General features: G+C 43.7%; 2 protein-coding genes across 3 annotated transcripts; one reads left to right on the top strand and one right to left on the bottom strand.

Annotated features, from left to right (window-relative positions):
- Nucleotides 1-5,736: 5,736 nt before the first annotated feature.
- On the top strand, nt 5,737-17,333 carry SAC3D1 (SAC3 domain containing 1). The gene is made up of 3 exons (XM_068261593.1): nt 5,737-5,830; nt 7,900-8,528; nt 16,609-17,333. The coding sequence occupies exons 2-3, from the start codon at nt 7,925-7,927 to the stop codon at nt 17,103-17,105; spliced, it is 1,101 nt and encodes a 366-aa protein (XP_068117694.1). The 5' UTR covers nt 5,737-5,830; nt 7,900-7,924; the 3' UTR covers nt 17,106-17,333.
- Nucleotides 17,334-33,885: 16,552 nt separating this feature from the next.
- Nucleotides 33,886-64,142, bottom strand: LOC137538304 (uncharacterized). 2 transcript variants are annotated; one of them, XM_068260383.1, is made up of 6 exons: nt 62,977-64,142; nt 58,678-58,706; nt 55,475-55,541; nt 49,315-49,428; nt 39,754-40,131; nt 33,886-36,663 (listed from the first exon to the last, which is right to left on the bottom strand). In XM_068260383.1, the coding sequence occupies exons 1-6, from the start codon at nt 64,084-64,086 to the stop codon at nt 35,689-35,691; spliced, it is 2,673 nt and encodes an 890-aa protein (XP_068116484.1). In that variant the 5' UTR covers nt 64,087-64,142; the 3' UTR covers nt 33,886-35,688. The 2 variants fall into 2 exon arrangements, with proteins under 2 accessions (XP_068116484.1, XP_068116485.1); XM_068260384.1 differs by lacking the exon at nt 49,315-49,428.
- Between the last annotated feature and the right edge of the window lie 7,947 nt (nt 64,143-72,089).

The raw sequence follows: 72,089 nt of genomic DNA, 5'->3' as shown, positions 1-72,089 counted from the left end.
GAGGGCAAGTCTGCCATCCACTCAAGTGAAAGGTATGCACTGACTGCCAGGTATAATACAATGTGCAGTCAAAGATACAGTGAAAGGTATGCAGTGACTGCAAACAGCTGTTTGTGTAGTGACGGCCATGCTGGACTGGTGCGCACCATGACGAGAGTACAGGTGATGGCGGCTTTCCAGCCCATATGGTCGCCAGGCTGAGGTAGCTGAATGACAGAACAGTTGATCAAATTTGGTCTGTCCACAATGAAGCAACGACCTTATTATCTTTGGTGTTCCACCCCCGAGACACTCATATAGCCGGCGGTCATTGCTTCATTGTGATACGCAAGCCCCTTCACCTTGGCAAGGTAATGATCACGAAGGGGAATGGGCACATGTACATGCCTTTTGTTTTGTTGTTGCAGCTGCAGTACAGCCAGAAAAATTAGGCATGTACACGCACCAGAAAAATTAGTATAGCGTGGTCGCTGCTAGCAGTGGCCTAAAAAATTCAGGAATCCGCCTGGAGTTCTGGACCCTGTTGGTGGTGGCGGAGAAGGCAGTCAAGTGGCCTGCGGGCAGAGGTGCTGTGTGGGGAGTGACTTAGTCTTGGGGAAGACAGCCAGTCACACGGCGTGCAGGCAGAGATGCTGTGTGTGGGGACTGACTTAGTCTTCGGGCGGGCAGTAGCCCTCCGGGATCCATGCCTCATTCATTTTGATAAAGGTGAGGTACTGAACACTTTTGTGACTTAATAATAATAATAATCCGAACATTTGTATAGCGCTTTTCTCCTGTCGGACTCAAAGCGCTCAAGAGCTGCAGCCACAGGGACGCGCTCAAGAGGCCACCCTGCAGTGTTAGGGAGTCTTGCCTTGAACTCCTTACTGAATAGGTACTTGACCTAGCCAGGATTCAAACCCTGGTCTCCCATGTCAAAGGCAGAGCCCTTAACCAGTACACTTTCCAGCCACTACGGTGGCTGGATAGTGTAATGGTTAAGGGCTCTGCCTCTCACACAGGAGACCTGGGTTCGAATCTTGGCTCTGCCTGTTCAGTAAGCCAGCACCTATTCAGTAGGAGACCTTGGGCAAGTATCCCTAACACTGCTACTGCCTATAGAGCGCGTCCTAGTGGCTGCAGCTCTGGCGCTTTGAGTCCGCCAGGAGAAAAGCGTGATATAAATGTTCTGTGTGTGTTCTGTTCAGAAGGATTACTGGCAGTGGTACCTTTATGGCGTTGTGCTGTGGTGCTGTGACATCATCCTTAAAGGCATTGTAAAGCATAGTTGCCAGTTTGTTCTGCGTGTGCTGCATCCTTTCTGCCTTCAGGTGAGTTAGTAACATGTCTGCCACTTTGTGCCTATACTGAGGGTCTAGTAGCGTGGCCACCCAGTACAGCTCATTCCCCTTGAGTTTTTTTTATACGGTGGTCCCTCAACAGGCTGGACAGCATGAAAGACGCAATCTGCACAAAGTTGGATCCAAACGTACTATCCATCTCCTCTTGCTCTTCCTCAGTGACGTCAGGTAAGTCCTCCTTCTCCCCCCAGCCACGAACAATACCACGGGAACGTCGAGCAGCACAAGCCCCCAGCAACACCTGCTGCGGTTGTTCTTTTGCCGCCGCCTCCTCCTCCTCCAAAGAAACACCTTCCTCATCATCCGAGTCTGACTCCTCTTCCCCACATGACTCTTCCTCCTCCTCCCCCCTCTGTGCTGCCGCAGGTGTTGAGGAAGCATCTGTTTCTGATGAAAATTGCTCCCACAACTGTTCCTCCCATAACTGTTCCTCTTCACGCTCCTCCACAGCTTGATCCACCACTCTACGCACGGCATGCTCCAGGAAGTACGTGTACAGGATCAAGTCGCTGATGGTGCCTTCACTGCGACTCACAGGTTGGTCACCTCCTCAAACGGCCGCATGAGCCTGCATGCATTTCACATCAGTGTCCAGTTGTTGGGCCAGAACATCCCATCTCCCCAGATTGTGTCCTTTTACTGTAATTGTACAGGTACTGGGTGACGGCTTTCTCCTATTCTAGCAGGCGAGAGAACATGACCAGGGTCGAATTCCAGCGAGTCAGGCTATCACATATCAAGCGTCTCACCGGCAAATTGTTTCTCCGCTGAATGTCCGCAAAGCGTGCCATGGCTGTGTAAGACCGCCTGAAATGTCCACACAACTTCCTGGCCTGCTTCAGGACATCCTCTAAGCCTGGATACTTTGACACAAATCTTTGAATGACTAGATTCAGCACATGTGCCATGCAGGGTACATGTGTCAGCTTTCCCAAATTCAAAGCGGAAAGGAGATTGCTGCCGTTGTCACACACCATGTTGCCGATCTACAGTTGGTGCATGGTCAGCCACTGATCCACCTGTTTGTTAAGAGCAGCAAGAAGAGCTGGTCCAGTGTGACTCTCCGCTTTGAGGCAAGACATGTCTAAGATGGCGTGAGGCCGTCGTACCTGGCATGCAGCATAGGCCCAGGGGAGATGGGGCTGTGTAGCTGGAGAGAAGATCGCAGCACCAGTAGAGTTGAACTGCCATTCAGCCAAGGAGGAGGAGGAGGAGGAATATAGCAAAGAGGATGTAGCAGGAGGAGAAGGAGAGGAGGTGGCAGGAGGCCTGCCTGCAAGCCGTGGAGGTGTCACAAGTTGGTCCGCTGCACAGCCACGTACTCCCTGCTTGCCATCGGTCACCAGGTTGACCCAATGGGCTGTGTAAGTTATGTACCTGCCCTGACCATGCTTGGCAGACCAGGCATCCGTGGTCAGGTGGACCCTTGACCCAACGCTGTGTGCCAGAGAGGACACCACTTGCTTCTCAACTTCACAGTACAGTTTGGGTATCGCCTTTTTAGAGAAATAATTGCGGCCTGGTATCTTCCACTGCAGTGTCCCAATGGCTACAAATTTACGAAAGGTCTCAGAGTCTATCAGCTGGTATGGTGACAGCTGGCAAGCTAACAGTTCCGCCAAGCCAGCTTTCAGACGCTGGGCAAGGGGGTGAATGGCAGAAATTAGCTTCTTTCGCTCAAAGATTTCCTTCACGGACACCTGGCTGCTGTGGGCAGAGGAGCAGGAACCGCTCGAGGGCAGAGGCGGAGTGGAGGAGGGTGGCTGTGAAGGTGCAAGGGAGAAAGTGGCTGAAGATGCTGCACCTGTAGGAGGAAGAGGAGAAGGAGGGTGGCTTTGCTTTTGTGTGCTACTTTTGCTCAGGTGCTCTTCCCATTGCAGTTTGTGCCTTTTCTTCATGTGCCTACGTAAGGCATTTGTCCCTATGTGCGTGTTGGCCTTTCCACGGCTCAATTTTTGGAGGCAGAGAGAACAGATGGCATTGCTCTGATCTTTGGCAGACACACTAAAAATGTTCCAAACCGCTGAGCCCCCCTGGGGTATTGGCACTATGGTGGCATCAGCAGCTGATGTTGAAGGGTATGTTGGCTGGCGCCAGACACTGCCACCAGCTGTTTCTGACGATGAGCTCCCCCTGCTTCTTTCAGCAACTCGGCTCCTCCTACTCCTCTCTGGCTCCCCCTCTGAACTGTCCCCTTGGTCATCTTGTCTCTTAGGATCCCACGTGGTATCCGTATCATCGTCATCATCATAATCATCCTGCCCAGCTTCGCTTGCCTCAGACACCTCCAAAACTGCACCAACAGCAGGTACTTCATCCTCCTCTTCACACGTTACGTCCATAGGGTCGCCGCCTAACTCGGACATATAAGGTGGTGTAACTTGCTTAGCTCCTTCATCTGGTTGTAACAATAATGGCTGTGAATCAGTTAATTCCCCACCAATTAACTCCTGCGAAGTGTCAAATACAGCGGATGTGGTGCTTGTAGTAGCGCTGGTGGCTGCAGAAGATGAGGTGTTCAGTGTTAGATAGTCAACCACGTCCTAACAATCTTGGGAGTTGATGGGACGTGTCTTCTTCTGAGTACTGTACTGTGGGCCAGGGTCACACGAAATCACATCAACACGACCTCGCACAGACCTGCCGGGTGGCCTTCCTCTGGGCCTGCCTCTACCTCTTCCTCTACCTGTTTTGTCCGTTTTGTCCATATCGGGGGGAATGAAGTGAAAGGTATGCACTGACTTGACTAATACAATGTGCAGTCACACAGGTGCATTTAAAAGGTGCACATAGTGGTATATCACACTGCGTGCGCTCACGTAGGTGGGTGGGTGCACAGTGAATAACAGGTAGGTATATGCAGTAATGGTTATTACAATGTGCACCTGTCACACACAGACAGGTAGCGGACAGGCACAGTGACACTGTGTGCGCTCAGCTCACGTAGTTAGGTGGGTGCACTGTGAACAACAGGTAGGTAGGTATATGCAGTGATGGGAATTACAATGTGCACCTGTCACACACAGACAGGTAGCAGACAGACACAGTGACACTGCGTGCGCTCCACTCACGTAGGTAGGTGGGTGCACTGTGAACAACAGATAGGTATATGCAGTAATGGGTATTACAATGTGCACCTGTCACACACACAGGTGCTGGGCTTGACAGTGGCACACACAGTATGAATTATCAAGGCTGTCTACGCAACACAAGTGTCTGTGGGACACACAGAAAAAAAAATAGATCACAAGAACAAGATTAGCTCTCAAAAGAGCTGTTGTGGGGTGCTATTTTAGCAATAAGCCTACAAGAGCCTAACTAATCTTTCCCTATGAGAGTCTGCAGCAGCTTCCCTTCTCTAATTACTGCAGGCACACGAGTGAGTAAAATGGCCGGCGCTGCCTGCCTTTTATAAGGGGGGGGGGGGGGAGTGGCTCCAGGTGGGAGTGTAGCCTGATTGGCTACAATGTGCCTGCTGACTGTGATGTAGAGGGTCAAAGTTGACCCTAATGGTGCACTATGGGGGCGAATCGAACTTCCGGTAAAGTTTGCGGTTCTCCGCAATTGCGAACCACTGACGTTCGCCGGCGAACCGTTCAGGCCATCTCTAGTTGTGACCGCATCGGGGCCCTTGGGCCATCCCTGAACTTCAGGATTAGCTCTCTATTGGTCCTGTGCTTATAATAACCACTTCTATAGATACTTTCTGCTCCCCATTCCCTTCTTGCACCTCTGATACTTTAGTTGCCATTGGCAGGTTTTGGTGCGCCGTATCAATTGTTATGTACAATTGAGTGCTTGGGGGGCCCCAATGTAAAAGTTGAATCGGGGCCCACAGCTCCTTAGCTACACCACTGTACATGCTGCTGCTTCATCCAAAGTCAACTGTAGCAGGGAAAGAAATTGGTAGAAATGGGGTAGTGCTGTGAGCTGCAGGATGCCTGCAGATATTCTGGAGTCTCAACTTGTGCCTCTCCCCAGACACTGCACCAGTCCCGCGTTTGCCTATGGATCAGATTGTGCACTCCTCTAGGGCCATCACTATGTATTCTGTAAAGTGCTGTAGGTCAGGTGACCGTGACAGTGGTAAATACATGAATAAATAATAATAGTGCCCGTTTCTAGCTCTCCTGTAATGTCCCACAGTGATTCTCTTTTAGTATATACAGCTCTCCTCATATAGTGTCCGGTTCAGTGCTGCTGATCCCTCCCTTCTGTATACTGTACAATAAAAGCAGTAGACTGTACAATATACAATATACATACACTACAGTATATACAGTAGATAACCACATACGCTAATACAAAATGCCAGTAGATGGCAGCAGAGAGTTATGGTTAGACAATGCTGGAGACGTCATGCGCATAATAGGAACGTGCACCGGAAGTGTATTGAAAAAGAGGAAAACACTGCACATGTGTGGCTGCCGTGCCAATAAGCAAGCAGTGAAGCTGAGAAGGGAGAGAATCTCTGAACGACTGACAAAGTAAGACAGCAAACCTGCAGCGCCCAGGAGCAGACAGGCTATAAGAGGAGAAATTCGGCACACGGGAGGCTGAGCTTTCTAGATAGGGAATGCTTAGCAACCCAAACTCTAGAACATCATCAGGGAAAGGGTAAACCCTGATGGAAATAAGGAAGACAGGATGAAAATTAAACAAATTGCTGAAGTGGAAAATACATTTTAGAGTCTAAAAGGGAGGACAGAAGATAAAATAATGCCTTTTGGCTAACATTCTAACATACAAACTTAACACTTCCCAACTGTCCCTCTTTTGGAGGGACAGTCCTTCTTTGGGAACCAAATTCTCTGTCCCTCTTTCTTCCTCATGTACACACGGTAAAACTTCCTGTCTGATCACCTGTTGATCGGATGGGAAATTGCATCGTGTTCCCAGCATGAATCAAGCAGCATGCAGCTAATCCAGTCAGACTTCAGTCAGAGCACCTTATCTACATCCTTGTTCAGGGTCCATGGCTAAGGGCCAGTTTCCACTAGCCGCCATGCGTCCTGCGAAATGCTTGCTGTGCAAGTACGCAGCTGATTCCTGGAAGCCATGCCATGTGCGGCTATTGGATTCACAGCTGCCCGCATGGAAAAATGCTGCAATGTCAGATAAATTGCTTTGGCAAGCGATTCGAAGGGCGGCAGCATTATCCCCTATGGCAGAGTTTTCCAGCGTGATTTGCCTGCGGGTAAACTGTGGATTTGGCCCAATTTCTGCTGTAGTGGAAACAGGCTATTGCCTCTCCATGGGTTTTATAAACTAAAACATTTATAATGAAGTTTTAACCGTAATGCTGCACACCATAAAATAAGGGATCTGAATACTTTCTGAATGCACACTATTTATATAGATTATACAGTATACTGATATGTCCAGTAGGTTCATGAGATGCAAATAATTCCTAACTGCTTGTTGCTTGAAAATAGACTAATGGAATTCCACCTCAGCAGTATTCGATTGGACCATTTTCAAGCTGCATACATTTGCATATTAAAGCTGCATAATCCTGGAACAACCAGGGCCGGATTTGTAATCTTTACCACCCTAGGCCACTGTCACCTGCCACCCCCTTCAGTATAGGTAGCCAGATGACCCCTTCCCTCTAGTATAGGTAGCCTGATGAGCCCCCCAGTATAGGTAGCCAGGTGACTCCTCCCCCCTTTTCCTCCAGTATAGGTAGCCAGATGACCCCTCCCCTTTCCCTCTAGTATACGTAGCCAGATGACCCCTCCCCCTTTCCCTCTAGTATACGTAGCCAGATGACCCCTCCCCCTTTCCCTCTAGTATATGTAGCCAGATGACTCCCTTAATACCTCCTTCCCCAACCCCCTTTCAGTATAGGTAACCAGCTCGCCTTCACACCACAGCAGCCATCTGTGTCACTCATTTCCCCGCTCATCTCCAGTGCAGAAGCTTCCTCTCCGTCTCCAATGCTGCCCATGTCCATAGCTGTTGGCTGTTGCACAGGCAGCTAGCAGCAGAGTACCGCCTGATCTCCCTGCATTGCAGCATTTGTAAGCTTGCAAGTGCTTCACCAGTTTAGCCTGCTGCTTTGGTGCCACTCCTCCTGTGGTGCCCTAGGCAATGGCCTAGGTGGCCAAATTTTTGCAGGCGGCCCTGGCGATTTCTAGTTACGCTCTAGTTGCTGGTTCATTAAAAGTGACCCTAAGGAGAGGCATAAATTGAACATTTTGACTTACCTGGGGCTTCCTCCAGGTCCCCTGTCATCTTCCTGGTCCCTCTGGTGGCTCTGGTAATCCGGCGACTTCGACCAAAGTTGTGCATGTGCGGCCTCTGTGTGCCATCATTCAGGTCGCCATAAGCTACTGCCGTGATGAAGAGTCAGGTGAGCTACCACCTGGACCACGGTAGGGACCCAGAGGATGCCGGGGTCCTCACGGGCTATGGGGGGCTGGAGGAAGCCCCAGGTACGTCCAGATTTTCAATTTATGCTTGTGCTCAGGGTCCCTTTAAGCTCTTGTGCTGTCTGATCTACAGTCAATAGTTTAGATTTTATGAACAGTAACATTTTGAATTGTTCTTCCAGAACACACTAAGGGCAATCCGGGACCATGGATCGGTCATCATTACCTCCTGTTGGTTTATGTCTAGATATGTGTCCCGAAAAAGAGAGGAAGGAGCGTGAAAAGCATCAACGACTTCATCCCCTGGAAATACAAAATGGTCAGCCTGTTGGAAAAAAAATCAGAAGAGGGAAGTATATTATTGCTGACCCAGGCAGGATGGTTAAAGAATATAGCCGGCCTGCTGCAGGGAAAGAGCTCTCTTCTCCATCAGAGTTGCGGCCCCCTGCCACTCTTTTAAAAACTGTGCACTATCTGTTGATGGAAATTTGGGAGAACATTAATGAGAGAGACTTGGCCAATGTGGCCTTAGCTTACACATTTGTGTTTGACCGATTGCGTGCAGTGAGGCAGGACCTGACGGTGCAGAGGATTCAGGGTACTGAAGGAGCTGTTTTGCTTGAAGAAAGCCTCGGATTTTTGCTTTGTGCCCCTTACATAGTGAGGCAACTTCCTCCAGAAGATTATTGTGAAGTACTCCATGCAACACAGTTGCGGGAAAGCTTTGCTGAATTAATGGACTGTTACAGAGGATGTGGCAAATTTCCTAGACAAGCTGAATTTCAGGCACTTCTACTGTTGTATGATTTGGGTAAGGATTTGAGATTTCCAGAAAAAGGAATTTAGCTATGCACACTTTCTAAAGCAGTGGTTTTCAGTGGTGGCTTCATGGTATAATTAATCGATTAAATCATTTTTTATATACTTTTTTTTTTCCTTACCCTTCCTTATTTCCAACCAGCTTTAAAGGAAACCTGAAGTGAAAGAAGCCATGGCTGACATATTCATTTCCTTTTAAACAATAAGAGTCAGTTGCCTGGCAGTCCTGATGATTTTTCTGGCTTCAGTAGAGTCTGAATCACACACCTGAAACAAGCATCTGGCTTATCTAGACAGACTTAGAGTCTGAAGTCTCAAAAAAAGCTTCTTTTTATTTAATAGAAGTGTTTAACCTAATAGCCCTAACTAAACCGCTGCATTCCCGCCGCTCTAACTAAATCCCCCCCAAACTCCCGGGAGGGCAATCCGGGCAGCGCTTCCGTGTGAGGCAGGGCTATGAGGCGCAGCCCTGCCTCACACCCGTCTGTCAGCGGCAGATCGCCGCCTCTCCCTGCCCCTCAGTCTTCCTTCGCTGAGAGGGGCGGGGGAAAGGCAGAGATCCGCCACTGACAGACACGTGCGAGGCAGGGCTGCAGCTCATAGCCCTGCCTCACACGGAAGCGCACAGGCAGCAAAATCTACGACCAAGAAAGTCATGGATTTTGCAGGGGATGAGCCATGACGACACATAGGCGTTGTGAGTAACAGCAAGCTTAACATTAAGACTAGATTTCGGTCCGTAAACTGTTATATGAGTTCTATGAGAGCTTTATTCCATCAAACATACAACAGCCATATGTTTAGGTTCTTCACTACTGCTGTGTTTCCACTTGACTACTGAATCACGTGCAGTCAGCAGGAGTGGACAGTGTACTGTCTTCTCCAATGGTCTGCAGTGATGCGGCTGGAGCCCAGGGCAGATGCACCCCCCTTATAGGCTATATGGGGGAATGCATCCGCCTGGCCCTGGATTATCGCAGACTGCACAGAAGTGCGGTCCGCTTACTGCCACGGATCTCGTGGATCCGTTGCAGAGTGACAGGTGTGAAGGGCTCCTATGTATAACATAGGAGCCGTTCATTCTCCACTTAGCAATAAGCGGAGAATGGACAAATAGTCTGTTCCGCGGGGGCTCCAGTGGGATCAGAGCCTTACACCCAGTTTTGCAATCGGTAAAGTATGATTAAATTGATTTTGAGATACAGCTAGTAGAAGTACACAATGCTATCTTTAGCTTCATATACTTTTCTGCGGATGGGAGAGCTGCACTGCAAGTCAGTCAGCCCTGCCCTTTTTGCTGCCAGTCATACAGTGGGAGAATGCCTACATGTGGTGGGAGCAGAGTGAAGGGATATTCTGCTGCACTACACTGTCCAGTCAGCAGGCTGCAGAGGAATAAGAGCTACAATGGACCTAAAAGCCCTCTTATTAAAATGCAATGGAAAACAAGTTTGCTTTCTTAAAACAGAAAGCATTTTAGTAAGGGGGCTTTAAGGTCCGTTGTAGCCCCTTACGTACTTCTGGGAGGTTTTGGTTCACCATGAGCTTGCTGGGTACTCTGTACCTCTGGGTGTTTTTGCATATATTCAGCAGTGATGCACTGGGAAACATCTCGGAACTCACTCCAACCTGAATTATCTTTCTGTTTTAAGAAAACAAACTTTTGTTTTTATATTGTACTTTATTAGTGTTCCTGCTGCTGTCATACTTTTTTCTTGTTTGGTCACTCAGGTTTTTGATATTTGCTTTGAAGTGTTCCGTCCACTTTTGCACTTTCTATTGTTTACATATATTTATAGCACTTTATGTTCTTATCTTATAACAGTGCGTTATTAGTCTCTCTCTCTCTCTCTCTATCTATCTATCTATCTATATATATATATATATATCTATCACTGTATATATTTGGAGGGTTTCTGAGTGTGCAGGATTTATTTATTTGTGTGCAATATATGTTATTTTGACACCCCGCCATGCAAAAGTATGGTAATTCACATGTATAAAGTTACGTTCTTCAGTGTTAACGGTCTCTGCATTTGCAGTATGTAGCGTAACAGTTTCTACAATTCACGTATGGTTTCTGCATTTGACATTTGGGGTAAAGGTTTCATGGCCACGCCCATTTTCCAGTACCCACATCATGGTTTTGCGTGCTGCACTCTGCCTTTCTCTTTGGTGCCCTTGATCTTTTAGGATCCTAGCAATGCCCCTGATTATTGATATTATTATGCCATTCATTCTACAAATCATGCCAGCCTATCTATAAAGCAGTAAGCTTTAGGGAGCTGACCTTCATTTGAACCCTATCCACTAAGTATGCCCATCACTTTCAAAGGGAGCAGGATATTTTCCTCATCTGCTCATTGGTCAGACATGTTTGATGTGTGATATTCTCAGTTTCATGTGACCTGATATAGCCAACTGGGGGACAGGAACATAACACAAGTGTTAAATATCACAAAGAGACATCAGCCTTTTATAAATGGGCTTTTCCCTAACCATTCAAGTGTATGGCTTGAAAATGAGAGACTCCAGGCTCCTCCTCCTGGGGAAACACAATTAGCAAGAAGCGATTAAAAGCCCCCACCCCACCCCCTACACTTCAGTATTCTTGTGTTTCCGGCCAGTCTGGGACACAGTTAGCAGGAGTGCTTGCAATGCAGGGATAGCAGGCTAGATAGGCTATGTTTTATGGGAATTCTTTCCTTTCTTGGCCTGTGATCAGGCGCTGGGAGAGAAGATCCTGGCCTATGATAGTGGGCTATCCGGTGGATTAGCGGGCGGCTGTGCGTGCATGTAAAAGAAAAACTTACAGTTGCTATGCAGCATGGCGTTCTCCTCTTGGCGTACCGTTGGTGGTGTGGGCTGGAGCGGTGAGTCGGACAAGCAGGTGCAGAGTGATCCGAGCGCCGGCAGGCCCGAACGGAGGTGACGTAAGCGCGCGCGGGCGTGCAGTGACGTCATTTATAGGCGCCAGGAGGCGGAACTATACGGAAGTCCGGCGGCTTGCCATATACGGAAGACGCCGCGGACTCCGTTTGGGAAGCACAGGGCTTAAAAGGGAGTGCTTCCGGCGGCCCGCCCGGCGCAATGGAGGAGTCGCAGACGGGTGTGGAGGCTGCATCAGCCACGAGCGTTACATCAGGCAGCTCTATGGCGGTAACGTATATGGCTGCAGATACATGAATGTCATGACTGTATGTTATGGGGTTGTTTTTAGCAGTCAGGCATTTTACTTAGTCTACTTTCTTGTCTTCTCTATGTTTTCTCCTAAAGGCTAAATCGGATAGCAAGGGGGAAAGACCTAGGAGCAAAAGATGCCCAAACTGCCAAACCAAGTTAGAAGCAAGCTGGCCAAAAACATTATGTGTTAAATGCTCAGACAGAATTATGGCTTCAGAATCTATAGTCTTAGTTAAAGAGTTTATTGAAGCCATGAGACAAGAGATAAGAGGAGAGCTTAAGAACCTTAAAGACAATATAAAGGAAGAGATAAAAGAAGGTTTAAAAGAAAGTCAGGCAGTAGCAGTTCAGCAGAATGAGGGACAAATTCCAGTTGAAACTGCAGGCCCTGCCAATGTTAGAGCATATATCCCACCACCTCCAATAGACTTACAGGAGGAGGAGGAGGAAGAGGAAGAGAGAGAAGAAGATGAGGAGCAGGAGGTGGAATCAATGGAGGATTCAGATAGAGTATCAGAGGAAGAATCGGAAAACGATAGTGCAAAATTTAAAACTCCAAGATTCCTGTTTGCTCCGGAGGAGACGCAGGAATTGCTAAAGGCAGTATATACTACGGAAGGTATTAAGGAAGAGACAATGCAAACCACAAAGCAGGACATGGTATATGGGGGTCTCATTCAACAGCAGAGCAGAGCTTTCCCAGTTCATCAATCCTTAAAAGATATTATTACAGCACAATGGAAGGAACCGGAACGCAGATTGTTCATACCAAAATCAGCTAAAAAGAAGTTCCCATTTAAAGAGGAAGAGCAAAGCAAGTGGATTAGATGCCCCAAACTAGATGCGTCTTTAGCCAAGTACTCTAAACAATCAGATTTGTCCTTTGAGGATGCGGGAATGTTAAAAGATCCAATGGACAAGAAGATTGAGCTATTAATAAGAAAAGCATGGGAAGCGGCAGCATTTGGGTTTAAGGCGAATCTGTCAGCTACATGCATCTCTAGAAACCTTAAAATATGGCTAGAGAACCTAACGGAAAAAATAATTAAAGGGGAACCTTTGCATTCCTATTCTGCATCAATACCGGTAGTACTAAAGGCTATTGCATTCCTGGCAGACGCAACGGCAGAATCTATTAGAATCACTGCACGTACAACTGCACTGCTAAATACAGCTAGAAGGGCGGTTTGGCTGAAGGCCTGGGAGGGAGACTTAACCTCAAAAAACAGGCTATGTGAACTCCCTTTCGAGGGAGAACTGCTTTTCGGTTTGGAGCTGGAAAATGTTTTAAAAAGGTCAGCCGAGAAAGGGAAGCAGTTTCCAAACAAGAAAAGAAAAGTTTTCTTTCCAAAACCCTTTCAGCAGAAAAAAGATAAGAAAGAGCAAAGTAGAAATACACCATTCCAGAGAAAGTGGTTTCCCAAGGGTAGAGGAAGAGGGGGTTTTGTCCTTGGGAAATCAGATGAGACTAGAAGTTCCAAGTGACTCGGAGGTGGGGGGGAGATTGAGATATTTTCTGGCACAATGGGAAAGGTTAAACCCAGACGTTTTTGTTCTGAATATTATAAAGGAAGGCTACCGCCTGGAATTTTCGGTTCTGCCGCCAGACAGGTTTTTCATCAATCCCCTCCCAAAAGATGTAGAAAGGGCGATAGGGATGAGAGCAATGATATCATCCCTATTATCCATGAAGGTAATCAAAGAAGTGCCATTAAGAGAAAGAAACAAGGGTTTCTACTCCCATATTTTTTTGATAAAAAAGCCAACGGGCAGCTTTCGTTTTATCCTGAACTTAAAAAAGCTAAATCCATATTTGAAATACAAGAGGTTTCGTATGGAAAGCATCTATTCTGTTCGACAGATTCTGAACAGAGGAGATTATTTCATAAATCTAGATTTACAGGATGCTTACCTCCATGTTCCGATCTGGGAGAAGCATCAGAAATACTTAAGATTTGCAGTAAAGGAGGGAATACAAACGAAGCACTTTCAGTTTGCAGCCCTCCCCTTCGGGATAGCTTCGGCACCCCGAATATTTACAAAGATTATTTCAGAAATAATGGCACCCTTGCGACTGCAGGGAATTGCAATAGTACCTTACCTGGACGACTTGCTAATTCATGCGCAGTCAAGAGAGGCACTAGAAAGACACAAGGAAGTGGTAGTACAGACTTTCTCTCAATTAGGATGGATAATCAACCACCAGAAATCAAATTTAATACCTACACAGGAGATAAGGTTCTTGGGGTTCTTAATAGATTCAACCCAAGCAAAGATATTCCTGCCAAAGGAAAAAATAGACAGATTGAAAGAAACGGCAGCTCAAGTGGCAAAAGACGGGACCGTGACGATTCGGCACATAATGAGACTGGTGGGGTACATGACGGCAGCCTTTCCGGCGGTAACATGGGCCCAACTACACAGCAGGCGACTGCAGAACTTTTTACTGAAAATATGGGACAAAAAGCAAAACTCCCTAGACAGAGAGGTAGTGATACCGCAGGAGGTAAAAACATCATTGCAGTGGTGGAAGCAAAGCAGCAACCTGAAGCAGGGCAGGCTGTGGTCGCAGCAGCAGGTAGTAACCATCACAACGGATGCAAGCAGCATAGGTTGGGGGGCAGTATGCAGCTCGCAGCATATTCAAGGGTTATGGAGCAAGGAAGAAAGTCAGCAATCATCCAATGCAAGAGAAATGAGAGCGGTACACTTGGCAATAAAGGGATTCCAGCAACTAGTTCAAGGCAAAGAGGTATTAATACTATCAGACAATGTCACCACAGTGTCGTATATAAACAAACAGGGGGGCACGAGAGTACAAAGTCTACTAGACATAAGCATGGAGATGCTAGAATGGGCAGAGACCCGAGTAACATCCTTAGCAGCAACTCACCTCAAGGGAAGTCTAAACACACAGGCAGACTACCTAAGCAGAAACATAATAGAACAGGCAGAGTGGGCACTACATCAGGATCTGTTCAATCAAGTACAGGAAAGGTGGACAAGAGCAGAGGTAGATTTGTTCGCAACGCCAAAGAACAACAAGCTGGGAAAATTTATGTCGCTATACAGGAACGGTCAAGCAGTAGCCATAGACGCGTTGTCTCAACCTTGGCCATATCAGACAGTCTATGCCTTCCCTCCAATCAAATTAATAGCAAGGACAATAAAGAAATGGGAGCGGGAAAAAACAAATATGATTCTAATAGCTCCTTGGTGGCCCAAGAGGGCATGGTTTACCCAGCTGTGGGTGAAATCACAGGGTCAGTTTTTCAGATTGCTACTGAGGAAAGACATGTTGAATCAAGGACCCATGTGTCATCCAAATCCAGCAATGTTCAGTTACACAGCCTGGTATCTGAAGAACAGGTCTTAAGATCTAGGGGGTTGTCGGAGAAGGTGGTGCAGACATTATTAAAATGCAGGAAGCCAGTAACACAAAAAATCTATAGTAAGATGTGGAAGGCTTATTTGGCATGGTGCAAAAGGAGACATAAAGGCTCTAATTCCATCACAGATATTTTAGATTTTTTTCAAGAGGGGGTGGATATGGGGCTAGCTGTGAGTACGCTAAGGGTTCAGTGCAGAGCGCTATCTTTTTTTCTAGATAAACAGCTGGCCAAGGTAGGGCTAGTAAGGGATTTTTTCAAAGCTTTGGAAAGATCAAAACCAATAAAGGTGAAGGTGGCACCTCAGTGGGACCTGCCACTGGTACTACGGAGCTTAATGGAGGAACCATATGAGCCAATAAAGGAAATAAGTATAGAGAAATTAACTCTCAAGGCACTATTTCTAACAGCTATAACTACAGCAAAAAGAGTTAGTGATTTGCAGGCCTTGTCCATCAAAGAGCCGTTCTTAAGAATTTTTTCAGATAAGATAATTTTCACACCAGACCCAAATTTTCTGCCTAAAATAGTTTCAGATTTTCACAGAACACAGCAGGTGGTTCTACCTTCGTTCTGTCATAACCCAGCCAATGAAAAGGAGGAAAGATACAACCGCCTGGATGTCAGAAGAACGATTCTTCAATATTTGGAACGGACAAGAGAATTTAGGAAATCAAGTCATGTATTTGTAACGTATAGAGGTCCAAATAAGGGAGCTCAAGCGCCAAAATCGACACTAGCAAGGTGGATTAGGAAAGTGATAACTGACGCTTACAAAGAGAAGGGGAAAGAAGCGCCGCCAAGGGTTACAGCTCATTCCTCAAGGGCAATTGCTACATCATGGGCAGAAAAGGCAGGAGCATCACTACAGCAGATTTGCCAGGCCGCCACATGGAAAGCTCCGACGACGTTTATGAAGCATTACAGAATAGATGTCCTGTCGGGGCAAGATATGGCATTTGGGCGTAAGGTCTTACAGGCTGCAGTCCCTCCCTGATGTAAGTGTGAGATTACTTGTCTGTCTCTCATTTTCAAGCCATACACTTGAATGGTTAGGGAAAGTTTAGTTTAGACTTACCGGTAATAGTATTTCTAACCATTCTAGTGTATGGCGTACATCATCCCTCCCTATTCTTCAGGGATCTTTCTTCATACTATGCACACTATGGTGTTGTTCAGAGAATAAGTCAGCAGTTGAGGCACTCAGGGTATCTTGGTGGCCGGATTCTTGTTGACATACTGAAGTGTAGGGGGTGGGGTGGGGGCTTTTAATCGCTTCTTGCTAATTGTGTTTCCCCAGGAGGAGGAGCCTGGAGTCTCTCATTTTCAAGCCATACACTAGAATGGTTAGAAATACTATTACCGGTAAGTCTAAACTAAACTTTTGTGTCCAGCTACAATGTGTACTGATGCTGGGCGAGGTGGAAGGTGCTGCTTTACTTGTATGTAAATTTGTCAACCTGTTATAATGTATAATTGTATCTTGTTTGTGTGTTATAGGAAATATGGATGCCATAAATAAAGTTCTGCAACTTCCCCATAGTATTCAGGGTAACCCACAAGTCCGTTTGGCACTTGCTATAAATAAAGCTTTTATGGAGAACAACTGGGTAAGACTCTTTCGCCTCGTTCGCCAGCTGGATTGCCTGCAAGCATGTGCCTTCCATCACCACCTCACCAAATGTCGAGACCAAGCACTGCGTACTTACACCCATGGCTACAGCAGCCGAAATTGTCGTTTTCCACTTGATCACCTCGCTTGGCTTTTAATGCTTGATAGTCCCCTGACACTCAGCGATATGTGCCAGAGACGAGGACTGGGGATCACTTCAGGAGAAAAACCAACAGTTTTATTTCTCAAATCTTCATTTAAGGATGTGGAACTGGAAAGCCCTGGAAAAGAGATTCAGCTGGTGGAAATGAAAAAAAAGGATCGGTCTTGGGCTGAGGTGATGAAGGGGGAAGAGGATGTGCACTGTGAGAGAGTCCACTTCTAGTGGGCAAACTAAAAAAAGAAAAACCACAAACCACTCTGTAAGGAAGTGGTTAAAGGATAATCTGCTCATTTGTCCTGCAACTTGCAGTGTTATCAGTTAGCTTCAGTGAAGCCAAGCTTTGCCTTCTAGTGACTTTATACCAGTTTTTTTTTTTTTTGTCTTTTTTTTATGTTAGTTTTATGTAATTTCAATGGGAGTAATTAAAAAAAAAAATATTCCGCTAGTAAACACCTGAATCTATCTGTCTATACTGTATACACAAAGGAATATATAGTGTTACTTCATTTAAAGAGGCACTGAAGCTGAAAAAAATATGATATAATGAATTGGTTGTGCAGTACGGATAATTACTAGAAGATTAGTAGCAAAGAAAATATTCTCATATTTTTATTTTCAGTTATATAGTGTTTTTTTATAACATTGCATCATTCTGTAATATTTGCAGTTTACACACTACTCAGCATTGTAAATGTTTTTACTGAGCAGTCTTGTGAACTATTGACCTGTCCTCTGGAGAGAAAAAGAAAATAATGTGACTGACAGTTGAGATAACAAGCTTCAGAAGATAGAGCTCTCTGCGACTTTGAAAGTCATGGAGCTCAATGGCTTTTTTGCATAGATAACAACTGGAGTTTAACTCTTCCTGTACTGGAACGATATTCAACTTATGTCTCTGCTCCTAATTTTTTATTTCTTAGCTGCACTACACATACAAATCGTTATATCATAATATTTTTTCCGCTTCAGTGTCTCTTAAAGTATTCGAAAAATAATTTTAGTGTGCAACATGCAAAGATGTATTCTATTAAATTCCGAGATCACTAATTTCATGGAATTATTCTTTTGTGAAAAAAAGGTTAAAGGACAACTGTAGTGAGAGGGGATATGGAGGCTGCCATATTTATTTCCTTTTAAACTATACAAGTTCCCTGGCAACCCTGCTGATCTATTTGGCTGCATTAGTGTCTGAATAACACCAGAAACAAGCATGCAGCTAATCTTGGCTGATCTGACAATGTCAAAAACACCTAATCTGCTGCATGCTTGTTCAGGGTCTATGGCTAAAAGTATTAGAGGCAGAGGATCAGCAGGGATCAAAGCTAGCATATTTCCTCTGAATGAAGCAAGGTTTTTGACTGACTCACATGGCCAACTGCTCCAATTTTGTCTACTTCTTAGCTCCTGGCTTGCTAGCCAGCCAAAGCTTAGGTACTTAAAGGAAACCTTACCTGGGGCTTCCCCAAGCCTGATCCAGCCGACCTGCGCCCTCGCCGGACCTGGACTATCCTGCGGTGCCCTAGCGGCGGTTAGTTTAATTTTCAGCCGACTTAGAGCCGTCCCCTGGCCGCGCGCATCCTTGTTCGCATTCCCGCCATAAAGCGCGTCCTGCGCAGGAAGAGAAAACTCGTGCTTGACAACAGGAATGCGAAGAAGGATGCGTGTGGCAAGGGGCCGACTCTCAGTTGGCCAAAAATGAAACTATCACGCGACCGGGGGCACCGGAGAATAATCGAGGGCACAGGACGGCTGCAAGTTGCCTTGGGGAAGTAAAAATTTTTTTTGTTTTTTTTGTTTTGTTAAGGTTCCCTTTTAAGAAGAGGGAAGTCTCTGGATCCTAATGAGGCTTCACTTGGCATCCTCCAGTCTTCTGTTGCAGCTCGTGGAGCCTCCAGAGATTACTGACAAGTGCATGTCGGTAATTTGATCCAACCGTTCTCCTCTTCAAGCATAAGCATGGCCATACTGTGCCTGCGCATGTACGGCCATGCCTCATGCAGGTGCGGCTCCATGCTACTGCGTAGGTGCAGCCATCCTCGCGCAGCTGCACCAGGGCCGTGCTTGTGCCAGAGGAGGAGTGTGACCCATATACTCCTTTGGGTGTTTGAATTTGAAATGGCCCTTACGGTCCGTAACCAAAATGTGTTATTTCTTTTCATTTATTTTGAACTGTCATGACGGATCACATCATGGATGATCAATAAGATGTTTGCTAAAGACAATAGACTCCCATTCCCTTGCAAAAGATGGATCGGGGAACAATCAACAGTCTCTGTAGATTCCCTGAAGATCCCTGTAGAGCTCCACAACAAACCAACACTTGAGCTAAAAGCCAGAGTCATCTTTTCTGTATGCATTACTGATAAGCTGCTACTTGCGGAACAGTACTGTCATGACTGACATGCCTGATCAGCACAGAGTTGCAGCTAGTCTTGTCATATCTGACTTTAAAGTCTGAAACACCTGATCTGCTGCATGCTTGTTCAGGGGCTATGGCTAATAGTATTAGAGGCAGAGGATCAGCAGGGCTGCCAGGCAACTGGTAATGCTTAAAAGGAAATAAACATGGCAGCCTCCATATACCTCTCTCTTCAGTTCCCCTTTAAAGTGTACCTGCGACGGGTAAAGTAAAAGATTTTATACTACCCGGGGCTTCGTCCAGCCCCATGAGCACCGACGCGTCCCTCGCTGTCCTCCAGAGTGACTCCTTCAAGTGGTATCGGTCCCGGTAATCTGGCTCGGTCGCGCCAGTCGGCTCTTTTGCGCATGCACTGCCCCACCACGCATGCGCAGAAGAGCCCGACTGGTGTGACTGAACCACTTACCAGGACCGATACTAGGCAAACGGAGGCACTTGGGGAAGGGGGTGGGGAAAGGACCCATTGGTGCTCGTGGGGTCTGGAGGAAGCTCCGTGTAGTATAAAATCTTTTATTTTACCCATCTCAGGTTTACTTTAAAACTTAACAAACTTTAGGTCTGGTTCACACTGCAAGACTGTTTTAAACACTAGTGATTTTTAAAAGCTCTTGCTAATGTTAAGCTATGGGGGATTTTTTTTTAAATGTGGAGTATTTGTTATTTTATACAAATAGCAACGCTGCAGTGTGAATACTTACATTAAAATACATTGTCGCCACGCTTAGCTGATCAGGTCAGAGTCTGTTACAGACCTCTCAAATTAACATCTGATGGGGGTGGTATAACTTGGAATAATATAACTCAGCGCTGCTATTAGCTCTTCTCCTGCAGACACCCAATGCTCATAAGATACACATACAGGTGACCAGTCCCAACAACATAATTCAATGCGAAGCCGTCAGTTGGGGTTGCAAGAATAAAATCAGAAACTTTAATGTAACAGCATCAAATAAGTCACAAAATCAGATACTCCCATTGTGGGTTCTGAACAACAGGGACCCACATATATCAACAGTGCTTAAAAGTGGCATTCAAGGTGCACACCGATCAAAGGCAGTAGAGGAAATGCCCACTCTCTATTCCCGACCGGTTTTGGCATTCCGCCATTGTCAGGGGTTCTTGAAGAGTGAGCTAGAAGTGGGCAATATATAACTTCAATATCAACGCGATCCCCTATTAAACGACGTTTCTGGGAGAAAAGTGCTGATTGGCTGAAGTGGATCATGTGACTGGCATCAGCTAAGTTGAAGTCACATGACACGCAAACGGTACGCAAGTTGTAAAACTGTTCAATAATATATGCAATAATCGCAGCCATGCGACAAGCACCTCGCATAATTTAAAATAATGTGGGCGTGAAAGACTGACGAGTGAATCCCTGTGGGACGTCGCATTGTAGTCATAAGTAACTGGCATCAGGAACATACTCCATGAGAGTGTGAATACACCAGTATGCAAATTAAAGGTGCATACTGGTGTATTCACGCTCTCATGGATTACATTCCTGGCACCAGTTACTATGGCTTTGATGCGGCGTCCCACCGAGGTTCCCTTGGCAGCCCTTCGCCTGCATTTGTTTAAAATCTATATTAGATTATGCAATGCAATCGCAGCATATTTTATTGAATAGTTTTACAACTTGCGTACTGTTTTTGTGTGTATGTCATGTGACTTTGACTTAGTCAGTTGATGCTTGTCACGTGAGCCACTTTAGCCAGTCGGCACGTTTCTCTCCCATTCCTCCCGGAAACGTCGTTGTTCAATGGAGGAATGAAGTAAGTTATATATTGTCCTCCTCTAACTCACTCTCTAAGCACACTTGATGACAGCGGAATGCCAAAACCGGTCGAGACTGGAGAGTGGACACTTCCTCTACTGCCTTTGATCGGTGTGCACCTTGTGTGCCAATTTCATGCACTCTTGATATATGTGGATTCCTGTTGTTCAGGACCCACAATGTGAGTATCTGATATTTGATGCTGTTCCATTAAAGTTTTTGCTTTAATTCCTCCAACCCCAACTGACTTTCACTTTGGTTTATGTTGTTGGGACTGGTCACCTGTCTGTGCATCTTATGAGCACTGGCTGTCTGCAGGAGAAGAGCCAATAGGAGCGCTGAGATATATTGTTACAAGTTGATCTGCCCTATGTGTGATTTAGTATCTCCTGCTTCAACCTATCGCATTATTCATATCTGGAGGAGAGGAGCGCTTGGATATTTTATTTTTATTTTTTTTGGAGGGGGGGAATAGCTGTTGATTGCCACTTGATAGTGACCATATATTTACAGTGGGATTTGAAAGTTTGGGCAACCTTGTTAATCATCATTATTTTCCTGTATAAATCTTTGGTTGTTACCATAAAAAATGTTAGTTAACCTCCTTCGCGGTAACCCCGTACTACACACGGGGTAGCCGCCACGGAGGATCACATGGCCCCAGGACTTTTTTTTTTTAATGGTGGCATACGCTTTAGCTAGCGCTTCGCTAGCTAAGCGTATGCATAAAGTTGGTCCGATCGCCCGCAATACCTTCCGGTATACGTACTCCCCAGCGTTCCCACGCCAGCGCAGCCGCCCAATCGGCTCCAGGCTTCGCGATGACGGCGATCGGGATTGCGGATGACATCATGATGTCATCACCGATTGTCGACATAGCAACGCCGGAAGACGATCGGGAAACTGCGCTTTTCGTGTGATCGTGGCGAGGTATGTATAGCCGGCGGTGATCGGCGGCCATGGGGGGGGAGCAGAGCAGCTTTCCATACGCTTAGCTAGCGAAATGGTAGCTAAAGCGTGTAAAAAAAAAAATAAAAAAAAAAATTGGGGGGCAAAAAACCTCCCGGCGGATGCAGCCTCAGAAACTGCGTACCGCCAAGGGGGTTAAATATATCATATAGGAGACACAAACAGTGATATTTGAGAAATTAAATTAAGTTTATTGGATTTACAGAAAGCATGCAACAATTGTTTAAACAAAATTAGGCAGGTGCATAAATTTGAGCACCACAAAAAAGAAATGAAATCAATACGATAATTAATAGATCCTCCTTTTGCAGAAATTACTGCCTCTAAACGCTTCCTGTAGGTTCCAATGAGTCTGGATTCTGGTTGAAGGTATTTTGGACCATTCCTCTTTACAAAACATCTCTAGTTCATTCAGGTTTGATGGCTTCTGAGCATGGATAGCTCTCTGTAACTCACAACACAGATTTTCAATTATTTTCAGGTCTGGGGACTGATATGGCCATTCCAGAACGTTGTACTTGTTCCTCTGCATGAATGCCTTAGTGGATTTTGTGCAGTGTTTAGGGTCATTGTCTTGTTGAAAGATACAGCCCGGCGCAGCTTCAGCTTTGTCACTGATTCCTGGACGTTGGTCTCCAGAATTTGCTGATACTGAGTGGAATACATGCGTCCCTTAGCTTTGACAAGATTCCCAGTCCCTGCACTGGCCACAAAGCCCCAAAGCATGATGGAACCACCACCATATTTTACTGTAGCTAGCATGTGTATTTTTGGAATGCTGTGCTCTGTTTCCTCCATGCATAACGCCCCTTGTTAGGCCCAAAAAAACTCAATTTTAGTTTCATCAGTCCACAGCACTTTATTCCAAAATAAAGCGCGTTTGTCCATATGTGCTTTAGCATACCTCAAGCTGCTCTGTTTGTGTTGTGGGCGGAGAAAAGCATCACTCTCACATACAGCATCTCCTTGTGTAAAGTGCGCCGAATGGTTGAATAATGCACAGTGACTCCATCTGCAGCAAGATGATGTTGTAGGTCTTTGGTGCTGGTCTGTGGGTTGACTCTGACTGTTCTCAACATTCGTTGCTTCTGTATATCTGAGATTTTTCTTGGGCTGCCACTTCAAGCCCTAACTTAAACTGAGCCTGTAGTCCCATTTCCTCAATATGTTCCTAACTGTGGAAACAGACAGCTGAAATCTCTGAGACAGCTTTCTGTATCCTCCCCCTAAACCATGATGGTGAACAATCATTGTCTTCAGGTCATTTGAGAGTGGTTTTGAGACCCCCATGTTGCTACTCTTCAGAGAAAATTAAAAGAGAAGGGAAACTTACAATTGACCCCCTTAAATACTCTTTCTCATAATTGAATTCACCTGTGTATAGGTGAGGGGTCACTGAGCTTACCAAGCCAATTTGATTTCAAATAATTAGTTCTAAAGGTTTTTGAAAACCTTCAATAAAATGACAACAGTGCCCAAATTTATTCACCTGCCTAATTTTATTTAAACAATTATTGCACACTTTCTGTAAATCCAATAAACTTAATTTCACTTCTCAAATATCACTGTATGAGTCTCCTATATTTTATATCGTAATAACCAACGATTTGTACAGGAAAATCATGACGATTAACAAGGTTGCCCAAACTTTCGCATCCCACTGTATACTGTATTTTAAGGCAACATGGCTTAATACAAAAATACCACCAAGGATAACCCATGAATTGTGCGCCCAAGTCTACCGCGCCAATTCCTCTCATACGCAACATAATCGATCATCAAAACCTACACAGAGCAATTTTGCTAGCCTTTTTACATTACTGCACACTGTAAAAAAATTACATTTAATTGAAAAGGACCAATCAGATTTAAAACCGCTAATCGCTATACAATCGCTGGCAAAAAGCTGATACTATAAAAACGTTACCAAAATTGCCAGCAATCGCTCATGAAATCGCTTACAAACTGCTAGTGATCGCAATTGGCGATATCGCTTTGTAGTGGGTTCCAGGCCTCAGGAAAGTTACAGCAAAACGAATTCCAATAAACTCGCAGGGCCCCCTCCATTCACGGAAGTCTCAAACACTGGAATAAACAAAAAATTAGCGTATATATTTATCCATTTTTATTTACTATTTTGTCATTTTTCTAATGCTTCTAATGCACTATTTTTGCCTTTCTTAAATTATATAAAATAATTTACACTACCGTATATTCCGGCGTATAAGACGACTGGGCGTATAAGACGACCCTCCAACTTTTCCAGTTAAAATATAGAGTTTGGGATATACTCGCCGTATAAGACTACCCCTCTTCCAACGCACACCAAATTAAAATAAAAAAATCATGTACTGGTGCTGTGTATGAACAGATACTGGTGCTGTACTGTATGTGTTACCCAGTATATAACAGTATATAGTCAATTGACTTGTTGGATTGGTCAACTCTCCTTAAGTAGACTGGTCAGCTCTCCTTGTCTACCTGTTTATCAGAGCGGTATGGAAGAATAGAATTGCGCTCCCTCAGCAGGGAGATCTGGGAGGCGGTAACAGGATAGGATGTATCACCCCGCATCAATGACACTCGGCGTATAAGACGACCCCCAACTTTTCAGAAGATTTTCAAGGGTTAAAAAGTAGTCTTATACGCAGGAATATACAGTACCTCCTTTTCTGCGTATAATCACTGAACCTGCCTTTGAGTACTATCCATAAAAAGATTTTGTATTTGCAATTGTTAAACAAAAGCTATTATGCATAACTGTTTCTTTTCAAGTTGTTTCTCTGTCTAGACCAGGCTTTCTCATCTAGGGCTCCTTGAGGTCTTTGCAGGCGTTTTCTCGGGCACTTTCAAGAGTACCTCTGTGTCCACTTCACTCATGCGCTCACTTTGAATGTGGTGTGGGTGGGGGGTGAAGTATACTAGAGCACACCGTTTAAAGGGAACCTGAGATGGGGGATTAGCAATAAAATATACCTGGGGCTTCCTCCTGCCCCCTCCAGCCTGATCGCTCACACGGCATCCTCTTCGCCCTCTCCATTCGACTGCAATTCCCCCTGAAAAGTCCTCTGGTCCGGGGCCAATTGTGCATGCGCAGACAGGCCACGCATGCTCCCACTGCGTTCACGTCGCCTAGAGTGTTCTGTGCAGTATGCTCGTGCGCCTGTCCGGACTGCACATGCACCGACCAGTTGCGGGCGAATGGAGAGGAAGAAGAGGACGCCATGTGAGTAACTGTGAAAGGGTAGGAGGCGCCCGTTGAGAAACCTTGCATGTGAGTCTGGCTCCCTTAAGCTAGGAACATCGGTATCTTTTCCTATTATAAATTCCTAAACTATAAGGAACATTATATGTATGTATGTATGTATATATATATATATATATATATATATATATATATATATATATATATATATATATATATATATATATATATATATATATATATATATATATATATATATTATTATATGTCAACGGGCGCCTCCTACCATTTCCCAGTTACCTCCAACTTTGTATAGGGGAGTGCATACTTGGAACTCTCCAAGTGTGCCATCTTTTTTATCAGGAGCTGCGACCTACCCTTCTACTGGAAACAAGGCCGTGTGAGGACGGTACTTCCTCACATGCTGGTTGATTGGTTGCTGTTACAGCGACCCAATTTTGTGAGTATATTTCTTTATCCACACATATTCTTGTGTTGCAGTGATAATACACCAGATCGGGCTCCTGGTCTCCCTATGTCCTTTTGTCTTCTATAAGAGCCTACACCATGGGAGTGATCAGGCCGGAGGGGGCTGGAGGAAGCTCCGGCAATGTATATTTTATGGCGGGGGACCCATTTCAGGTACACTTTAAAGAAACATTTAAATGGAGGTCAGAATAATTAGAAGCACATTAATGAAAAGCAATAGGGAAGGAGTATAAGGAGCGGCACCATATTAAGGAGATATGTACTGTAATAAAGAGTACTGTTACAGGGGAGCACTAGAATTGTGGGGTTATAGCAAGAAACACTAACATGCGGTACCATAATAGGAAACGCTATAAGTAAGAAACATAGAATGTGAGCTAAACCAGAAGGTTGTGAAAATGGACAACCACACCCACCTTTAAAGATTATGCGTCCTGCAAAGTAAATCCCAACTCCCCTCGCTAATGCAGGTATTCCTTGAGATCTAAAAATTATTTGATGGGCTCCCCCAGGGTAAAAAGGTTGAGAAAAGCTGGTCCATGCCAGTGTTTTTCTCACCATTTTAATGGTGCGTACCCCTTTTGAGAGCCTATGCGCACTAAGTACCCCATGACATGGCAAAGATTATCTCAAGTACCGCTTGACAATGTAATGTAATGACAATGTAATGTACAATGTAATTGTAGTACATAATTTTTTCTAAAAGAAGAGCTGTCAGCCATACTATCTCAGAAAAAAAACAACGCATATATAAGTAGATAAATACTTTTCTCTACTTGCATAACAAATGTATTGCACTGTCTACGTTTTGATTTTAGAGATTTTTTCTACAGTAAAAAAAAAAAAGAACATCCTTCTTAGCATTTCCCATTTTTAACTTTGGCTATTTTGAAGCCAATCCTGATGTAATTTCCTCCCTTACTCTCTTCTGCCTGATTTGCCCGCCCTTCACTATAGGATGTGCATTGTCTCAGCATGAAAAATATTGGCTAATCAGAGAGGAACAGAGGTGTGGGAGGGGAAAACGGAGGGAAAGAGGTTTCAGCCAATCAGGCTGCATTTGTGAAGTCTGAGGGGAAGTAGAGAAGCAAAAAAGGACAATCCAGCATGCCCTGCAACTTCCTTTTTGTGTGTACCAAATAAGAGTCCGGTAAACTGGGGAATGGTCAGTTATCAACAAGAAAAGTAATAGTGATTTTAACTTTTTGATTGCCTGGTTAGCATCCTTATTACTTGTTTACCAGATAAAAATTAATGATTTTTGGTTTTATGCCCGACAGTTACACTTAACCAGCTGAGCGGTCTGGACGAGCTCAGCTCGTCCAACACCGCCAGAGGCTGCCGCTCAGGCCCTGCTGGGCCGATTTTCACCAAATAAAAAGCAGCACACGCAGCCGGCACTTTGCCAGCCGCGTGTGCTGCCTGATCGCCGCTGCAGCGCGGCGATCCGCCGCGTGCAGCGGCGAAAGAGGGTCCCCCCAGCCGCCCGAGCCCAGCATAGCCGGAACAAATAGTTCCGGCCAGCGCTAAGGGCTGGATAGGAGGCGGCTGACGTCAGGACGTCGGCTGACGTCCATGACGTCACTCCGCTCGTCGCCATGGCGACGAGGTAAGCGAAACACGGAAGGCCGCTTATTGCGGCCTTCCGTGTTACTTCTGGCCGCCGGAGGCGATCGGAAGAACGCCTCCGGAGCGCCCTCTAGTGGGCTTTCATGCAGCCAACTTTCAGTTGGCTGCATGAAATAGTTTTTTTTTTATTTAAAAAAAACCCTCCCGCAGCCACCCTGGCTATTTAATCAGAACGCCAGGGTGGTTAAACAATTTCCAAGCATTTAGTGTTGCTTTTAATTAGATAAAATGCTGATTTGGTGTTTTTTATGCAGGAGTTATTTTCTAAAACTTTAAATTTGTTATACTGTACTTAGTTAAAGGACAAATTAAAATTCTAAATGCCACATATATTTCCAGTAATTACTAGCAAATGGCAATAGAAAGGCTTTTTTCATCTTTTCATGTTTTATATGAAGAAAATATGACATTTACAGAGAACAGTTTTCACTGTGGGCATTACTATGGAGGACTGTGTTCAGCACATCCAGCATACAGAAACAATCTTCACTAGCAGTAATCCTGTGAGTAAAATGTGTTCAGAATGAAAGAAAGCAGAAATATAGCTTCAAATGTGTGTAAATAACATTAGCTGCAGATCTTTGTGCCTGATCCTGTGTCTCACACTCTCTGCCTTGCAGTCTAAAGTAATCAGTTTACAGCCAGGAGGATTTCATTCTAAATGGAGGGGAGGCATCCAAGTAAAGAAAAAGTACAGGTTCTTCTCTTCAAATCCTTCTCTGTATTAAAAACTCCCTCATATCATCTGTGAGAAAGTAGGCAGAGCAGAAACAAACATTAAATCATTCCTCTGTGAATAGTGACAGAGAAGTGGAACCTAGGTACATGGTATGGCTCTAGCATTGATGCCGACACAAATTGTTACCAACCGCTGTTAAACAAGGCATTTTTTTTACACAGGCTGTGATGAGAGACCTCTGAAAAGCTTTCTATTGTTGCAGGCAAAAAGCTCTATAGGTATGTGGGGTTTACAGAAGAACAGTTTCTTTGTTAGTTGTTCTTTGTTTATCAAGACAAAGTACCTACTGGACCCATCAGAAGTACTCCCTGGATTACATGTACCACCTGTTGAGAACCTAGGGTCTAAACACATAGCAAGCAATTTGATGGTATGTGAGTGGGCAGTGGTTGTTTATGACCCTGTTGTTAGCCTCCTAGTACATAGATTGTGGTCCCAAACCCTGGGTACGAGGCAGGAAATTTGGGCACACCAGGCGCTGCCATAGGTCCTAATGTGAATTACGGCTATAGTGCACACAGATGGAGAGCTACGCGCGCGCCAGGCGACAGGCCCTTTATGCTGCTAGAAGGGGAGTCAGCTGATCAGGCCGATCAGCTGACTCCAGCTATGCTCTGGATTGGCTGAGTGAATGGGGCGGCGCTGTGGAGCGCTTTTAGTATATATAGGACTTGCCTGTCACTTGCAAGTCTGCTGTTGCGAACAGTAACGTGTGAGCGCTCAGACCTGAGTCAGATCCCACAGTGTGTTAGAACCAGCCGGAGCTGGGAATTCACACTCAGTCAGATTCCATTGATGGCTTAAAGTACTATTGCTTGCTACTGTTTATGTGTTAGACTAGTTCCCGGGTGTTGAGACCAAGGACCTCACACCTAAGACTAGAAGATTACTACATTGTCACTGCTTATCTGTTAGACTAGTTCCCAGGTGTTGAGACCAAGGACCTCGCACCTAAGACTAGAAGATTACTACATTGTCACTGCTTATCTGTTAGACTAGTTCCCAGGTGTTGAGACCAAGGACCTCACACCTAAGTCTACGACTGTGACACATTATTTGTTGCCTGTTATGATCTTTGGCTTTCCTCACTACTCTCCTGTCCTCTGATTCGGTACTTCCGCCCATCTGATTATCTGTTGTCAACATTGCCTGTACCTGGATACCGAATCAGTCTTCCACTTCTGTACTTTGTCTGTCCGTGTGTTGCTGACCTGGCTTGTCTGACCTTTCTGGCTGTCACCTAGCTCTTGGGTGATCAGCCTTACTATACACCTGTGACACCTGCTCTTCAGGTGGTTACCAGCTGCTATTTCTGGCCTATGGTCACCAGCTCCTCTGGAGGCCATCGTGCAGCACAGTCAGTGGGTCTCTACCTCTCTAGATCCACTGGCTGCAGTACAATCTTATTCCCTGCCTCTCAAGGAATCCTTGGCTGCAGTACAGTCTGATTCCTTGCTCCTCAAGGAATCTCTAGCTGCAGACCAATCTTCATCATATCACTCCAATCAGTGGTCCCTGCCCCTCAGGTATCCACTGGCTGCAGTACAGTCCGATTCCCTGCCCCTCAGGGAATCCTTGGCTGCAGTAGTGTCTGTATTTCCCCTCTCTCGGGAGATAACCTCTCTGATTACTGTTGCACAAAACACTATACCACATTGGGTGTCCTGTGTCTAGCTATACTAGTATTATTGGTGATCTGCAGATAGCAATGTAGTAATGTCCTAGTCTTAGGTGTGAAGTCCTTGGTCTCAACACCCGAGAACTAGTCTAACACATAAACAGTAGCAAGCAATAGTACTTTAAGCTATCAATGGAATCTGACTCAGTGTGAATCCCCAGCTCCGGCTGGTTCTAACACACTGTGGGATCTGACTCAGGTCTCAGCGCTCACACGTTACTGTTCGCAACAGCAGACAACTTGCAAGTGACAGGCAAGTCCTATATATACTAAAAGCGCTCCACAGCGCCGCCCCGGTCACTCAGCCAATCCAGAGCATAGCTGGAGTCAGCTGATCGGCATGATCAGCTGACTCCCCTTCTAGCAGCATAAAGGTCCTGGCGCACGCGCGCGCAGCTCTCCATCTGTGTGCACTAGAAGGACCAGGCAAAGCAGTATCACGCTGCTGCACGGCAGCTGCTGCGCGGCAGCCGCCGCTGGCTGGGACACGGAGATAGCCGCCATGCCGCTTGCCCATGCGGCGGCATCTCCGCTATTCATTACATGTGGCTTCATGCTTTCTTTTCTCTCAGCTAAGGATGTGTTTGAGAGTTCTGATCACCTTTCAAGTGCAGAATTGCTGGTTGCCCAGTTCCTGGGATTTCCAGTCACACTACTACATTAAAGGGATACTTAAGCCTTAAAGGAAAATCAGTTTTACTCACCTGGGGCTTCTAACAGCCCCCTGCAGCCGTCCCGTGCCTTTGCACGCCGCCAGCTAGTTTATTTTCGCCAATAGGCCTGGCGATGCATAGTCTTCTTTGCGTTCCCGCCCACAATAGCACTATTGCAGATGGGAATGCAAAGAAGGAGACACATGGCCAGGCCTGCGCAGGCGCAGTGAGCCTGTCGGCCAAAAACAAAACTAGCTGGCGGCAGGGGCAGGAGGATCCACGAGTGACTGGTAAGGCATCGGATGGCTGCAGGGGGCTGGTAGAAGCCCCAGGTGAGTAAATTTGATTTTTTTTTTAAAGGCTTAAATATCCCTTTAACCTTTTCAGTGCTAGAGCCGCAGGGACGCGCTAGTCACGTCCCTGCAGTTTGGGTGGTCTGCAGGCGATCGTGCGGGCAGATGTCCGCGATCGCGCTGCTGCTGCTAGCAGAGGGGATTGGCTGCAGGGGACAAAAGTCCCCTGTGCCAATCCGAGCATGTCCGCCGAGAATAAACACTGTTTTTGTTAAAAAACAGTGTTTATTCTGTAAATGGAGCCACCGCGCTATCTCCCGCCGCGATTTCCGCCGGTTTCCGCCGCCCGATCATTAAATTTATGAATGGAAACAATGTTTCCATTCATAACTTCCCCGCCGCCGCTGTGATCGGAGGCTTCCGATGGAAGCCTACGTCACTTCCCTGGTTACAATGTAGTGATACATTGTATCCCCATTAGCGTACTTTGTACGCTAATGGGATTTTTGCTCAGTAGGGACATCTTGTGGCCAAATAGTATAACACACCTACCGAGTTTGGGGAATAAAAATAAATGGTTATTTATGTCAAGAGGACATAAAATTTGTGATGCATGTAAAACTGAAAAAGTGCACCTTTATTTCCAAATAAAATATTGTCACCATACATTACACTAGGGGTATAATTTTAACGTTTAAATAACGAAGGCAAATGGCCAAATAAAATGTGTGGATTTTAGTTATGGTAGCATTAATTATTTTAAAACTGTAATGGCTGAAAAATAATGCATTTTTTTAATTTTTTCTTATTATTCCCATTATAGTACAGTTAGATTAAAATAATTCTTAGCATAATTTACCACCCAAGGAAAGCCTAATTGCTGGCGGAAAAAACAAGGTAGAGATCATTTTGTTGTGATAAGTAGTGATAAAGTTATTGGGGAATGAAAGGGAGAAGCGCTGACAGGTGAAAATTCCTCTCGTCCATAAGGTGAAAAATACCCGCGGGCTGAAATGGTTAAAGTAGTACATAAAACAAAGGACACTGAAAGAGGATTGAACCATGTCTCTCGGGTCCTAAGTAGGGATGATCAATGAGAGGCAAATATTTCTGAGTTTACACATATTTATGTAAACTTTTATGAAAATCATGTCCCACCCAGGTTTGAATTGATTGGTACATCTTCAAGCTGCATATATTTGCATTACAAAAATTACATAAATCTGCATGAACTCATTGTAACAGGCTTACCTTCCAGCGGCAGGTCCCGCGGCGTCTCTGGCGTGGTCCGGGCGAGCGGCGGGGCCCCTCCGGTGCTGGAGTCTTCTGGTGGCATCCCCGGCATCCCTCCGGCGGTGTCTTCTAACTCGCGCGTGCGTCATGTGACCTTTGGGTTGCGCGCGAGTTCGAGTCAGCCTTATAGGCTCAGGAGGACGATCTAGGATGACTACAGTGACATCACCAAATGGGAGTGACTACTGGTTGGGCAATTTTGTATATAATGCCAGAGCATTCAGTGCTCGCTGACCTTGATACTAATCAGTTTGCTGGTTCTAGGTCTAGCTAGCTTCTCTGAGCTACATTGATATATTGTATAGACGCACAATATATATGTACTCCAGTTAGTCAGTCTTTGTTATTTTCGTATATATTCTCGTAATATTATTGTAACATCTTATTGTATATTTACCTGTGTACCGACCTCTTTCTTGTTTCCTGACCTTGCTCTAGTCTAGTCCTTCTGTACCGCCGCCATATGATTTACTTTACCGACTCGGCCTGTCCCTGATTCTGTTACTGCCTGAGCCTTGCAATACGACTGACATCTGATACACGTGTATGACCCGGCTCGAATCTGACTACGATTTAGCTTAACGACTTGGTAACTCGTTACCGTTAACTTGTGCACAAGTTCTGACCGTTAGATTACGCCTTGTACTCTTGTTGTGTAATTATCTGTATGTTAACTCGTCACGCACCAGCGTGCTATACATAATGTTTCTCAATCCAATCTGTCGTGGGATAGCACTATCAATTCCTGTGACAGAGCATGCTGAGAATGAGTGTGCTGTACAGTATGCTGAAATTTGGCTTGATAAATAGAAATGTTTATTGCTGAATGTCTCATTGAACAAGGTTAACCATTTTACTCTTTTTATCCCTAATATAAAGAACATTTTAGAGAAAACAGGTCGCATGAGTTAAATAAAACAGGTCACATGAGTTTGGCCCGGTTAACATTGGCCTTAAACACAGTCTATGTAACAGAGCTAAATGGACCAGGTCCTAATGGAGGTAAACAGATCCTATATTAATCAACAGGATCTGTTCACATTGCTCCAATAGAAGTTTGGATCTGCAGCAATTTTTCCAGCTCGACGCTTCTGTCACATTGACCACACACTAATGGAACAGAGGGTCACGGATCAAAAAACTGATGCCTATTTACAGGGATTAGTTTTTGGTCCGGCCAGTATGAACCGGCCACAAGGGAATATAGGGTAGATTGATTCACTTTGAGATTTGCCTGAGCAGGGGTTTTCGCTGAGAAATCTATGCTGAGCAGTAGCTCTGATTGGAGTAATAATGAAGATAAATAGTACATTACAGTCACCACTCCTCTACCAATAGACTGTGCCCTTCAGATGCTGGCTATGCATGCACACTTTAAACCAAACAGCTTGTGCATGTTTACCCACTCAGCAGCAAGCTACTGCATTAAAACGTCCAGCTGGAGTCTGTTAATGGCTTCAGGACATTTTAATGTGTCGCTCGCTCGCCCACTGCTCGTACCAACTGGGACACGGAGATCCGCGATTGGGGAAGGGGAACAAATGTTTCCCTAACCAATTGCAACACCTGGAATGAATGGACTTGGCCCCTGATGGACATGACCCCGATCAGGGGCCATGTCCATTCATAATGACAGGAAGTATTAAAAGCATGACTAAGTGTAAAAAAAAAGTGAACACTTCCTGAAAGTCAGGATAGTGTTCCTGGGGCCATTAAGTGGCGAAAAGTTAAATTACACACACAATAAATATATCAATTATAAATACTGTATATAATTAAACATTAATAAAATTAATCCCTTCCAAAGGACACCCCCCCCCCCCCCCAAGAAAAAAAAACACAAATAGTTGCCTCAGGGACTTTTCTTTTAATATGTATTTTATAAGGGTATATCACTGTTATTTTACTACATAAGGGCTTGTAATTATGGACCAGACTAAATAAAAAAAAACACCCAAAATCCTATATTTCCAAATAATATATTGTCATCATACATTGTGATAGGGACATAATTTAAACCGTTTAATAACCGTGTCAGATGGCCAAATATAATGTGTGGGTTTCCACAGAAGAATGTTTTATTTTAAAACTATACTGGCAGAAAACTGGGAAATAATGAATTTTTTTCTTATTTTTCCTGTTAAAATGCATTTAGAATAAAATAATTCTTAGCAAAACGTACTAGCCACAGAAAGCCTAATTGGTGGTGTAAAAAACAAAGTATAGATCAATTTGTTGTGATAAGTAGTAATAAAGTTATTGGCAAATAAAAGGGAGGACCGCTGACAGGTAAAAATTTCTCTGGACCGTTAGGGTAAAAACCCCTTGGGGGTGAAGTGGTTAAAGAGTGGCCATACTGGTGCCCATCAATATCATGCATTTGTAGGACTCCCATGAAAAAAAGTGCAAAAGGTCAAACGAGCTTGTGTCAAATCTGAAAGAGGCAATATGTTATGTATTCCTCTTGTATTAGGGATACCAACTTGTCAAGTATATGCTAGATAAAAAAAAACACTAGAGGTTATCCTATTAAACACTGTGTCAAACAATCAATAGTTCCAGAGATTTCAGCCACTGAATTCTGTTAAAAGTGAAAGGGAGATTAAGGAGAAGACTAAAGGGGCCCATACACCTAACAATTTTCCCGCCGAAATACAGCAGATTAGATCACTGTGATCGAATCTGCTGTGAAATCGTTGCACAAACGCTGACAGAACGATCGATTTCCGTCCGAAATCGATCGTTTGCGTCAATCTGTCCGTGCGGAAGATTTCCCTCGATCGCCGGCGGGTCAGGAGTGCGTCGATAGTGGCGTTCGATTGCCCGACAACGGACGATGACGGCAATACATTACCTGCTCCGCTGGCACGTTTCCCCGATGTCACCGCTGCTCCTTCTCCGCTGGGCTCCGAGTCCGGCAGGCTTCACTTCTTCCTGTCCCGACAGGAAGTTTAAACAGTAGAGCACCCTCTACTTTTTAAACTTCCCCGGCAGGAAGTAAAGTGAAGCTGTAGCCCTGGAGCCCAGAGCGGAGGAGAGACAGCGGAGACCAGGGAGACTCGCACCGGCTGGATCAGGTAATGTATATGGGGGGCGGGTGGCGGCAGCTCCACAGATTGTGATCGGTTTCATGCTGAAATCGATTCACAATCTGTTTGCAGTAAAGGCAGCCATACGATCCCTCTCTGATCAGATTCGATCAGAGAGGGATCTATCTGTTGGTCGATCTGATGGCAAATCGACCAGTGTATGGCCACCTTAAGCCCAGTTGGAATGCTTGCAACGTTTCCATGTAAAGTCAAATGTTATCCTATTAACCGAGCTATAAATAACTCTAAAACTGGAACTATTGATCATTTTGTTTTGCAGTGTTCATTGCAAATAACATTTGTTTTTGCATGTATTATATTTTAGATTAGATTGTCCAGATTAGTGACACATGTTTTAAATTGAATTTATATTTTGCCTATATTCCCAGCTAAAAGGATACTGAAATTATAGGTTGTGGTTAGCAAAAAAAGTTCAGTACTGGTTGTATACCAGCATTAAACGGCTGCATACGATGCTGAACAGTATGGCGCCCACAACATTCTGTTACTTCAGTAGCCAAACCTTCTGGTCAGCACAAGCTGGCAGCCATTGTTGTAACATGTTTAACCACTTAAAGCAGCGTTGAATCCATTGATGTACTGTCCTCATGACCTTGATCTTCAAACCTGCTGGACATAAACTTTGACCTTACTTTCGCCAGACTTTGCTTTGACTGAACCTCATTGTTCACTGTGTGGAAAGTTACTGTTCTTTCTTTTCGAGGTTTTCTTTCTCTCTGCCCTTCCTGCTGGCGATCGCGGGCTTCCCAATTTCCTGGAGCCGGTTCATTTCCTGATGGGCTTTTAAGCACAAATGGATCGGAAAGTTGGTTAAAAGGTTCAGTGGATGTGGACAAGCAGCATGGTGGCAGAAGATACTCTGATTTATGATGGAATGAACCTTCAGTTTTACCCACTGGACGAAATCCAACTTCTGCAGGATTGTGGACTTGACTAGGGCTTACAAGGATGCCTGGAAATGAAGAGCTTTTTGCTGGGAGTGGAGGTATTTTGGTTTCTGCAGGGTGCAGCCTGTGGGATGAGCCTTCAGCAGGACTAGGCATAGGACTAGGCATAGGACTATGGACATTGCAAAGTAAGCTATCAGGTTTAGTGCATTGATCAGAAGCCAGCAGAGTATCTTTGCTTGCTGCATAAGACATATGCTTTGCTTCGGTTTTTTGCACTACGTTTTTTTGACTATTTGAGTATGTACTTTCACGTCTTATAAGATGTCCATCAATCTTTGAAGCATCTACACTGGCAAACCCACCGGCAACCTCAGGCTTAGGAACGCTTATGTCAGAAGATGTTTTCAAACCTAAAAGATTATCTAAAATTTTTTGAGCAGAGTAGTAATCCACTGGGGGCTCATATGTAGGAGAATTAGCCCATCTCAAAAGTGGGTCATCTCCAGAACTTTCAGAACTGCTGGCTCTGGAGGGATGGATACGTTGTGGACTTCGAAGGGCTGGGAGAAGGCTAGGGATGGTCTGTGAAGACTTTGAAGGTCCAGTACGTTTTTGTTCTGATCTAGAATTACAGATCTGTTGAAATAAAATAGTTTACATTCAACAGTGAATAAAGATATGTCATTTCATGAAGTGCTAATATATCCTGAGGTCAGTGATTTGTTAGCATAGGGTAGGCTGAGCATCTTGAAGATACCATCTTAGCAGTATTTATTTTGTAAAACTACATACAAATTTAGATTTTCATCAGTGAGACAATAGTTTTTGATTGAACCAAATGAAAATGTAGAAAGAGTACAAGTGACTTCTTATGCTTTATAAAGACCAGCCATGTTGAATCAATAAAAAATACGATTGTCTGCTATTGTTCGGTGCCCACCATTCTGCTCTGAAATTAGACATCTTTTCTACGGGCAGCTGAAGGCAGGGAATTCACCTGTCAGCTGCTCCCGTTCACCAGCTGGGTGCTTGCTAGTGGTGAAATTAATATTTAACAGGGATTAGCCCCTTTGTAAGAAAAGGGCCAAAAAAATATATAAACGTCCTTTTAGCGGGTGATCCACCACACCCAATTTCCACACTTGTTTCTTATAGAAAGGACCATAGAAGAAAATGCTGTTGCACAGTCTTGCAGTATAAAGCTTGATATAAATTTTATTGGCACAAATAAAAAAAATTCAAAAAATCTGCAAATTTTGTAAAAACGTTTTATCCTTAATAACAATCTCCATGAACCATAGAAAAAAGCTATCATGAGACTGGTATATGATCTGGCTTGACATGGTAAGCAATTAATTCAGGCAACGACACATGTTCGTTTTGGGCTTATTGTGTGCCCTTCATCAGGCCGGAGTATACAAAAGTAATTCTATAGGGTCCAGTCAGCTAGAAAACCAGAAAACAGTAGGAAATGGCATATGAACCAACCAGATGCTATCACACTATCCTATGGTCTCTACTAAAAAATGTGTTTGACTTTAAACTTTATTCCCTTCCTTTAAATTGATATATTACTCATTTTAAAATGTTAATATGAAGGAAAATGAACCAGGATAGAAAGGACTAGTGTGGTTTGAATTATAAAACAGCATATTTTTCTTATGAAATCTTTATGGTATGGTGACTAGGGGTGTTACGGGGGCGTGGCTTCAAGTGTGCCTCTTTCTCATCTCAAAAAGTTAGGAGGTATGGATATGAAGTCCAGTTATGGCACACTGGCATCCTAACTGCTACCTACCTCTCTCCATCTCCAGCGCCTGGTGCCCTCGTCTTACTCGGGTGATGTATACACTTCTCATTGCCTCACGCTGTCACCAGCCTCTTATTCACTTAACCTTATGATTGCACTAGCACCTACTTTATTCAACAGGGCATATTTTGAGCACAATTTTGTATTACCCAGTATTGTATGGTCTGATATGTATGTGGTTGTTTGGCCAGTAATTTTGTGTCATGTGATTTGTGGTTTATATATTGATATTCAAGTTTGCATATGTGTATCAGCGCCAAGGAAACAAAGTGGCCGCTGCTGAGAGAAGAACGATGTCCAGAGTTCACAAACAGATAAATTATATATGCTCAGCGCAGAGTCCAAAAACAAAAGACGAGTCTTCAACAAAGGATAAAAGCAAGCAAATCTCCACCACAATAAATATTGGGTTCACGGCACAGCTCTGCAATCATGGATACCCAAAAAGGATAGAGGCTTACCAGCTGGTGACAACCCACATTATAAGGTTGTATCAACGCTTTGGTAGGACATCAGGAAGCAACAGTCTGTCCAGGATCCACCAATTCAGCAATGATTCCTCTCATGAATGGATACCAGTAAACATCATAAAAAACAAACAAACGGCAACTATACAGGGCCCATGCAATGGGAGCCCCGAGAAAGTTGCACGCGTGTATGGGTCAGCAATAAAGGACAGTATGAAGGTGCCGCCTGTCTCCTTCCCGACAGGTTTCGCAAACTAGCGTCATCAGGGGATCCCTGCTGACCCATACACGCGTGCAACTTTCTCGGGGTTCCCATTGCATGGGCCCCGTATAGTTGCCGTTTGTTTGTTTTTTATGATGTTTACTGGTATCCATTCGTGAGAGGAATCATTGCTGAATTGGTGGATCCTGGACAGACTGTTGCTTCCTGATGTCCTACCAAAGCGTTGATACAACCTTATAATGTGGGTTGTCACCAGCTGGTAAGCCTCTATCCTTTTTGGGTATCCATGATTGCAGAGCTGTGCCGTGAACCCAATATTTATTGTGGTGGAGATTTGCCTGCTTTTATCCTTTGTTGAAGACTCGTCTTTTGTTTTTGGACTCTGCGCTGAGCATATATAATTTATATATTGATATTGCACAGTTTTTTTAACGGATGAATAAATACTTTGATACATTTTTTTAAAGGGACTCCGAGCAGTGCAGAAACTATGGAAAGATGCATATCATTTTAAAGCTCTCTTTCTCCTCTTTCCAATGATATATAAACCGCCACCCTACGTCTTTTAGTTTTCGCTATTTTCGCGATTGGAATTGCCGCGACCGCGATTTCGATCGCGAAAATAGAGAAAACTAAAAGGCGTAGGGCAACGATTTAGATGTCGTCAGAAAGAGGAGAAAGAGAGCTTTAAAATGATATCCATCAAGCCATAGTTATATTGTATTACACAGGACGACACTTTCCCCAGTGTCAGCAGCTCCATTCTGCTGAATGCAGCTGCTGACTTTGACAAAAAGTCGCCCTGTGTAATACAATATAACTATGGCTTGATGGATATCATTTTAAAGCTCTCTTTCTCCTCTTTCTGACGACACCTAAATCGTTGACCTACGCCTTTTAGTTTTCTCTATTTTCGCGATCGAAATCGCGGTCGCGGCAATTTCAATCGCGAAAATGGCGAAAACTAAAAGGCGTAGGGTGGCGGTTTATATATCATTGGAAAGAGGAGAAAGAGAGCTTTAAAATGATGTGCATCTTTCCATAGTTTCTGCACTGCTCGGAGTCCCTTTAAACAAACGGAGTGGTGCTTCATTTATGAATTACCATTTCTCCCCTACTTTTCAGCAGCTCTGAGTGATGTTATACTAGTCAGGGCTTGCTTATTAACCATAATCCCTGGAATAATACTTTATAGTGTATTATACAAAAGAAATCTTTATTCTTACCTCTGTATTCTGATCATCCTTCCAGTCTTCTGAAAAACTTTCCCCAAGGTTAGGAAAACGAGGAGGAAGCAGTCTACAGGCAGGTGTTGTGTCTTCTAAGCTGCACTCACTTTCGGTGGATGTGTACAGCGTATGAAGAGCAGGCAAGGACCTTTCCCTTCTAGGACTCCAGGGGGTGAAAGCAGTCAGTCTTGGTGTAATGTGGCTCTCTGTATTCAGGCTGCTACTGTTGATGTCCACATGTCCTGTCTGTGAAGAGATGGCACTCGATTTCTTGTCTTGAATGATTTCTGCTTGATTGCCACTATCAGTAGCTTGATGAAGAACCTTCGATGACTCCAGCATTTCAGCAGGTAAATGACGAAGAATGGAGGCTACCTGTTGATATGATTGCAGTGTAGCATTAGTGTCGCTAATGTATTAAAAAAAAATGGGAGGGAAAAGTTGGATATTTGGCTAATAATAAAACTTGCTTTTGTTTATTGACCTGAATGGGTGAAATGAAAAAATCTGATTAAACGCCACCTTCACTTTACCATTTCATAAATCACACAAAATGGGAGGGGGCGCCTAAGTTTAGTATGCAATGGATAAACATGGGTAATTAGACAGTCTAACCTCAGGTGGGAGGTTTAAAGTTTCTGCCTGTTAATAGTGGGAACTCCATCTAGCTCAAGTGTTTCCTTTGGGGCCTGTTAGCGCTGTCATGCTCTGTTTCGGGGGCCTGATTTATTACAAATTCAAAAGATCAAAAATGTGTATTTAGTAAACATAAAATGTAACTACATTCACTCAACAGACAGCAATAGCAGATCAATAGCAGATTGTGACATCACTATTTAATTCCCAGCCATTTCTGCAGTCCTAATATAGAGCAAGCAGGCACGGATTTGTACTCTTTACCGCCCAAGGCCATTGTCACCAGCCGCCATCAGTGTCACTCATTTCTCCACTCGTCCCCAGTGCAGAAGCTTCCTCTTCCTTTCTGTCTCCAAAGCTGCCAAAACCCATAGCCACTGGCCACAATGCAAACATCCACAGAGAGTAAGGTGACTGCTGCACAGGCGACTAGCAACACAGTACCGGTGACTGCTGCACCAGTTTAGCTTGCTGATTTGGTGCCCTTGCTCCTATGGTGCCCTAGGCCATGTCCTAGGTGGCCTTGGCCTTAATCCGACCCTGAACGCAAGTAGCCTGCCAACCAGGCATTGGATCTGTCTGTACTGTCAGGTGTACGTGAAAAATACACTTGGATTTTGGTGTGATTTTGAACAAATATGTATATAAGATGATTGTTGTTGTAGGCTGGCAAGTGCTCTGTTGCATAGATTTTTTTTGACATCCTGGATCAGTGTGTATTGGGGGAAAAGCGTGCATGCACGCTTTTAAGTTCATTTAAATATTTAAAAAAGATGGGGGGGGGGTGCATTACTGCATATGCTGCAAATCAAATACTCATGTTGGAGTCACACACACATTTATGGATACTCAGAAGGTGATATATTAGTTTATAGTGATCAGTACTGTATATAAACGTCCAGCAATGATAGTTCCATGAAAAGTTCATTCTTCGCAGTAGATGTGCACAGCACACACAGTGAAGAGACAGAAAGCCATAAACATCTGACAAGCAAGTCAAGAGGCACAGTCCCACCATGCTCAGGCAACGGTCACAGTTGAGAAAATCTGCTGAATTCTGCTGCATACAAAAAATGCATCCAGAATCGCATGTAATGATAGTCTATGGTGCTGTTGCGTTTCTGAAGGCATATGCAAGATAAAAAAAAAGATAAGAGCTGCATTACTTCCCATACAGCGCATGGTTTTTTTCATTGAAATCTCACAGCAGAAAAGCAGAAGTTGGCCAAGGTCTTCAAAGCTTTTTCCCAGGGCAGCAGTTGTCTACTGAGCCCATGGACATTATATCTTCACCTGAACAGGTGTATTAATGTCCAGATCGGTCTGACATCAGACGTTTACATACACCTGAGGTGAATCCTTAACTTATTTTATCACCCCATACACATATTTCATACTTACAAACTGTACATTTTTCATATTATTTATGACTTCTGCTTTGTGCATATTTTTTTTAACACTGTTCACAGAGAGATTATTTCACTTTATATTGACTGGATCACAACTCCGGTGGGTCACAAGTTTATGCACACTTTACACCAAATGATTATGCAAATTGTATTTAAGTGTCATAAAGATTAAATATTTTGTTTTTCAATTATACCTTGGATGGTATTGTGTCTCAGGGCTCTTTTTATCACTGAAATTAATCTCAGACACCTTTGATAATTAGTTTGCCAGGTGAACCCGATTAAAGAAAAAACTACTAAAAAAGGGTGTTCCCCATTGTGAAGCAGACCACCATTTTCAAGCAATGTGAGAAAGAAAAATTATCTCTCCGCTGCCGAAAAGTGTGATATAGTTGAATGCCTTGAACAAGGTATGAAAAGCTTTGTATTTCACAAACATTTAAACATGGTCATCGTACTATTAAAAGATTTGTGGCTGACTCAGAGCACACACGGATTTGTGCAGATAAAAACAAAATCAGGACGCGTTATGCCAAACAAATGCATCAGATTAAGAGAACAGCTGCTAAAATGCCATTACAAAGCACCAAACACACATTTGAAGCTGCTGGTGTAGAGTCCCGCAAACATCCTAGTGCAGAATTCTCCAGAGGATATCAATGCATAAACCTACTATTCAACCACCCCTAACCTAAGCTCACAAGCAGAAACAGCTGCAGTGGGCCCAGAACTAAACAGTCTTGTTTACTGATAAGTGCTGTGCAACTCTTCATGGTCCAGATGGATGGAGTGGGCTGCAATGTCAACAAGGAGATGGCAGAATAATGTTTTGGGCTGGAATCATGGGAAGAGAGCTGTTTGGCCCCGTTAGGATCCCTGAAAGTGTGAAAATGACCTCTGAAAAGTATGTGGAGTTTCTGACTGACCACTTTCTTCTAGCCTAGGTGAGGGTGACAGGTGAAGGCAGGTGGGGAGAGACAGCAGGAGCCGGCAGCTATACGTCCTGACAGGACGCATTCTCTGCTATACTAACGGTTCATCAGAATCGCCAATATGCCTTCTACCTGCATGAGACATGTTGTGAGATTCAGACTTTGCTAACGGCCATGGCTGCGATTAATGTTCATCAGAATCGCCACCATTAACATTGCCAAAATAAACAGGTTTTTGTGAGCCTAGGCTATGACCTCTTTGGCCTAAGGGCCCAAAACTCATCAGTCATGATCCCCCTAAGAGTCCCTACAATGCTAGAAAATGTGCCACTGCTGAGCCATCGCCTGTCAGGAACCGGCCCGCAGCACGCCTGCGTATACGGTTCCCGACTGCGGGTTTGACCAGATCAAGCGGGGGACAGCCTTATTCAAGCTACAAACAAGGCTGTGACCCCTAAAAAGCTTCTTACTGCCACCACTAGCGGTTTGCTAGACACGTCAACTCGGCTGTCGAGTGCTCAGCACGCAATCCGCATTTTCATATTCGGGTCAGCTTTGCGCTTTAGGTCGAATACGGGAACGCCACGCACACACATGCACAGTTGCAATCTTACACTGTAGTGAAGCAAAACCACTAACAGTCATTCCGAACTATACTGTTAGCTACTCTGCTGTCAAGCTACTCGCACTGGCGTTTTCGTACGTTCGGTCAGCTGTGCGCTTTAGGCCAACGTATGACAAACGCCCCCACACACAATGCAATTACAATCTCATACGGTAGGGTTGCTCAAACGTACAATTAGGCATGGATTTATACACAGTTGCACTTCAGTCTCTTCTAGGCTATAAGTGTTAGTTTAGTACAGTAGAAGTCAAACTTATTTAAATAACAATTTAATATTCCAGAAAAAAACATGGAACAATGCAGAGCAGAATATATACAAAAGATTACAAAATAAAATAAAAAGTTACAAAATTAAGAGTTTACAAAGATACACACAAAGCGATTTGCTTACCAAAATAACAGGGATCCAGATAGAAGAACTTTGGACTTTTGTGGATGGACACAGTCTGGTTGGACCAGGAGCCCACTTAGCTTGGGTCGGGAGTCCAGCTGCAGCTACCGTCAGGAGGGGACTGATTTTAGGTATCTGTCCCCTGCTTTTTATAATGGAATATTTGCCTTGAGGCTGCAAGCCTGTTTGGACGGGGGGAACGAGTTTTAATTACATCCTCAGACATAATTTGATTCCCAGAGATCTAACATCCACATGTGAAAAGTGTATTATAGCACACACACAACAAAAGACTTCTTTAACATCCAATTTCCCCAGGTTTAAGTGTATTTTAGCACATACATGAAAATACTTCCCTAGTCCAAGTTACAGGTGACAAACCCATTGTTGACAGTATTTCCTAGCCGATCAAAGGGAAGGATACGGCTGCTATTGGCATGAATAGCCATCTCCTAATTAAAGGCTAGGTAGACAGTCCCTAATTGCAGAGATTTCTCATCTCCCAATTAGGAGCAGACAATGGCCCTTGAATGCAGGGTCAATTTACATGATATAACGAACTCCAGGAAGCTAATTAGCAGTAGACACCTCTTCCCCTGCTGGACAATGAGGGCAGAGGTATCGTACATTTACATACAGAATTTACATGTACATACAGGCTTCTATTAACCGTTTCCTGGGGCCAGGTGGCACCTTCAAGAGCCAGACTAGCTTTTAGCAGACATAGTAGACAGAAAAATGACAGAAATATGTTCCTGTTATCCTTACATCATCAGCCTCATAACTAGCTGCTATATTCCTGACATCGCCCTTTGAAAAAATGTGAGATTTTGGAAAGTAAAATAGGAGGCCCAATGAAAGCCTATGGGGGATTTTAGCACTTTTGCACCCCCGTAACTCTGGTTTGCAGAGAAGTAGGGAATCCAACATTGGAGTGCAAGTACAACAATATGCCTTCTGCCTGCATGAGACATGTCGTGAGATTCAGACTTTGCTAACGGCCATGGCTGCGATTTATGTTCGTCAGAATCGCCACCATTAACATTGCCAAAATGAGACAGGTTTTTGTGACCCTAAGCTATGACCTCTTTGGCCTAGGGGCCCGAAACTCACCAGTCATGATCCCCCTAAGAGTCCCTACAATGCTAGAAAATGTGCCACTGCTGAGCCATCGCCCTTTGAAAAAATGTGAGATTTTGGAAAGTGAAATAGGAGGCCCAATGAAAGCCTATGGGGGATATTAGCACTTTTGCACCCCCGTAACTCTTGTTTGCAGAGATGTAGGGAACCCAACATTGGAGTGCAAGTACAACAATATGCCTTCTGCCTGCATGAGACATGTCGTGAGATTCAGACTTTGCTAACGGCCATGGCTGCGATTTATGTTCGTCAGAATCTCCACCATTGACATTTGCAAAATAAACAGGTTTTTGTGACCCTAGGCTATGACCTCTTTGGCCTAGGAGCCCGAAACTCACCAGTCATGATCCCCTAAGAGTTCCTACAATGCTAGAAATTGTGCCACTGCTGAGCCATCGCCCTTTGAATAAATGTGAGATTTTGGAAAGTGAAATAGGAGGCCCAATGAAAGCCAATGGCAGAATTCAGCACTTTTGCACCCCTATAATTCTGGTTGGTTATCACCGGCCGACTTTAGCAGTTAATAGCTAAGGCCCCTTACATCCTAGCAATACCAAATTTACAGGATATGTTAAAAAGATAGCAGGAAATAATATTTAAAGGACTTCCGAGGCCACAAATGGGAAAAAAGTGAAATACCTTTTCATAATCCAGATCCATGGAGGACGTCATCCGCGCCCTCCCGTTCATACCACCATGGCTCCCGCAGTATAACCGGCCCCGGCCGGGTCCCGACCCCTCCGAGCGGGTCGGGTTCTCATTTCCCCCCTCAATATGGCCGCTACAGATTGCCGCGGCTGTGCAGTCCGCATAGACGCGATTGCGGCTGCGCAGCTCTAGGGCCTCCTCCCGCTGCATCATCAATATGCGTGCATACATAGGATGCATCGAGAGGAGGTCCTAGAGCTGCGCAGCCGCAATCGCGTCTATGCGGACTGCACAGCCGTGCGGCCATATTGAGGGGGGAATGAGAACCCGACCCGTTCTGAGGGGTTGGGACCTGACCGGGGCCGGTATTACTGCAGGAGCCATGGCGGAATGAACGGGAGGGCACGGATGGCGTCCTCCATGGATCTGGATTATGAAAAGGTATTTAACTTTTTTCACATTTGTGGCTTCGGAAGTGTTATAATTTAAGTAGGCCTCAGTTATTTGGACTGAGTTAGTCAAAAAGGCTTGGAGTGCAGATCGGCCATTTAAGGGGATTTTCTCTGTCAGCAGAACTAGAACATACCAAGAAGCTGTTCTAGTACAAGGCCGCAGGTCTCTCTGACCTGCGCATGTACCGCCACTAGAACAATAAGCATTAGCCATGTTATGTAAATATCCACATTCCTGCATATAGGTCAGAAGCCTCATTGATTATTAATCAAGTAGGTGTGTATGATGACACCACGAGTGGGTCCACCAATAGTCTGATCTAGGGGGTGGCGAAGATGATGTCATATTTAACTCTTTCCTAGTCAGTATTAAAGGCTGAGGGAGCTATGGGAGCTCATTCTGCTCTTTACTTTCGCAATAGCTCGCAAGGCTGACTGGGACCTCTAAGTATGTGCTTCCTTTCTGTAATCTGATATAATGTCTGCTGTACATAGGTAGTCTAGATGTAACATAGAGTAGATACAAGAAAACCTGGGTATCTTCAGCAGGAAGGTACTCACGCAGCTGTAACGCAACATGGAAGTCTGCTTGGCCAGGAGATGATAAACTGTATCTATCTGTATTTCTGTTACTTGAATAAATAACGTAAACATTGAAGAAGCCTGAGAAAGTCTATCTCCTGCTTGCGGTGTGGAGAGTCAAGTGATCTCACAGTCTGTGAGACGTAACTGTAAGAAGTTACTGGTGTCGAAGCAAGGTGATATAGAAGCAGGTTCTAACAGGAAGTCCTTTAAAAAATATATATTTTAATTATTTTTATGTGCTGAGTGTGGGAAATCTGAAATAAAAAATGGTGTGGGGTCCCCCCTCCCGAGCCTCTGTAACCCCTTGTCCCCCATGCAGGCTGGGATAGCCAGAATGCGGAGCCCTGGCCAACTGGGGCTTCGCACCCTGAGCTATACCAGCCCGCATGGTCCATGGTATGGGGGGTGGCCAAGCCTTCCCCTCCCTTCAGAGCCCTTGTCCAATCCCTGGACAAGGGGCTCTTCCCCACCTCCGGTGCACCAGGAGGAGGTGGGGGTGACAACTCCCTGGGGGGGGGGGAGGTTCATGGTGGCATCTGGGAGTCCCCTTTAAAGCGAATCAGAGATGAAAAACTAACTATAACAAGTAACTTGTCTATATATCTTATGTACAGTTTAGATAGTTTAAACAGCAAATATGTCTGCATACAGCTTTAATAGAATATGATTATTTATTCCTGTGATACAATGACAGCGGCCATGTTTGTAAACATTACACATAGCCAAGCTTATCTGCACCATCAGCACTCAGACTGTGAAAAAAAACCTAACCCCCCCCCTCCTCTCCTCTGCCTCTGAAATCAATGGCTAGTAACACCTCACCCTCCTCCTGCCCAGACTGAGCTCCCATGAGCACTTGCTACTGCCAAGGCTCTCTGAAAACTGTGGGCGTGGCTTGTTTAGTTTATAGGGAATTAGAGTATTAAAACAAAAACAAAAAAGTATTTGGCTTGAGGAATGCCCTATAAACAATAGGAAAGGGACACAATTATGCAATGAGTAAAAGTTCATCTCAGATCCACTTTAAGAAGGGGACCCCAGATGCCCACCCCCCTCCCAGGACAAATGATTTACCCATTTCCACAAAAGGTTAAATGAAATAAAAACACAACCACGAGAAAAGTATTTTATTATTCTAAATTAACCATAAATACTTACCTGTACCTGTAGTATCCTCGGTAAACGATCCAATGAATACAGTATCCTCTTATTTTGCGATCTTCAATTAAGTTGATTGAAGATCTCTGACGCTCCCCACATAGCAGAGAATGTGTCCTTTGGGACGCATAGCTGCCGGCTCTCGCTGTCTCTCTCCAACTGCCTTCACCTGTCACCCTCACCTAGGCTGGCACCTGGTGCACCCATGGGATGAGCGGATCTGTCAAAACCAGCCTTATTAGCCTGCTGAGTGGATCTGTAAAAATCAGCCTCATCAAGCCTGCCGACAAGACTGTACACACAGGAAAACTGTCGCTAGAACAGCCGCCCCGTGGGCGGGTCTGATGACCTGTTGTTTGAATAAATCAGGCATGTGTACGTGCCTTTACATTCAGACATGAGGATCCACATACAGACACCCTTTAATATGATCAGAAAGGATTGTATTAGGTAATGATAATCATCTAATGTCAGCATGTTATGTACATGAGAATTACAATCTGGCTTAATGTTAAATAAAAACATGTTTCCCTGCTCTTTATTGCCAATACAGTTAGCCTACTTAAGGTGGTTGGTCAATTTGCCATCAGATCGACCAACAGATTGTGAATCGATTTTACTATGAAACCGATCACAATCTGTGGAGCTGCCGCTGCCACCCGCCCACATACATTACCTTATCCAGCCGGCGCGAGTCCCCTGGTCTCCGCTGGGTTCCGGACCGGCTGGCTTCACTTCGGGTAAGTTTAAACAGTAGAGGGCGCTCTACTGTTTAAACTTTCTGCTGGGACAGGAAGAAGCCAGCCAGAACCCAGAACCCAGTGAAGAAGAGACGGCGGTGAGAGCGGGGACTCGCGCCGGCCGGAGGAGGTAATGTATTGCCGCTAGCATCGGTCATCGGGCATTTGAACGCCACTATCGATGCACTCCTGACCCGCCAGTGATCACAGTTCGGTGGGAATCAACGGGAACGATTGATTTCGGATGGAAATCGATCGTTCTGTCAGCGTTTGCGTAACGATTTCACAGCAGATTCGATCACAGTGATCAAATCTGCTGTATATCGGCGGGAAAATCGTTAGGCGTATGGGCCCCTTTACTTTGTCCCAAAAGTAATGTTATCTGTGTACAAATCACAATTCACACCCCTCAGTATAGCAGGGATGGGAGTTTCCATGTTAATGGATATGTTCTATCAAATGTATTCAGAAAATGTTTACAAGGAAACCTTTTTCTTTTCTGCTTATGGTCACACAGGATACTGGAATGTTAATCCACCCTAATCAACTGACAATCAACTGACTAATCAACTAATCAAATTAATTAATTAATCCTGGAAGCTGTGTGGCCGTGGGCATGTAACTGATAATTCTTCCAGAAAAGAGTCTGATAACCTTTTCAGTAACTAGCTACTGATTTTGTAGAAGTTGTTATGGTATGGCTAATCTAGTGGAGCAGAGGACAAATTATGGCTATAGTTCCAATTTAACAATGTTATACTCCTCCTAACCAATAGAATATTTTACAGTGATAGAGATGAAAATGCATTCATGTGGTGGCCATGACAAAAGAAAAATCTTACATTGAGTTTCTCCAGGGCACAGATGGTACTTTGTGCCCGCACAAGATGGTCAAGGAGCTCAGTAATCTTCTGGTTCAAGGAGTCTTTATCTTGCTCCACATTCTCACTCTGACTCTATTTAAGCAGGCAGTAATGAGGGAAGCATTGGAAGCAAGTAAGGAAACAAAAGAGATTACTAATATTTCATGAGCCTCAAAAGGAAGAAAGTATAACAGCAACACAAGCTGCAAGCCGTGCTCTAGTATTGTTGGTACTGCTGAAAATTAGGAATTAATGGTTTAATTCACACAACTGCAGTATTCCAGGCACTCATTTGTGCCATTGTAAAACATCTTAGAATAATGTGTGTATGTACTACATGAGACCTCTGGACCATAAACAGCGTACTGCATATACTAATGAAGGACCTCTGGACCTTTTCAAAGTGTTTGTACTATTGGAGAACCTCTGAATTGTTATAATGATGCATAGAAAACATTTTTTTTAATATTCACATGTGGAAGATGCAAAGAAAACGTTGTAGGTAGAAACAATAGACCATTCCTAGAGCTGAAGAAAGTGTGATAACGTGACTATATCTCCTATTCCAAGGACCTTCTGAAAGGGCACTCTTAATCAGGTGCTCTGAATCATGGTTGGGGTACATTTAAAGTGGATCTGAACTCTTGCACATGACAAAAGGAAAACATAGGAGTTTAACCTGGGTAATTCCCCCTCATTTATGTCTAATCACTAGTTGTAATTTGATCCCCCCCCCCCCCCATGTGTCACATGACTGCATATGGCAGATAAGCCCATTTGAAAGTGCAGGCTGTAAACAATATGTCTGCTTCCATGAATGAATCAGGAAGTATAAACTGTGCAGATTTATTTTAGGATTTGTATCAGCTGTAACAAATACATGTTTTTTGTTTAAAGGTTATTATGCTGTTGTATTTTTTAGAGCAGAGAGGTGTTCTGAGTTCAGGTCCACTTTAAAACATGTCTGAGGCAGTGTGGATTTATGCCTTTTCCACATTATAAAGGCAGATTGTTTGTAAATATGGGTTAATATAGTAGAGCAACATTTGTTTAACCGCTTGCCGACCGCCCACAGCCGATGGGTGGCGGCAAAGACTGGGCCTAAACGACCGCAATACTCCCATCGGCGGGGGCGGCGGCGGGCATGGTTATGCGGCGATCACGTCATTTGTGATGCGATCAGCCGCCGGCGACAGGCTCTGCCCCCCTCACGCTGTAACCCGCCGGCCGTTCGGAAGCGCCGGCGGGTTACTAGCTGCCCAATCGCCGCTGACACAGTGTATAATAGGCTTTGTAATGTATATAAAGCCTATTATACAGGCTGCCTCCTGCCCTGGTGGTCCCAGTGTCCGAGGGACCACCAGGGCAGGCTGCAGCCACCCTAGTCTGCACCCAAGCACACTGATCTCCCCCCCCCCTTCCCTCTGATCGCCCACAGCACCCCTCAGACTCCCCCTGCCCACCCCCCAGACCACTGTTTGCACCCAATCACCCCCCTAATCACCCCTCAATCACTCCCTGTCACTATCTGTCAGCGCTATTTTTTTTATGCCCTAAACACCCCCTGCTCCCTCCTGATCACCCCCACCACCCCTCAGATTCTCCCCAGGCCCCCCCCCTCAGATTCCTCCCCCCCCCCCCCCTGTGTACTGTATGCCTCTATCCCCCCTGTAATAACCCACTGATCACCTGTCAATCACCCATCAATCACCCCCTATCACTGTCACCCATCAATAAGCCCCTAACCTGCCCCTTGCGGGCAATCTGATCACCCACCCACACCATCAGATCGCCCGCAGATCCGACATCAGATCACCTCCCAAGTGCATTTTTTTCATCTGTTCTCTCCTCTAAACACCCACTAATTACCCATCAATCACCCATCAATTACCCCCTATCACCACCTGTCACTGTTACCCATCAGATTAGACCCTAATCTGCCCCTTGCGGGCACCCAATCACCCGCCCACACGCTCAGATTGCCCTCAGACCCCCCCTTATCAATTCGCCAGTGCATTATTTACGTCTGTTCTTCCCTGTAATAACCCACTGATCACCTGTCAATAACCTGTCAATCACCCATCAATCACCCCCTGTCACTGCCACCCATCAATCAGCCCCTAACCTGCCCCTTGCAGGCAATCTGATCACCCACCCACACCATCAGATCGCCCGCAGATCCGACGTCAGATCACCTCCCAAGTGCATTGTTTACATCTGTTCTCTCCTCTAAACACCCACTAATTACCCATCAATCACCCCCTGTCACTGCTACCCATCAGATCAGACCCCTATCTGCCCCTAGGGCACCCATTCACCCACCCACACCCTCAGAACGACCTCAGACCCCCCCAGACCTCCCCCCCCTGTGTACTGTATACATCTATTCTCCCCTGTAATCACCTGTCAATCACCTGTCAATCACCCGTCAATCACCACCTGTCACTGCCACTTATCAGATCAGACCCTAACCTGCCTCTTACGGGCACCTGATCACCCTCCCACACCATCAGATTGCCCCAGACCTACCCTCAGATCACCTCCAAAGTGCATTGTTTACATCTGTTCTGCCATCTAATCACCCACTGATCACCCATCAATCACCACCTGTCACTGCTACCCATCAGATTAGACCCCTATCTGTCCCTAGGGCACCCAATCACCCGCCCACACCCTCAGACCCCAGCCCTGATCACCTCGCCAGTGCATTGCTTGCATCTATTCCCCCCTCTAATCACACCTTGAGAGACCCATCAATCACCTCCTGTCACCACCTGTCACCCCCTAGCACACCTACCCATCAGATCAGGCCCTAATTTGCCCCGTGTGGGCTCCTGATCACTCGGCCAAACCCTCAGATCCCCCTCAAACCCCCTTCCGATCACCTCCCCAGTGCATTGATTGCATCTATTTTCCCCTCTAACCACCCCCTGAGACACCCATCAATCACCTCCTGTCACCCCCCTAGCACTCCTATCCATCAGATCAGGCCCAATACAACCTGTCATCTATGAGACCACCCTGCTTATGACCGGTTTCACAAAATTCGCCCTCTCATAGACCACCTGTCATCAAAATTTGCAGATGCTTATACCCCTGAACAGTCATTTTGAGACATTTGGTTTCCAGACTACTCATGGTTTTGGGCCCGTAAAAATGCCAGGGCAGTATAGGAACCCCACAAGTGACCCCATTTTAGAAAAAAGACACCCCAAGGTATTCTGTTAGGTGTATGACGAGTTCATAGAAGATTTTATTTTTTGTCAAAAGTTAGCGGAAATTGATTTTTATTGTTTTTTTCACAAAGTGTCATTTTTCACTAACTTGTGACAAAAAATAAAATCTTCTATAAACTCACCAAACACCTAACGGAATACCTTGGGGTGTCTTCTTTCTAAAATGGGGTCACTTGTGGGGTTCCTATATTGCCCTGGCATTTTAGGGGCCCTAAACCGTGAGGAGTAGTCTAGAAAACAAATGCCTCAAAACGATCTGTGAATAGGACGTTGGGCCCCTTAGCACACCTAGGTTGCAAAAAAGTGTCACACATGTGGTATCGCCGTACTCAGGAGAAGTAGTATAATGTGTTCTGGGGTGTATTTTTACATATACCCATGCTGGGTGGGAGAAATCTCTCTGTAAATGGACAATTGTGTGTAAAAAAAAAAATCTAAAAATTGTCATTTACAGAGATATTTCTCCCACCCAGCATGGGTATGTGTAAAAATACACCACAAAACACATTATACTACTTCTCCTGAGTACGGCAGTACCACATGTGTGGCACTTTTTTGCACCCTAAGTGCGTTAAGGGGCCCAAAGTCCAATGAGTACCTTTAGGATTTCACTGGTCATTTTGCGACATTTGGTTTCAAGACTACTCCTCACGATTTATAGACCCTAAAATGCCAGGGCAGTATAGGAACCCCACAAATGACCCCATTTTAGAAAGAAGACACCCCAAGGTATTCTGTTAGGAGTATGGTGAGTTCATAGAAGATTGTGTATGTGTAAAAATACACCCCAAAACACATTATACTACTTCTCCTGAGTACGGCAATACCACATGTGTGGCACTTTTTTGCAGCCTAACTGCGCTAAGGGGCCCAAAGTCCAATGAGCACCTTTAGGCTTTACAGGGGTGCTTACAATTAGGCACCCCCCAAAATGCCAGGACAGTAAACACACCCCACAGATAATCCCATTTTGGAAAGTAGACACTTCAAGGTATTCAGAGAGGAGCATAGTGAGTCCGTGGCAGATTTCATTTTTTTTTGTCGCAAGTTAGAAGAAATGGAAACTTTTTTTTTTTGTCACAAAGTGTCATTTTCCGCTAACTTGTGACAAAAAATAAAATCTTCTATGAACTCACCATGCCTCTCAGTGAATACTTTGGGATGTCTTCTTTCCAAAATGGGGTCATTTGGGGGGTATTTATACTATCCTGGAATTTTAGCACCTCATGAAACATGACAGGTGGTCAGAAAAGTCAGAGATGCTTCAAAATGGGAAAATTCACTTTTGGCACCATAGTTTGTAAACGCTATAATTTTTACCCAAACCAATAAATATACACTGAATGAATTTTATTTTTATCAAAGACATGTAGCACAATAAATTTGGACAAAAATGTATACAGAAATTTTACTTTATTTGAAAAATGTCAGCACAGAAAGTAAAAAAAAAATCATTTTTTTGACAAAATTCATGTCTTTTTTGATGAATATAATCAAAACTAAAACTCACAGCAGCAATCAAATAGAACCAAAAGAAAGCTGTATTAGTGACAAGAAAAGGAGGTAAAATTCATTTAGGTGGTAGCTTGTATGACCGAGCAATAAATCGTGAAAGCTGCAGTGGTCTAAATGGAGAAAAAGGCTCTGGTCCTTAAAGCGGACCCAAACCAAACATTTTTTTTAATTAAAAATATTTAGTTGCACCACTCTGACACATACAAAGATAAATAAACACTTCTTCAAACCTATGATCATTTCAGTGCATGCTTTTCACCCTTCTCTTTTCATAGCTAGGATTATACTGGGGGCAGCCATTAGCAATTCCTCCATTGCCAGACACCATCTACTCCACCAGTTTGCCGGAAAAATTCCGGCAATTTGAAAGGAAGGGAGGGGTTCCTCCAATAAATGTAAAATATTTTATATTTGTCATCATGCAGCTGAAAAAAGGCTGCTATTTATTATTATAATTTAGAAAATAGATTTTATTTCTGAAATCTTGTATTTTTAATTTGGGTCCGCTTTAAGGGGCGAAAAGACTGTGGTCCTCAAGTGGTTAAACTTGAAACATAAGAGCAAAACTAGGTACACACACCAGATGTGACAATGATGACGCTCACCCGAGTTGGCCATCAATGTTATTACATGTGCTGAGAACTGAGATGATGCATGGAGGGGGGATACAATTTGTACACATATGTAGCAATGCTAGATTAGGGTCAATACCATTGAATGTTAAATATTTATTTAGGTTGTCTGCTATCATAACATAGCAGACAACACTGGCCAAAGGATGCAGTGCTGCTCATGTTTTATTTTAGTAAGCAGCAACAAGTTAGTAATGTGCCTGTTATTGGAAAGTGGCAGTGGGGAGCTGAAGTTGATGGTGATGATGCTGATATGCATTTGCATTTAATATATTCATTATTATGGGGGAAAGATACTATTAAATGTTTACACCAGAAATGTTTAGACCGGATTTGTTTAAAAGAAAGTAAATGTATCTAGGCTTTTGATAGACAATTTTAGGCTTATAGCCTGACACTTTTTTGTTTTTAGAAAAGCGCACTAAATGCTGGATAAGATAACGACTGCATGATACTAGTCTGATCTAATTTTATTTATGCACCTCCAGCTCCTCTCTATGGTAGCTCAGACTCACAATTAATGGTGCAAGACAGCCACGTTACATGTCTTTACACATATTTACCAACATAATAGAGAGGAACAATTCTTGGAAAGATGTTGAACAATTGAATAGCTGTAATGAGTAATCTTCTACTGCAAACTATAAGAAATGATGGCGTGCCAAAGAGTGATATAAATATTATACCTAGTAACAAAATGAATTATAGTACCAATAAAAAATGCAATGTAGTCAAGTCCTGCAACTGAGTACTTACAGAAGACTGGAGATTAGCTTCTTGTTTCTGACTGGATATATGGGTGCCAGAAAACTTCTCTTTTCTCCTGAAGACAAAGAAAATCATTCTTGATGCATTGCAGTGTTGGTATGCACTGTAAACAGCTAAAGTTTTATATCAAATCTAGTAAACAAACCCATCTATTCCTCTGAAAGTTCAGGCTGTCACCAGTAGTTAATGTCGGAAGTATCATAGTTATCAAACTGCAGAACAGTTGTCCACAAGGAGCAACTATAACTCTACTGTGATAAGCCTTCTGAAGGCTTATCACAGGGAACAAGGTCATACGCCCACCAGCAGGACCTCCCTCAAACTCAGATCTGAGCCAAGTATAAAGCCCCTGACTGTTGAACTGTAAAAATGTAAACTCTAGCAACAACATAAGTGGTCTAACATGGAAACTGTAGGTGGGAGAGGTGCCCCTATAAATGTGAACAGCTGGGAAGCAGTATGAAGTAAACAATCTTACCTCGTAACAGGAAGGAGAATATGAATTATTCAATTTATTGGACACTAAAGGATGACGGGTTTCGCGGGCCGTACCCACTTCTACAGGCCACAAAATGTAACCTGGGCACCTCAGAGTATTAGTTGGAGATTTATTTGCGTGCCACAAAGCTATATGATGCTCCAGCTTTGCAGCCTTGACTAAGCTGCAACTTGCTCCAGGCCTACCTGAGGTTCAGGACAAGACAAGACGCAGAACATTTATATCACGCTTTTCTCCTGGCTCAGAGCTCACTAGGGCATGCTCTATAGGCAGTAGCAGTGTTAGGGAGTCTTGAGCACGGTGTCCTACCAAAATAGGTGCTGGCTTACTGAACAAGAAGAGCCTAGATTCGAACCCAGGTCTCCTGTGTCAAAGGGGTAACTGGTAACCGATGGGACCCGGTAACTTTTGAAAGTGACAATCTGTGGCAATGTGGCAAAAATTGTGAAAACAAACACTGTGTTCACTACTTGGATAACGGTGATCTCTGTGATTATCATTTAAAGTAAACTAAGCATCATGACCGTAAAATGTATAAAACAAACCTCCCCCTAATCACATTTCCCAGCCTTGGAGATATAGTTCATTAATATAACTACATCTCCCAGCATGCATCGCGTCCGCAAAGGCCGCACAATATCACTGTGGGCACTGCAATCTGTGTGTGGCAGCATGCCTGCATATGAAGTAAAGGCTAGGGAACTGCCCCTCAAATATGATGTAATGCTTGCTGCCTGCCCCAACAGCCCACAACATTTCTGAGCCTCCATTCATTTTATATATTTAGATGGTGGGTAGGTATCTTCCTTTTTCCCATTTGATGCTGTTTTTCTGTCGATAACCCGACAGCCACCTTTAGAAGTAGGTAAGGAGACAAAAATGAGACGGGAGCCCCCAATAGTGTATTATTGGTGATAAAAACGGTAAAGTAAATAATGAGAGATATACTCACAAACATGGGTTGCCGAGAATCAGGCAACCACTATAAGCACATATGGGGATATTGACCCTGTCCCCACTCAGGTTAAAAAGTCGCTCTCTGTAGTAGGAAAAAAAAAAGAGTGGGTGTCCACACCCATCCACCAGGTGGATAACAATATGTACCGTAATAAGAAAACAGAGGCGCCAGTAGAGTAAAAAAGGACCGTATTAAAATCGATAACTGTCCCTAGAAGAATCAATTCCTCCCAATTAATTTAATATAATTTCTATAGTATATTAAGAATACGCCTGCCTCCGTTTATGTATAGAGGACAGAGTATATGGGATTCTAGTTTTTAGTTAATAATCAATGGCATCTAATCTCTATGTTTATGAAATTTCTATTCTTTTACTTATTTTTATGTATTTTTACTGTAATTTATTATGCAGGCATTTGCGTGCATGCATAGAGGGATATATGTCCCCAATGATGTAAAAACCCTTCCATAAGTATGGCTGCTGCGGGAAGTGTGCCCTTCTGATGACACACTTCCGCCCAGTCTTTTCACCATCCCCTGATAGCCAGCGCAACACATCCGCATAGCAATGTGCCCCCTACATCAATGGCGGCGGCGGACAGTGTGCCCTTACGGTGACGCACTTCCGCCATGCCGCATAGACCAATGAGAACTGACACTCCCCGACCTTTGCACACCAACCACGCCCCTCCGCTCGAATTTCCCGCCAGCTCTGCACGGAGGTAACGAGTGCAGAGTATAACAGTGAGCAGCGCGGCGCCCACACGCTACAGAGGCGCCCTGCTCCGACTGCACACATCTGAGGTAAGTGACTCCTCATTATAAGACACCATACTAAGGTCCATTTATATTATTCTATTTATCTATTACATATTTCCTTGCACTCAACCACGGGACCCCTGTATAGGAGGGGTACAATAAATAGATAAACAAGTATAGCGTATAAGGAGGGGGACACCAGAGTAACCATATGGTATCAATTAAAGGGCAAACAGTTCTTCTCTATTAAATGGGAATGCTATATATGGAGATATGTGTTGTACTGTATGTTTATATATTTGTTTATATAATTTTATATTTCACATTTGTATAACATCTATCGACATTCAATTTGGATCTGCACATGATATACATGTTTATACTTGTATTTATGCCTATCATCGATTATTCTTAGTGACTCCCTGTAATGGAGATAATTGCGTTTTTCATTGTACATAATTGATGGATGTGTTTTTACTGTACTTGTTTTTATTTTAATTATTTTTAATTTTATTTTTACTATTATTATTCTTTATTATTATTATTTTTGTTTTTTTGTTTTTTACAGCTGCTCCTTGTCTTGTATTTTGCCTGAGGAATCGGGCTTGAGACCCGCGAAACGCGTTGCAATTGTTTTGTTTTTGGAGTACAGATTAAATGCTTTTCATACATTTGATCACAGTGGTTGTGTTTGAATAATTGGGGAGGTAAGTCCACCCTTGCCCCCCGTGTTTTATCGATTTTAATACGGTCCTTTTTTACTCTACTGGCGCCTCTGTTTTCTTATTACCTTTAGAAGTAGGCTCTTAGATGTCAATGGCAGCTTCACCTCATTAAAGCATTTGTCAGAATGAGAACATCCATAAGATATTTACAGTATCTAATGCTGAAGTGTACTTTTACAACCGTTGAAAGTAGGGAAGGGGGGGGGGGGGGGGATATGATAGGCTTATAGGTTTTTGTTGTTTACTTACCTATTTTGAGCTTTTTCATTATGCTGACTCTATAAAAAAGGATTACATTAGTGTAAATACTGGGGTACTAGGAGAAAGATAATACATAAACGTATGCTAACGTACTAACTTGCTAATCAGCATTCTGCTTAAAGAGGAACTCCAGTGAAAATAATGTAATAAAAAAAGTGCTTCATTTTTACAATAATTATGTATACATGATTTAGTCAGTGTTTGCTCATTGTAAAATCTTTCCTCTCCCAGATTCACATTCTGACTTGTATTACATGGTGACATTGTTACTGTGGGCAGATTATGGAGCTGTTTCTAGCTGGTCTGGCTTTAACAGACAGCTATTTCCTGTCTGAACATTGTTACATTGTGACAGTTTGCCCAGAGTACCGTACGGTACCAGAGCCTCTTGTGGGAGGGGTTTCAGCACAAAATCAGTCATACAGCGCCCCCTGATGGTCTGTTTGTGAAAATCATTATTTTTCTCATGTAAAAGTGGGTATCAGCTACTGATTGGGATAAAGTTCAATTCTTGGTCGGAGTTTCTCTTTAAAGTGATACTAAAGCGAAAAAAAGCTTATGATATAGTGAATTGTATGTGAAGTACGGATTTTTATTATATTGCATATAATTGTTACTCTGTATTTTAAAATATGAAACAGAGCAGAACTAATGGCTTTTTGAACTTCCCTGCACTAAAATCTTATCTGAAGCTGTTTTTCACTGTTTCTTTGATGTACAGTCCTGGCCAAAAGTTTTGAGACTGTCAAAAATATTAGTTTTCACAAGGTTTGCTGTTAAACTGCTTTTAGAACTGTGTTTCAGTTGTTTATGTGATGTACTGAAATATAATTATAAGCACTTCATATGTTTCAAAGGCTTTCATTGACAATTACATGAAATTTATGCAAAGAGTCAGTATTTGCTGTGTTGGCCCTTCTTTTTCAGGACCTCTGCAATTCGACTGGGCATGCTCTCAATCAACTTCTGGGCCAAATCCTGACTGATAGCAACACATTCTTTCATAATCACTTCTTTGAGTTTCTCAGAATTAGTTGGTTTTTGTTTGTCCACCTGCCTCTTGAGGAATGACCACAAGTTCTCAATGGGATTAAGATCTGGGGAGTTTCCAGGCTATGGACCCACAATTTCAACGTTTTGGTCCCCCGAGCCACTTAGTTATCATTTTCGCCTTATGACACGGAGCTCCATCGTGCTGGAAAATGCATTGTTCTTCACCAAACTGTTGTTGGATTGTTGGAAGAAGTTGCTGTTGGAAGGTGTTTTGGTACAATTCTTTATTCATGGCTCTGTTTTTTGGCAAAATTGTGAGTGAGCCCACTCCCTTGGATGAGAAGCAACCCCACACATGAATGGTCTCAGGATGCTTTACTGTTGGCATGACACAGGACTGACGGTAGCGCTCACCTTTTCTTCTCCTGACAAGCATTTTTCCAGATGCCCCAAACAATCGGAAAGGGGCTTCATCGGACAATATGACTTTGCCCCAGTCCTCAGCAGTCCAGTCACCATACTTTCTGCAGAAGATCAATCTGTCCCTGGTGTTTTTTTAGGAGAGAAGTGGCTTCTTTACTGCCCTTCTTGACACCAGGCCATCTTCCAAAAGTCTTCGCCTTACTGTGCGTGCAGATGCGCTCACACCTGCCTGCTGCCATTCCTGAGCAACCTCTGCACTGGTTGCACTCTGATCCCGCAGCTGAATCCTCTTTAGGAGATGATCCTGGCGCTTGCTGGACGTTCCCTGAAGCCTTCTTAACAAGAATTGAACCTCTTTCCTCGAAGTTCTTGATGGACCTATAAATTGTTGATTGAGGTCTAATCTTAGTAGCCACAATATCCTTGCCTGTGAAGCCATTTTTATGCAACGCAATGATGGCTGCATGCTTTTCTTTGCTGGTCACCATGGTTAACAATGGAAGATCAATGATGTCAAGCATCACCCTCCTTTTAACATGTCAAGTCTGCCATTCTAACCCAATCAGCCTGACCTAATTATCTCCAGCCTTGAGCTCTTCAACATTCTCACCTAAGTTAACAAGACGATTACTGAAATGATCTCAGAAGATCCTTTAATGACAGCAAAGAAATGCAGTGGAAAGGTTGTTTGGGGATTCAGTTAATTTTTTATGGCAAAGAAGGACTATGCAATTCAACTGAACACTCTTCATAACATTCTGAAGTATATGCAAATTGCTATTATAAAAACTTAAGCACCAACTTTTCTAATTTCCAATATTTTTAACAGTCTAAAAACTTTTGGCCAGGACTGTATAAGTGCTTCAGAAAACAGCACTGTAGCTGACCAAAGTTGGGTCGGAGAGCTCAGAGAAGATCTTTTACATAGATAACAAGTGAAGTTTTTTTTTTTTTTTTTTTTTTACTCTTCCTGTACTGGAAACAATATGAGAATCTTTTGCTACTAATCTATTTCTTAGCTTTACTACATACAATTCTTTAAATCATAAGTTGTTGGTTTTTTTTTTCATTGTCACTTTTAAAGGACCACATAACGAAACACTGTAACATTTAAAAAACACATATAAAATGTACTTTTCTTCTACAGTAAAATGCACTATCAATTACTGTTTTTATATGTTGCCATCACAGCGGGTAGTAAAAAGCTGACAGATCTTGGACTAGTGGGAGATTCTTAGTATTACCTTGAGGCTAGGGTCACACTTTTCTAAAATGAACATAATGCCTCCAATGCATAATAACAGTGCACTGGGAATAATGTGTGATTTTTCAGTGGTGGGGGAAAAAAAGTCGACAGTGTTTGCTTTTTATCATAGGTGCGATTCCCCTTTGCCGACAATCAGCTGCTCTTATCTGGCTGCCGGTGAAGAATGAAGATCCAGCCATGGAAAACGTCACCTTTTAATGCGGCCTCAAGAGTGACCCCAGCCTTACAAAAGCACTCCTGGGAAAGGATCCATACAAAGATGTCAGCCACCCTCCCTACTCGACTGCACAGCATGGGCCATATCCTATTACATTTTCTCCTGAGCTATTTCCAAGGAGATAATTTTTCATCTTATCTGAAAAATAATGTTTCAGCACTTAGCAATTGAAAAAGTAGGTAAAAAGGTAGCATCAAACTCATTTGGAGTAGTCTCTTGCTAGGTGAGAGCTTTAAAACTATTTTATTGTTAATGTGTGAAAATACAGTATCTCCTTGGAGAAAACTCAGGAGAAAAGGTAATGGCATATGGGCCTATGCTGGCATTTGGACTGAGTAACAGCAGTTCAGTAAATGGTTTTGTAAATAAATATTTGAGAAACCCCCATGAAGAGATGGGCTAATCCAAAAACAACAAGCAGCAGGAACAGTATCAGCAGGTAATCTAGCACACCGTGGGCTTAATTCACAATGCATTTTTCCATTTTAGGTGTACTTTAAAGTGAACTTGTCATGAATTATCTCCTTCAGAAGAATATCATTTACTCTCGTACTAATTCAAACACTTTACCAATTATTTATTTGTCTGGATTCAGAACAAGCATGTAGGTCAGGCATTTTTTGACTCTCATTCTGGGCTGTATTCAGTTCACAAAATCCTTTCCCTCTCCTGCAACGTCCCTTTGCCTTTGACATGTGCAGAGGGCTCACTACCACCTCAATGCTGGGGAAACGGGGGTAACTACTGCCATGCATGTGAAGGTAGGTCCTGGTAGGGACTTATAGTGGAATATGAAAGCCCTCTTTATTGATAAAGGAAGCCACCGATGTCTGTCTCCTCCCAGGTAAATAGGTAAACTATCCTATTTTGGGTGATGTGGCCCCTGCACCCAGACAAATGCCCATAATCCTTAGAGCTGCTTTAGTGTCCCAATCACACTCTCTGACACAAGCCCTTCACTGCCTCTTTTTTTTTAGTTCAACAGTGCCAGACCATATACTGTAGCCATCACCTAGAAACACAATATCCTAGAGGGAGGTCAATAGCTTTAATAGCAAAGCCCCTCTTGCAATCATCAGCAAAGAGAAGGTCACGCTCCCTGGCAAAAGTGACTACAGGTGGCCTAGGCTGCTGCGAGTATGCACTGGCACTGCCTTCAGAACCTGGTAGAGACCAGGGTGGAAGCCCTAGTATGGAAACTTTGTGGAACTTCAAGGGTCTTAATAAGTGTAATAGGGAGTGTAAAGGGTCCCTCTATAGCATTAGTTGATAGGGAGGAGTGCTTTATTGCAACAAGAAAACCGCAACACAGCAATACATTTTATACATGTAGTAATTATGTCTGCCATTGTAGTGCCATGTTAATATTGTTGAAAATATAACTCACCTTTCCTTTCAGCAATCCACCACTTACAACCTCTTCTTTTTTCTCTCTCTCCATCTGTTCAGTAGACTTTCCACCTTTTTCCTGTGTCGGTCGACGGCTTGGTCGTCTTGGCTGGTGGCCGACAGCTGATGAACCTACATTCTTGTCCTCTCGTTCTCCTCTCTGCTGGGCTGAGGATAGAGAGTCAGGACTTGTACTACTCATATTTCTTCTCCTCCTAAGCTCAGAGGTGTCTGTACCTACTCTTGCTTTTGTAGTGGGACCCATTTTTCCTTTACCCTTTATTCTCCCTTCCTGCTGTTCTACTGCAGGATCACATTGGCTTCTTTTTCCTTTAGAGCCTGAGCTATCTGTACTGGAATTCTTCCATTGGTCCTGATTGCCTGGATTCTGACGTTCTTTAACTCCTAAAGAGTTCAGGTTTGAAGGACTTAACACCTGGATGGTTATTTCATCTAAAAAACGAGAAAATCGTTGTTTGTCCTCAGTAACTCGTTTTTTATCTTTGCCCTGTCTTTTTCTTGTTTCCTTCTGTGACAGTGCTTCCATTGACTTAGCTCTGCGACTTCCATTATTAAACGCTTTTATATTATTTACTCCACTCTTATTGTCTGTAACCCCATCCTTTGTGTCTCCCAAATCACTCTTCTTTGTGGATCCAGCTCTGGTTCTTCCTGGAGAAAAACTATCTGTTTTATCTCTACCAGCTTTTTTCATTCTTGAAACATCTTGCCTAACCACAAAGTCCCTTTTATCTTCACTTCCCTTCCCTTTTCCCAAAGATAGATCAATACATGAACGTGAATGGGGTGCACGAGAGTTGTATCCAGGAAACTGCGAATGTACTCTAAAATTAGATTCGGATGACCATGGACTTGAAGAGGAAGAAGAGGACAATGACTCTCTATAGTACTGCTTTCTGGTTCCTTCCCATCTGGATACCTCTTTTTTCCTGCCCTTGGAAATCCTACCACTAGAATGTGGTAGTGGGGTGAAAAATTTTTCCATAACCTCCAGCTTCCCAGCTGCTACTTCAGAAGTACTTTTATCCTCCCAGGATGTTCTGCTTTCTGAAAGCTTGATTCTTCTTGCCTCTCGCTGAATGTTCATGTTTTTTTTAAAGTAACTGAGGCTTTAGCTAAAATCCTCTATGCTCTTTCTCTTCTTTGGCGTTCCAGTATGAGCAGAACACCAAACTCTGTTAATGCAAAAAAGCTTTCATAAAGTCACATGGGTGCTAAATGTAACCTGTCACACATCAAATAATATTGATTGTTTCAGTGCAATGGTCCTAGGGCACAGTTGCACTTACAAGCAATCCATTACATTACCCCCCAAACATGAAATGGACAACAAACTGTAAATATTTGATGTGACACTTAATCAATAAGTCACAGAGCGTGAATGAGTACGAGGCACAGTTGCATAATGTCTGAGATGATTACTATTGCTCAGTGGAAGTTTTTCTGGGGACAATCCATACTTACAGCAAAGTGAATGTTAGTGCTTATTTTATACTAAGCACTACTATTTAACACACTGTAGTCTGTATGTTGCATGTTACCTAATCTTGCCTAGTTGATAATCTTAAAGCACTCCTGAAATGAAAATTAATTATTAAATAAAAACAATTAGTTGTGTATGCGGTACTAAGAGAAAATAGGATTTTCGCGCAGTCCAATATTTTAGGTTACGTTCACAGTGGGACATTATTGTCCTGCATTATTAAAGTCTTATAACACACTTAGCCGCACCGCAATGTTATGGCTATGCGACGTCTACAGTGCCATGTTTGTCACGTTATGGTAACGCACTGCAGCAGTGTGCTACCTCTAAAACGCAGATACAGGGAAGCATACTTTTCATTGCCTATATGCTTCACTGGATCTGCTGTATGAGACCGTAACGCAGCATTAAGGTCCATTTTGAAAGCAAATAGAAGGAGATCCGCATACATGCGTTGTAATAAGGTAGTGGAGTGCCAGGATCCGACTGCCCTTCAGTATCCCCGGGCAGTAAGTCCAAACAGCAAAAAGGGATCAGAACCTCCAAGGATAGCTTGAACTTCAGCAGAAGCAAATAAAAACAGGTTAGCCGAGTGGTGTGTTCAGCACCCCTTCAGTCCACTTTTAGGTAACAGCTGTTAATCTGGATAGCCAAATGGTTAACTTCCTTTAAGCTTTCAGGAATACCTACCTATTCATCCTGTGTCTGTTTAGAGGCCTTGTCTAAACTGATATTTCAAGTCAGGTTAGTTCCACTGGGCTTTGCCACTCCAATGAAGGAACTCAGTAATATAAATTCTTCATCAAGTCATCTCCCTTGCTGAAAGGAGTACAGTACAGACTCAGAACAAGTTGTTTTTTCCAGATTTATCATACACTTCTACAATGCAAGAAATAATTAGCCTGTCACCACTACTGGTCAAGCGAGGGTCCTTGTTGAGAAAAACCAACACCAGGTTAATCAGCTTGCTCTGGAATTAAATGCAAATAATTTCTCCTAACATTCACATTTCATGTAAATTATATGCAGCTTGAAATTGACAGGAATAACTTTCTGTCAATTTTTATTGGTCCAAGTTCAAGCTACATATAATTTAGATGAAATTTGAATGTTAGGAGAAATTATTTGGTGCTTACTGATCATCCCTATTTTACGAATCCGAACTGTTGAAAACCTTTATTTATTAAGAGTAGGTTCACACTAGGTCCGGGAACGTATCCGTGGCTCCGTTTTTAAAACCTGATCAAAACCGAAGCCACAGATAGCAATGTTAAAAATAGCAGCTGTCATTACATACACAAAAAACAGATCAGTCTGCATTTGCGTGGACCCGTTTTTAAAACCTGAACGGAAGGTCCGGATCTGCTGCATTTTCCTGTACCGCATATCGACCCGGATACACGCAGGGGTAGTGGCAGGCAATAGGAAAACGGATCTCCCTCTACACAGGCAGTTTTGGACACAGAAACTGATCAGTTTTCTGTGTCCTAGCCTGGGGGAGAGGGGGCCGCCACGCTGGAGGGGAAAGCAGCCAGGACAGGGTTGCAGCAGTCAGCAGGATGCCCCCTCTCCCTCATCTGGGTCCCCCGTCCCCGCTACCCCTCCAGCTGCATGCTCAAAAGTAATTAAAATGTATGTATGCGGCGAGTTTACCTTCTTTACTTCCACCGCTCGCCGCGTCACTACCTGTAATGCCGCCCTCAGAAGTATGCAGGTAGCGGAGGAAGTAAAGAAGGTAAGCTCCCCGCATACATACATTTTAATTACTTTTGTGCATGTAGCTGGAGGGGTAGTGGTGACGAGGGATCCAGGTGAGGCGGGTGCATCCCCCTCCCCGCTGTCACCACCGTCCTGGCTGCTTCACCCCCCCCCCCCCCCCCAGGCATACATTTCCACGGTCTGGAAACGTATGCTGCAAACATATTAAAAAAACAAAGACTGAGGGGAAAAATTAATAAAAACCAAACTGGATCCGTTTCAAATGGATCCGATCTGTCACAGACCTAGTGTGGACCTAGGCTAAATGCAAAGGGAATATCAATGTGGATGCGTTGATGGGTACTGGGCAATAATGACCCAGATGGCCATTTCACAGTCCATTTCACACTCAGCCTTATTGGATGGACATTGCAGATGTATGTGCAAAAGCTTTTGAGCAGGTAATACCTACCTAGTCTAAAATTACACTGGAAGCAAAAATGGTGACGAGTATTACTATTGATCCTATAGCAGAGGACCAGTAATGCTGGGAATACACGTTTCGTTTTTGCCTTCGTTTTAGGCTTCGATTCGTTCGGTAAACGAATCGAGTGTTGAAAACGTATGTGAAAATAGTCATAATCTCATTATAGTTTCGATTAATAGACCCCAAAAACGAACGACTAGTGATCGAACATGTTTGATATTATCTCTCTTTATCCATCTAATCGAGCCATTGGTAGGCTTGATGGCTGTTCAGATCGATTATATATTCGTTTATGCCGTCCGTCCCTGTACTACGTTTCGTTTCTTTGCAGCCTTCGATCATTGGAAAAACTAAACCATCAGAATCGAAAAAAAAATTCGGGATCGAAAAGGACAAAAGGCACAATCGAAACGAAGGTTTAAACGAAGGCAAAAACGAAACGTGTATTCCCAGCATAAGTGTCAAATGGCTACAGACATTTTCTTCTCCTGTACATAAATGGGTGGATTAAGTGGACTCCTTGTTTTACTGTATAAGCTTACTTACCGTACATGAATAGAAAATGTTCAGCTAGGTTTGTTATGTTAATTTGGGGCAGAAGGGGAGACTAGACCAGGCAGTAGGATAATGGTTAATAGAGAATATGGTGAGTTACAGCTTTATTCTTTGTTTTACTGAAAAACAAATGTTGACGAGACAAAAAGCCTAAGGTGTCAAACTCAATCACATATAGGGACCAAATCTAAAACAGCCTAAGATGTTGGCTAGATGCTTTATTCAGATTTAATGTGGGAGTCTCGGGGAACACCCTAAAAGGCCAGGTGCAATACCTGGATGTGGCCACTGCACTGGTGTGCTCCTCTGGATGGGAAGGCAGAATGCTGTCATCTGTAGTAGCAGTGGGAAACGGAAAGCACCAACCTGGGATGCATACTTTATTTCATGAATGTGCTTACAGCAAACTGGAAGTTACATTTGTGTTGTAGGATGCCCAGGCAGGTGAGTGATGGGGTGGCCGCTCCAAACAGCTAGCATAAATGCTTGTTTGCACATTTCTGAACTATGGACAGTTAGGGCAAAGATGCCGTGCTTTTTTTTTTTTTTTTTATCACAATCGTTTTATTGTTTTCCATATAAAAGTAAACAAATCCTTACAAAACATGTATAACATAGGCATAGACAATAATGTGTGTAATACATAAGGTACAACAGTATCTGCAACAGCAGATATATAATGTAAAGAAATTAACATGGGAGTCGGTGGCGCGAAGCATCATTCACCAACTCCCTAAAGAAGTCAACAAATAGCTTAAACAGTGGTATTATGGAGGCCACCATACTGTCTGGGTGACCGAAAAGCTCTTGACTAAGAGTACCCTATTTCCGGTAGTATAGTCTGGGTGCTGTTAAATTGCCAACTCAATTTGGAGGGGGGTATACTCAGACTCTGATAGTCTCGTAGCTAAAAGCTGTAGGATTTGAAAGGTAAGTGGGACAGGTCCACTCAAAGGAAGGAAGAAAAGAGGGTGAGAGAAGGAAAAGGGAGAAGAACAGGAAAGAAAAGCCATTTGCCACTCTGTCACCCCCCTTGATATAGACATGGCAGATTAAACTTTGGCAAGAGAGGCTATGAGCCAATGTGAGTAATACGTGAAATATGGTCTCCATACTTTATCGAATTGTCGAAGTGAATCGTCCAGGATGGCTTTCATCTTCTCAAAACAGAGTGCGTGGCTAAGGTTGATTTTAAATGAGTTGAATGAAAGCGAAGGAGATTTCCAGGAACCCGCAATCACTCTTTTAGCTGCCAGGCATATATGTGTTAGTAGTTTATACTGGGATTTTGTAAGTTCGGGAGGTTTTATGCCCAGAAGGGCAACCTCTGGGAGTTTAGGTACTTGTGTTCGGGTGGTGGTGTATATTACCTGGTATATTCTTATCCAGAATCTACGCACTTTTGGACAGGACCACCACACATGTAAAAAGGTACCCCGCTGGCCACATTCTCTAAAGCATAATCCTTTATTCGTTGGGCAGAATTTCTCGATACGATCTGGAGTCAGATACCAACGTAAAAGCACTTTATATTGAGTCTCCACTAGAGAAGAGCTTATAGAAAGGCCAGGTGTATCCCTCCACACGTGCTGCAGGTCCTCCACATCAAAAACGTTATTGAGATCTTTTTCCCATCTTAAGATGTATTGTGGCTTAGGCAAATTTGAGGGTGAGATTGCGTTTTTGTATAATAGTGAGATAAGGCCTGGGGAGCCCGGGTTTGTGGCGCAGACATGTTCAAAGCACGTTCTAGTGAGAAGTGATTTGCAAGATCTAATGCATTTATTAATGAAATGAGAGATCTGTAGAAAGCGAAAAAGCTCAGCATTCGGTATATGTTTATGTTCTTTAAGAGAGGAGAATGACTTAAGGGTCAAATCGGTTACTAAACTGTAAATTGTTGTCAGACTATTTAATCGCCACCAGTTAAAGGTGTGCGCATTATGTAACCCAGGTAGAAAATCCGGATGACCCAAGAATGATAAAAGTGGTAGGTGTGGAGAAATTAGTTCATCTTTTGATTTAGTCTGGCCCCAAACACGCAAAGAATGCAATAATATTGGGTTTTTGATAGTTTTTTACTGAGGGGGCATGAGCCAGAGCAAATTACGAATTGATACAGGCGAACATATAGAGCTCTCTATTTCACACCATAATGGTACATGTTTTTCTTCATGCCATAGGGTTAATTGTGCAATGTGGGCAGATTTGTAATAAGATAATAAGTTTGGTACTCCCAGGCCTCCATCTGAACGTAACCTGTATAAGGTCTCTCGGGATACTCGGGGCCCAGGGCTTTTCCAAATGAAAGAAAGCAGAATTGTTTGCACTTTCTTGAGGAAAGGGCGGGGTATAGGAATTGGCAATACTCTAAACGCATACAAGAATTTCGGTAATATGGTCATTTTGATCGCTGTTATCCGACCCAGCCACGAAATTGCATAACGCTTCCAACATTCCAGAAGTTGTGTTACTCCTGCCAACAGCCCAGGATAGTTGGCCTCAAAGAGAGTATTATAGAAGTTAGTCAAAAAGATACCTAGGTATTTTAATTTGTGAGGCTCCAATTTAAATTCAAAAGAATTTTGCAGGTCTAGTACGACTTCCTGGGGTAAAGTGATATTTAGTGCTTTAGATTTAAGGCTATTTATTTTTAGTCCAGATATGTCTTCAAAGGTGAGGAGAATATCTGCTAGATTAGTTAGGGACTCACGTGGGTGCGTTAAAGTTAGGATAACATCATCAGCATACATGCATAATTTATTCTGCCTGCCTGCTAACTCAATTTCGTGAATATTTTCATGGTGGTTTATTAAGAGGGCCAATGGTTCCATAATGAAGGCAAATAACAACGGGGATAAAGGACAGCCTTGGCGGGTGCCCCTGCCTATTGGAAACGTAGCAGATTTAAATCCGGTATATTTCATAAAGGCGCTAGGGGAGCAGTAAAGAGCTCTGATCCTCTGATCTGATCCTCTGATTTGAGGAAATTGGGGCCGAAGCACCAGATGGATAGCAGTGCGAACAGGTACTCCCAGGATACCGTGTCAAAAGCTTTTTGGATGTCGAGAGACAGCAGCATCATGGGAGCATCCCTGGACTTCGCTGAAGATATCAAGTGTAGTAGCCTTCTTATGTTGTTGCTAGCTTGGCGGTGTGGCATAAAGCCCACCTGATCTCGCCCAATTATATTTCCGATGTCTCTACCGAGTCTAGTAGCTAATATTTTGGCCAAAATTTTGATGTCGTTTAATAATGAAATAGGTCTGTAATTTACCCATTGTGTGTGATCTGAGTCCGGTTTGGGAATCATGCTAATACTAGCTAGCAGAGATTCAGAGCCGGGTTTCTCAGCATGCAGTAGTTTATTAAAAGCCTTGGTCAGTGGAGCAGCAAGGATATCCGCATATTTTTTTATAGTATAGGACTGGGAAGCCATCTTGGCCTGGCGCTATGTTGATCTTAAAGGATTGAATAGCGTGTAGGACTTCCTCCGCAGTGATTGCAGAGTCAAGTGTTTGCTTAAATGTTTCATCAATAGTAGGCAGGGGTAGCTTATTTAGCGTATTAAAAAGTAATGTGGAATTAGTAGATGTAGATTGTTGGTATAACTTAGCTAGTCCCTTATGAAAGACTTCCACTATTTTCTGGGGGTTGCAAGTATGCGCACCATTACCTATATTTAGATTGATTCGCTTGTAGCAAGGATCAGGTCTTTTGAGGCGACGAGCAAACATAGAGGACGGCTTATTACAGTTAACTGCCAATCTGTATTTGCTCCATCTTAGGTGTCTTTCAGCTTTACTAGTGAGAAAAATATTCAGCGCTTCCTCTGCTTTGAACCTTGTATGTTTATTAGAAGGGGAAGGATTAATACTGAAATTCTCATCTGCTTCAATATAAGATTGCTCTAAAAGAGCTAATTCCTGTGTATATTTCTTTTTCCTGCTTGAAGCGAGAGCTATAAAGTGGCCACGGAGTACTGCTTTATGCGCTTCCCAGATGATATAGTCTGGAACTTCATCGTTACTCGGGTTTTGCGCGAAATAATCTTTTATGTGCGATTCTATTTAGGTTGCAATGGCTGGGTCAGATAACAGCGACTGATTAAGAGACCATCGGGATCCAGCAGGTTTAGTGAGTAATAAGGAGAGTGAGATAAAGACTGCTTTGTGGTCAGACCAGGGGATAGGTTTAAGTTCAGCCTTAGTGAGGTTAATAAGGAAATTGGTGTTTACAAAACAGTGATCTATGCGGGACTGCATATTATGCGGGTGAGAATAGAAAGTGTATCCTTTTTTGTTGGGGTGCATTTCTCTCCAGAAATCGGTTAATGAAATGGATTGTATTAAATCCCTAAAATGTTTAGCTTGGCGGGACTCCGAAGATGCTGGCCTGGAGTGGGATGGGCTATCCCTGTCGAGGCTAGGCCGCAGGACTAGATTGGAGTCTCCACATAGGAGCAATGTGCCCACTGTGTGAGTGTCTAGCATATCTACAAGATGTTGTAAAAAGGGCACTTGCTCTGTGTTAGGTGCATAGTATGTTGCAATTGTAATTTCTACATCCTGCACAGATCCCACTAAAATGAGAAACCTTCCTTCTGTATCTCTTATTTCCTTATTGCATACAAAATTTAACGATCTTCTGAAGGCAATAAGGACTCCCCTTTGTTTTGTGTTGGCGCTAGCCAAATAAAATTGAGGAAACGTGCTGTGAAGGTATTTAGGCATATAGTTTATTGGAAAGTGTGTTTCCTGCAAGCACACGATATCCGCGTGCATCGTTCGGAAGTAGGCGAACGCCTTAGAGCGCTTAACAGGGGAATTGAATCCCTGGACATTCAAGGATAATACGTTAATAGCCA

The sequence above is a fragment of the Hyperolius riggenbachi genome, chromosome 11 (genome assembly GCF_040937935.1).
Source record: "Hyperolius riggenbachi isolate aHypRig1 chromosome 11, aHypRig1.pri, whole genome shotgun sequence".
Lineage (NCBI taxonomy): Eukaryota > Metazoa > Chordata > Amphibia > Anura > Hyperoliidae > Hyperolius > Hyperolius riggenbachi.
The sequence above is the reverse complement of the archived record's forward strand: the minus strand, read 5'-3'. Positions and strand labels throughout refer to the sequence as shown.

Bases quoted from the DNA above. Each gene is read 5' to 3' on its own strand.
- SAC3D1 (XM_068261593.1), top strand. From the start codon at position 7,925: ATGGATCGGTCATCATTACCTCCTGTTGGTTTATGTCTAGATATGTGT. The intron at 8,529-16,608 runs GTAAGGATTTGA...TGTGTGTTATAG, and splicing joins TCTACTGTTGTATGATTTGG to GAAATATGGATGCCATAAAT.
- LOC137538304 (XM_068260383.1), bottom strand. From the start codon at position 64,086: ATGAACATTCAGCGAGAGGCAAGAAGAATCAAGCTTTCAGAAAGCAGA. The intron at 55,542-58,677 runs GTAAGTAAACAA...CTTTGTCTTCAG, and splicing joins AATGAAAAAGCTCAAAATAG to GAGAAAAGAGAAGTTTTCTG. The intron at 49,429-55,474 runs GTAAGTACTCAG...CTGCTTAAATAG, and splicing joins AAGCTAATCTCCAGTCTTCT to AGTCAGAGTGAGAATGTGGA.